Genomic DNA, 72,089 nt, shown 5'->3' with positions numbered 1-72,089 from the left:
TTTTGGGGTAAGATAAAAGATAAGGTTCCATCCCTCTCTGCAGGTGTTTAGTGTAAAATGAAAACATGTCATGGTATTATGCTGATGTACAATTCACAGATATGAGAAGAAATTTGCAATTTATTTGTATTTTTCTTTACTTCAATTAGTTGAAATAATGATTTGGAAGTTCTGTGGTCATTTTTAGTTCATCAATGGCTATCTATCTTTTCCCTGCTCTCTTTAATTGTTACATGTGACTCTACTACTGTTTATAAACAAGACACTTAATATTTCCCCCATAAAGATGCTCTGTTTTTCCTACCATGACATTAATTTTCCCATTCTTCTTCCCATCCTAATAGGATCAGACTTTTAAAGTATTTCCACTTCCCCACTTTCCTCCTCCTCTATTACCCCAATCCCAAAGTTTTCTGAAATGGTACAGTACCTAGAGTTTCCCTTGAAGTGTGCCCCTCTGTGTTAAGAATATTTACAGGCACACAGTTCTAGACAGTCTATTCTTATTAAGAACACACAGACACTTACCTTTCTCTCCATTCTTCTCTCTGCTTTGTTCATTTATTGACATTTAGATTCTTTTCTCATGTATTTTCCTTATCTGGAGTGCTTGTTGTTTTTTTTCCCTAGAAATAGCTTTTTTGTTTTTCTTATTATAAAAGCAATACATACTTACTGCAATAAATATCCATATACTAAGGTTATATGGAGTCAAAAGCAAAAGTTTTTTTATAATGTTATTATTCCAGAGATAATCACTATTCATGCTAAGTGCATACTTTTATGGACCTTTTTTTCTACATACAGAGATACACATTTTTTTTCTTCTGACAGAAATGTCACATTATCCACACTATTTTATAAACTTCTTTTTTATGATAATATTTTGTGAATATTTTTCCTGATAATAAATACATGTTATCCCTTTGAATGGCTGCACTGAATTCCGCAACATACATACCATAACTTATTGAACCAGTCCCTACTGATGTTTGTTTAAATTGGTTCCAGTTTCTCACAATTATAAACAATGAGGCAATGAGCATCTTTATGCATTGTCCAATTTTTTCCCTTCAAATTCTTTTTTTTTCCTGCAGCAAAAGCAGTTCTTTTTAAACATTTAAAAAATCATTTTAATTTTTTCATCATGATAAATGTACTCTTTAATCCCCATCCCCCACGCCTCTCTTCTAGTAACTACCAGTTTGTTCTCTATAGTTAAGTGTTTGTTTCTTGATTTGTCTCTGTCTTCTCTGCTCATTGGTTTTGTTTCTTAAGTGTCATATGTCAGTGGTATTTGTCTTTCTCTGACTTAATAATAAATTAACGGATTAATTAATGGGTTAATTAATTAATTGATTGATTAAATAAATAATTAAAAATTAGCTCCATCCAAATAATTGAAAAGATTTAATTCTTTTTTATGGCCGAATAATATTCCATTGTATATACATACCACATCTTTATCCATTCATCTATCAATGGACACTTGGGCTGCTTCCATAGTTTGGCTGTTGTAAATAATGCTGCAATAAACATGGTGCATGCACCCCTTTGAATTAGTGTTTTTGTATTTTTGGGTAAATACCCACTAGTGTGATCCTGAATTGTAGGGTAGTTCTATTTTTAATTTTTTGAGGAACCTCCATATAGTTTTCCACAATGGTACACCAATTTGCATTCCCACCACCAGTATAAGAGGGTTCCCCTTTCTCCACATCCTTGCCAACACTGGCTGTTTCTTGTGTTTTTGATTTTAGCCATTCTGACAGGTGTGAGATGATATCTCATTGCAGTTTTGATTTGCATTTCCTTGATGATCAGTGATGTTGAGCATCTTTTCATGTGTCTGTTAGCCATCTGTACGTCTCCTTTGGAGAAATGTCTGTTCATGTCTTCTGCCCATTTTTTAATTGGATTATTTGTCTTTTGAGTATTGAGTTGTATCAGTTGTATATATTTTGATACAAACCCTTTATCTGATATGTAATTTTCAAATATCTTCTCCCATTCAGTAGGTTGTTTTCCTTCAAATTCCAGAAGTGAAATGAACAGGTTAAAGGGTTTACACATTTGGAAAATTGATACGTATTGCCAAATTGTCATCCTAAAGGATTTTTACTTCTACTCATTTACTTCTACTCAGGGCATTCTCCCCCCATGCCCTGGCTATTATTATTCTTTAAAATCTTTGTCAGCTTGATAGGTGAAAAAATAGTTTCTCATTTTTAAACATAGGCATTTCTTTGGTTATTAATAAGATTATATTTGTATTTTTCCTTTGAAAACTTCTCAATTATATTTGTTGATTGGAATATTTTAAACTTTTATTCATTTGTAATATTTCTCCAAATATTAAAGATCTGTTTTTACTTATTGTATGTTGCAAATATTTTTCTTACTTTTTCACTTGCCTTTTAGCTTTATGGTGTTGTTCTCCTTGTAAGTTTATAATTTTTACATAGATATATTAAATCTGGCTCAATTTTGGATGCCATGCTTAGTATAGCCTCCCTTTCAAGTTATAGAAATAATCTGTATATTCTTCTATTCTGCCTACATTAAGACATTTTTAAGGTTTTTAATCTATCTGGTTTTACTTTGGGGTCTTAGATAAATTTGGAATCTAACAAGTGTTCCCCCTTCAAATCATTTTCTAATTTTCCTGTCATTATTTATTGATTGATGTATTATTTTCCTATGGATTGGAAGTGCTACCATTATCACTTACTATATATATATATATATATATATATATATATATATATATATATTCTTCTGATTCTTTTATTCTCTTTCATTTATATGTCTCTTTATTCCTATGATTTAACTACTATTAAAATATATTTTAATATTTGAAAGGACAAATTATTCTTCAGCATTTTTTAAAGAAAATTCTTTGGCTGTTCAATGAATATTTTCTTCCAGATGGAAGGTCATTTTCGTCTTTTTCATACCCCTAGAGAGTCCAATGAGAGTTTTTGTGGAATTGTGTTTATTTGCAAACTGGCCCCATGCATAGAAGGCAGGAGGAGACCAATGAAAGAGGCAAACTACTCCAGATTGGTAGGTGGCAGATTTAATAAGCAAAGGAACTTACTTACAAGGGTTGCCTTGGGCAGCCACAAGACCAGTAGATCTCTGTCCCTGTTCACTACAACTTAGAGATCTTGGGGCGCCTGGGTGGCTCAGTTGGTTGAGTGTCCGACTTCAGCTCAGGTCATGATCTTGTGGTTCACAAGTTCGAGCCCTACATTGAGCTCTGTGCTTACAGCTGGGAGTCTGGAGCTTGCTTCGGATTCAGTGTCTCCCTCTCTCTCTGACCCTACCCAACTCTGTCTCTGTCTCTCTCTCTCAAAAATAAATAAAACTTCTTTAAAAATTAAAAAAAAAGTTTATATAGATATCTTAATCAGGTTTAATCATGTATTCAGTCCAGAGGGTCTCAACCATATCTTAACCTCTCAAGACTATGTCCTTGAAAATGGCTCCCACTGTGGAAATGGTAGACAGAACTTACATTCCAAGGACAGGGAATGGGGTGAGGAGGCTCCAGTTGACTGGGTCCAGCTCTCAGGTCAATGAGCAGGCATGTCCTATTAATGGCCTTCTCTAATATTTCATCCCTCTTCCACATTATGCCCTGAGCAGTCAGTAAGGGATTTCACTAGCATAGAGATGGCTCATTTGGTGGCTATCTGGCCATTCTGGTGGGACATCCCATTGTAAGTTCCAGTAGATGATGCCTTTCCAGGTGTGATAGGGCTTTGGTGTTCTTAGTAGCATAGCATGTTGATCCACAGTGAGAGTGGGGCAATGGCTATTTCCCACAACTTCCATTTATGGTATTGAGTGTCTCAGCAGGGGCCCCCAGGCTGGCATATGGGGCAATAGGCCCTACTGGTTGATTATTCAAAAGTATTAAAGCCTGGGACAGTACTTTAGTCCATCTGGCCCAAGTGATTTTACCTGTTAGTAATTTAATCTGCTGCTTTAATATTGTATTTCTCCTTTCTATAAATTCTGCTGCTTGTGGATTGTAGGGGAGATGGAACCTCCATTCAGTGTGATGTTCTTTGCTCAGTTTTGCATTTTATGACTTACCAAATGTGACCCCCCCAATCACTGTCTATTCAATAAGGATATCTGTACATGGTACTTGGCTTCTCTAATGCCGTAATGGAGCCTGGTTTGTGCAGCAATAGGGGGTAGCTTGGGTTAGGCCAGATGCAGTAACAATATAAACCAAGGCATATTTAGGGGCGCCTGGGTGGCTCAGTCGGTTAAATATCCGACTTCGGCTCAGGTCATGATCTCGTGGTCCATGAGTTTGAGCCCCACGTCGGGCTCTGTGCTGACCGCTCAGAGCCTGGAGCCTGTTTCAGATTCTGTGTCTCCCTCTCTCTCTGACCCTCCCCCATTCATGCTCTGTCTCTCTCTGTCTCAAAAATAAATAAACGTTAAAAAAAATTTAAACCAAGGCATATTTAGAACTCTCATTCTGAGGGATGGGGTCAATATAATCAATCTGCCAATTCCTCATAGGTTGAGAGCTCTGGTGGATGGCCTCATACAACTTTGGCAATTGCTTCAGGCATTTAGAACATACAGGACATGTTGTTACAGCATTAATCAAGTCACTGTATTTCAAGGGCAATCCAGCATCCTTGTCAATATGCCCTCCCAGCTGGGTGCTATGGTGGCCACTCTATGCACCAAGTCTGCATAACTACTGAAGGGTCAGTTGCTAGAGCGCATACCCAAGCCTGATTCCTGATTGCCAGCAGGTGTCAGTGCCTTATGAGCTGGGACATGGAAGACAGTGAGGACTGCCTCAGGCTCTTGCAGGTGAACCCAAATGTGTTTCTACATATCTTCATCACACAAAGACTTATTAAGGATCATCTACCCCTCAGCTTGCCATTGTCCAAGCCATAGGGTTAATTTCTAGCTATCATTGCAGAGGGTTAATGGCCAGGGTTCACAAGTCAAGCTTATGACTCTGACTGTAGCCCAGCGAACATCACACATTGAACATCAAACTTCTCTGAGCTCAGCACATTGGCTGGTTTGGTTGGTTCCTTTTTCTAGGCATCTATATACCAGTGGGAATTTCCCTTACTCTCTCTACAGGTTGCAGGTGTCATCACAAAAATAGGAGCAGGAGCATTTGGCAGATCTACATACTTTACAGGAGTTGGTAACACCTGCATTTATAGACAGTGTGCTGGAAAACAGGGTACTCTTCTGCAGCAAATAGGCATGCCACTTAGTCACAGTAGGAGTTTGAGGTATGGCAGAGGTGGGTCACTTGACCATATTCTCCATCCACTGCTTGATAGGAAGGGAAGTTCTTACTATGTTATGCTATTCCTTTGTGAGAGACTCTACCAGGAAGAGTACTGTGTATACTGCCAGGAGCTATTGTTCTTTGGGGGGTATATTGGGTTTCTGCCCACTTCCAGAGCTGGGACCAAAATCCTAAAGTTATTCTCTTCTATTTTCTCTGCCACAGTGTCCAACCTATACCTTCTGGAGTCATAGACACATCTCACTCAAATGGTACGTCTGCGTGGGAGGTGCCCAGAACTTTAATCTGCTTCACTAGTATTTTTGCCTTTTTAAAACTGGTTTGTTGTTCTGATACCCAGTCCTACATGTTCCCTTTTTTCACCAGATGGTATAAGACACAGAGATTCTGTACCAAGTGGGGAATAAAAGTCCTTCAAACCCCAAAATCCCTATAAAAGCTTGCACCTCTTTCATATTCTTAGGGGTTGGATAGGTTTGCACCTCATCAATCACAGCTTCTGGGATAACATGCATCTTACCTGATCAAACAACTCACAGAAACTTTACAGCAGTGTCTGGTCCTGGAATTTTCTGTGGGTTCACTGCCCATCCTCTCCCTCACAGATGTTCCAGCAAAGTCTGAAGAGTATCCTACAGCAGAAGCAAGGCTTTAATACATGTTAACATTGTATTCTCAATATAATGAGCCCACTTTAGTGATATGAGGAAGAAGAAAAAGGCTGGGTCTCAGGCTATCATCTCATAACATAATGTGGGGCTGTGCAGGTAGCTCTGGGAAGGTACTTGAAAGGTCTATTATTACCCTTCCCACATGAAAGTAAATTGATCTTAGTTATCAGAAACCTGTACTTGTCAGAGTCTCCTGTAAATCTCTTTGATGATGAAACACTTTTGCACGGACACTTCTATTAATAATATGTATTTATATGGAATAACTTAAAGTTTAGCATCACTTCTTTTTATTTATTTTTTTAATTTATTTTTTTAATTTACATCCAAATTAGTTAGCATATAGTGCAACAATGATTTCAGGAGTAGATTCCTTAATGCCTCTTACCCATTTAGCCCATCCCCCCTCCCACAACCCCTCCAGTAACCCTCTGTTTATTCTCCATATTTAAGAGTCCTTATGTTTTGTCCCCCTCCCTGTTTTTATATTATTTTTGCTTCCCTTCCCTTGTGTTCATCTGTTCTGTGTCTTAAAGTCCTCATAGGAGTGAAGTCATATGATAGTTGTCTTTCTCTGACTAATTTCGCTTAGCATAATACCTTCTAGTTCTATCCACGTAGTTGCAATAGCATCACTTCTTTTTTTTTTTTACAATGCTTTCCATGTAATTTAACATAACAAATAAGCCTGATTAGTCTAATATCTCTTTTTTATAAGGAGAGAGAACACATCTTTTGAGATATTCTAGGGCCCCTTTGCAAAATCCCAAAGTTAGCTCAAGGTCAATAAAACTTTATTTAAAATTTGATTTGGGGGAAGTTTGTCAAAACTATGAAAAAGTTTAAAATTCTTTTTCTTTAAGCTTATTTATTTTGAGAGAAACAGAGATAGCACAAGTGGGGGAGGGGCAGAGAGAGAGGGAAAAAGAGAATCCCAAGCAGGCTCCATACTGCTAGTGCAGAGCCCCATGGGGGCTTGAACTCACAAATCTGTGAGATCATGACCTGAGCCAAAACCAAGAGTCGGACACTCAACCAACTGAGCCACCAGGTGCCCCATCAAAAAGTTAAAAATTCTTGATTAAATAGGATCATAGGTCACTGTGATATAATACTTAGTTATCCATTTAACCAAAGTGACAAAGACTTCAAAGGCAAATACTTAGGAATAAACTTAACCAAGGAGGTGAAAGACCTACACTCTGAAAACTATAAAGAAACAAATAAAAGACAACACAAACAAATTGAAATTTATTCCATGCTCGTGAATTAGAAGAATTAATATTGGTAAAATTTCCATGCTACCCAAAACAATCTACAGGTTCAATACATTCCCTATCAAAATACCAACAGAATTTTTCACAAAACTAGAAAAAATAGTTCTAAAATTTGTATGGAAGTACAAAAGACCATAGATAGTCAAAGCAATCTTGAGAAAGAAGAACAAAGCTGGAGGTATCACAACCCCAGATTTCAAGATATACTACAAAGCCATAGTAATCAAAACAGTGTGGTACTGGCACAAAAATAGACACATAGATCAATGGAACAGGATAAAGAAATAATCTGTGACAAAGGAGACAAGAGTATACAATGGATAAAAAGTCTCTTCAATAAATGGTGTTGGGAAAACTGGACAACTACATGCAAAAGAATGGAATTGGGACACTTTCATACACACACACAAAAATAAACTCAAAATGAATTAAAGATGTAAATGCGAGCCATGAAACCATAAAAGTCATAAAAGAAAACATAGGTAGTAATTTCTTTAACATGTCCATGGCACCATTTTTTTCTAGATATGTCTCATCTGGCAAGGGAAGCAAAAGCAAAAATAAACTGTTGGCACTACATAAAAATAAAAAGCTTATGTACAATGAAGGAAGGCATCAACAAAATGAAAAGGCAACCTACTGAATGGGAAAAGATATTTGTAAATGGCATATCTGGTAAGGGGTTATTATCTAAAATATATGGAGAGCTTATACAACTGAAGATTAAAAAAAGCCCAAAACCCACCTGATTAAAAAATGGGTAGAGCAACTGAATAGACATTTTTCTAAAGAAGACATACAGATGGAGGGGGGCACCTGGGTGGCTCAGACAGTTAAGCATCTGACTCTTGATTTTGGCTCAAGTCACGAGATAAAGCCCCGCATTGGATTCTCTCTCTCCCTCTCCCTCTGCCCCTCCTCCAATTGCTCATGCTCTTTATCTCTGTCTCTCTCTCTCTCTCTTAATACATACATACATACATACATACATACATACATACATACATACGAAAGCCATACAGATGGTCAACAGATGTGAAAGGATGCTCAGCATCCCTAATCACCAGGGAAATGCAAACCAGAACCATAATGAGGTATCACCTTATACCTGTCAGAATGTTTAGTATCAAAAAGACAAAACATAACAAATGTTGGTAAGGATGTGGAGAAAAATGAACCCTTGTGCACTCACTGTTGGTGGGAATGTAAATTGGTGTAACAACTGTGGAAAACAATGTAGAGATACCTCAAAAAATTAAAAATAGAAATGCCATATGATTCAGTAATTCCACTACTGGGTATTTACCCAAATTAAATGAAAACACTAATTTAAAAGATATATGCATCCTATTTATAACAGCATTATTTACAATAGCCAAGATATGGAAGAAACTCAAGTGTCCATCAATAGATGAATGGATAAAGAAGATATATATATATATATATATATATATATATATATATATATATATATGTTTCTAATGTATGGAAGAAGTGGAGATTGCTTTGTCTCTCTCTCTCTCTCTCTCCACACACACACACACACACACACACACACACACACACACACACACATACACACGCACACTGGAATATTACTCGGCCATAAAAAAGAACATCTTGCTATTTGTAACAACAGGGATAGACCTGTAGGGTGCTTATGTAAGTGGAATAACTCAGGCAAAGAAAGGCAAATATCATATGATTTCATTTACATGTAGAATATAAAAAAACAAACAAAAGAAGAAACAGACTGATAAATATAGAAAACAAACTAGTTGCCAGAGGGGAGTAGGGTGGGAGATGGGCAAAATGGGCAAAAGGGAGTGGGAGATACAGGCTTCTAGTTATGGAATGAATAAATCCCAGGGACAGAGCATAGAGAATATCGTGAATGGTATGTTAATAGCATTGTATGATGACAGGTGGTAGAATAATATATAGACTTAAATCACTGTGTTGTAGAGCTGAAGCTAATATTGTGTGTCAGCTATACTTCAACAAATAAAAGAGACTTCAATGACAAATGCAGAAAGTTATATAGGTGGAAAAATAACTTAGCTCTTTTAGTAGAGAAGACTAAGTTTTCTTAGGTAATCAAAGACCTAATAAAGACGACATGAAGTATAGGAAATTATTTTGATAAAACACAGAATCTTTGTTTTCTAAGCAGATTATTTAAAGGATAAAAACATTTCACAATTCCATCAAGAATAGATCAATAGTCCAAGAAAACATTGTCCTTTTAGCATATGAAAGAAGATTAAGTTTCAGTTTTATGTAAGTACACAATTAACGTTAAAGCTTATTTTTCTTTAAGCCAATTAAATACAGCTCTTTTACAGGTTAATTTTGGCAATACCCTCTGGAGGCAGAAAATCATCACATATACATAACATATATCCACAGACATACATCAACATACAGACAAATTCAGAGACCCTATAGCTTTCATTCCAAAACTTTATCCATGAGTTGGTACAACAATATAAAACTCACTAGTTTATAGAACAGTTGAACCCAAATGTGTCTCTGACTGACAGAGTAAGTTAAGGTTACCCACTCACATGGCTAAAGCTTTTTATTAATATTTGTGGAGAAAGTTTGTATCTGCCCTTTACCAGTAATCTTTTGGTGGACTAGATTCAGGGCAAGGGTGCTTCTACAGCACTCTGTATTTTCAAGAACTTCTTTCCCCCCTTTTTCTTCCTCACTCTCAGTCAATTGTGGGCAGCATTTTAGTTATCTGTTGGGCTGTTTATATTTCAAATATGATAAATTTACAATCTCAAGGGACAAAGAAGGAAAGCAAGTTTTCTCCTAGGAGTTTTGGGGCATATTTTTCTATTTTCAAAATTCTAGGGTAATTACTATTAAATTTTTTTATTAGGGGTCAGACAGCATAGGGCGCTCTGTCTGTATCATTGTCAATAACCACAACATCCTCCCTTTTGCTTTCCTCACTTTCCCAGTAATTCTACCTTTTGGCGCCCTAATCAGGCTCTGTCAAGAGCACCTGGATCTTAATCTGTGGCAGTTTGTGCTCTCCTTGCTTTGCAAAATGGCGTGCTAAAGTCTCCAATTTATTATCCTGCTCTCCCACCTGGTCCAACTCCAAAGCTAGCAGAGTAAAGACAACTGCACGTCCTTCTCTAACTTCAGTTTTTCTTCCAACTTTCTAACTTGAGTTTACAGTCTTTCTGTAGGCATCAGTGGCCAGCTGAACTACCCATAACAGAAACCAGTTCACTGTGGCAGCTGTTTATTTCCCTAGTTTCCTGCAGTTTGCTGTGCAGAATTTCTCAAATGCATGAAATCAGCTTGTGTTTTTGAGGTGTCCATGTACTTATGTGGGGATCTACAAGCATCTGACATATGGGCCACCCCTCCCCACTTAGAAGTCAATGGCCTACTTGGAATTTCCCCTGCAGATGCCTCTTTCCCAAGGCCCATTTCTTTGGTTTTTTGGCTGGCTCACCAACTGTTAGTTCAAGAGGGCAAGGAGAGACCAAACAAAGAGGCAGACCACTTCAGACTGGTAGGTGGCAGGCTTAATAAACAAGGGAACTTACAAGACTCATCTAGGTGGCACAAGATGAGTAGATCTCTGCACCCACATGTCAAACCTTAAAAGTTTATAGAAGTCTTAACTGGTTTCAGTCAGGTTAAGTCCAGGTTGTCTCAAAAACACCTTACTCTCTCAAGGCTATGTCCTTGAAAATGACTCCCATTGTGGGAATGGTAGGCATCCCAAGGATGGGGTGGGGTTGAGGAGCCTTTGAGTGCCTGGGTCTAGCTCACAGGTCAACCAATGGTCATGTCCTCTTAATGACCTCCTCCAGCAAATTGCATTATGTAAATAGATTAATTTGGGATAAAGCACATCCTTACGACATTGAATATTCCCATTCAGGTACATGGAATGGCTGCCATTTTTTCAAATATTCTTTTATGTCATTCAATAAGATTTTATAGATTCCTCATATAGGAAAAGCAGATCATGAGAACTGAAAAGGTATCATGGTTTGAGGTTATTATTGCAAAGGTTTTAAGTCCTATACAATCCCATAGGTTTTGAAGGCATCATTGTATTCCAGCACTGTACAATAATTAACGTTTACTATTGTTTAAAATGAATGAGGAAGTTTTTCCACTGAGTCTCACTGAGTTGGTAGATATAGATAACTAGAAGGGGGAAGAGGAGCAGAAAATGAGGTTATGGCTTGAAAAATTATCGAGAGCAAGGCCATGGTAATTGACCCGTCCTGTCGCTTCCTACTCCTGTGAATGAACCCAGACCAAAGCCTAAGAAATAGTCTGTAATGAAATTGATTGATTAGCCTGGGAAGGTATAGGTCTCTCAAAGTAGAGTGTTTGTGCTTACTCTGAGCTTAGAAATTATGCTAGTGCATTTGACAATTAGTAAGGGGCCTGAGAGATTTAATGATATAATGAGGAAGACATATGATGCTTTTCTATATGGGGACAGGGGTATGGAGGTGTGGGGGGAAAGTGCAATTAGAAACTCCAGGGAAAACAAAATATGTATAAGAAATCATCGATCAAATATGAAACAAACTAAAACATGGCGTGATTATAATTAATTGATGGAGACTAAACAAAGAAAATTTGATTAACTTTGATGCTTGGAAATTTGATGCAATCAATTTTCTTTTTTTTTTTTTTTAATTTTTTTTAACGTTTTATTTATTTTTGAGACAGGGAGAGACAGAGCATGAACAAGGGAGGGTCAGAGAGAGGGAGACACAGAATCTGAAACAGGCTCCAGGCTCTGAGCTGTCAGCACAGAGCCCGACGCAGGGCTCAAACCCACGGACCGCGAGATCATGACCTGAGCTGAAGTCAGCCGCTTAACCGACTGAGCCACCCAGGTGCCCCAATGCAATCAATTTTCAAATGACATGTTTGGTGACATGAAATTTTATCATCTCCACTTTTCTCCATTTAAAAGAACAAAAAGGGAATATCTTGACTTATACAACTGAAAGTCCAGAAGTAGTTGACGTCTCTCTATCTTGCTTCTGCTTTTGTCTGTGTTGCCTTCATTATAGGGCAGGTTTCTTCCATATGATGAGAAAGATGATTATCAGCAGCTCGAGCCTTAGACGATTTTTCGAGTCCATCAGCTTTGACATACATTTTCCTTCTACCAATCTGCATATATTTAAAGAAAGACTGTCCCCAGAGATGGAGTGCTGTGATTGGCCAGGCCATTCTTGGCCTGGTCACATGTCCATCCCTGAGATGACTGGGAGCTAGTGGGAGCTAGATACATAGTGTTATTGATTTCTATTAAGAAAGAGGAGCTCTGTTGTCTAAGAAGGACTCCTGAATATCCTGAGACTGTTTCTCTAAAACTGATGTAATGTTTTGTGATCTTGTACCCTACTGGAAACCAGAAGTGGGGCGGGGGCGGGGTTGATATGCAGGGGACAACTTTAAACTTCTAAGAAATATCTTAGTTGTGGCTAGTTTAAAAGTTTCTTTTAGATGACTCAGTCTTTTTCTTTAAAAAAATGTTTACTTATTTTTGAGAGAAAGAGCATGCAGGCAAGCAGGGGAGGGGCAGAGAGAGGGAGATTGTGACTTCTGAAACGGGGTCTCTGCTGACAGCAGACAGCATGATGCAGGCTCCAACTCACGAACAGTGAGATGGTGACTTGAGCCAAAGTCAGATGTTTAACTGATTCAGCCACCCAAGTGTCTGATAACTCAGTCTTTTTCAGATAAATACTAAATCTTTTAGATTTCCTCTGTCTCTCTAAAATGGCATTTTTTATCTGTGGAGGATGGGGCAAATGTGATTTTATGGTGAGATAAATGGGAGCTTTGGGATACATTTGGTATTCTTTGGATCTTTTGTGGTCTTTGCTGTGGATTGGTCCCCCTATAACCTTTTGGAGTGTTGCACAGGCACGCATTGCTGGAATTTAGGCTTCCAGACATCATTTACCTTCAGGATCAGGAATGAAACACCATACACTTTGTCCTCTGCCCATACCTGTATAAGTAGTGTCTTCATTAAAGTCTTTTCACTTAAGTCATCTGAGATGATCTTTTAAAGTTTATTTATTTATTTTGGGGAGGGGAGGAAGGGCAAAGAGAGAGGGTGGGGGAGGAAGGGCAGAGAGAGAGGGAGAGGGAAAATCCCAAGCAAGCTCCACGCTGTCAGCACAGAATCTGATGGGGACTTGATCCCATGAACCATGAGATCATGACCGAACTGAAATCAAGATTCAGACACTTAACTGACTGAGTCATGCAGGCGCCCCAATCTGGGGTTATTTTTTAAATGTTTGTTTGTTTAATAATTTATTTTTGAGAGAGAGAGGGTGAGTGCATGTTTATGCCTGTGTGTGGATGTGTGCCAGTGCCAGGGAGGGACAGAGAAAGAGGAAGAGAGAATCCCAAGCAGGTTCCATCTTGTCAGCACAGAGCCCCATGTGGGGCTCAATCTCATGAACCACGAGATTATGACCTGAGCTAAAATCAAGAGTCGGTCACTGACTGAGCCACCCAGGTGCCCCTGGGGTGATTTTATTTCCTATGGGGATTGTGACTGATATAGAGTTGCTGACTGACTGAACTAAAAGTTACTGAGGTCACTACTTTAACAAAGGTTACTGAGGTCACTGTCATACCAATCACATGTGTATATCTCTATTATAGTATTCATACCCATTAGTGTCGGTCTCCACTGTCAGTTGTGAGGCTTTTAAGAGCAATAACTTTTTCAGCTTTATAATCCCAGTATTTAGCATACTGCATAATTAAGTACTACATAAAATGCCATAGACTTTAGAGAAATAGTCATAGACTTCAGAGAAAAGGATATTTATAATAGTCAGGTCAGGCTTTATGAGGAGGTTGGGACCTGAACTCTGAAGAATGGATAGATCTAGATTGAGTCAAGAAGAAGATATTTTCCAGTTGACAGAACAATGAACACAAATCCATGGAGGCTTAAACAATTATAGTATCTTCATGCATCAGTGAGGGAATTGGGCTGCTAAAAATAGAGAGATTTTGTTGGGAAATAAAGTTGAGGTCAAATTATAGACAGTCCTAAAATAGTGCAGACATTCCAATTTAAAGCAGAGTAAAATTTAATCATTAATTTCTTTCAAATTAGGCAGGTACCATAATGACACAGATGTAAGAAAAGTCAGTATTGTTGTAGGATAGAATAGAAAGAATATAGGATAGATCAAAGGAACAGGTTGTCCCCAGTCTGTTACAGTAATCCAGATGTAATGGTTATAACCATTTTTGACCACTTCCCATTCTTTCATTTATTAATTAAGTATCTGTTCAGTGTCTATCTTTTGTCCGGCACTGGCTAGCTATTGGGCATACAATGGTGAGTAAAAAAAGGAATAAAATTAAAGCGTTATGTGACAAACGATAAAATAGGGAAAGTAAATTAAAATTTAAGATCCTGCTTAATAGGACTTTAGAAGTAGGTATACTTGAAGGAAACAGGATTGCACCAAAAACAGAATCAAAGATACATGAACAATTAAACAATGAATGGGTCAAATTAACATTAAATGATGTCTATAAGATCTACAAGAACAAAAAAGGCTATTTGTGTGTTTGTTTGCATTTGCCTAATATGGTTTGCACACACTTAGAAGAAAACCTACTAGCATTAGGATTATTGTCAAGAAAATAGAGCAGAGTTGTCAAATAACTACTCATATTTTTTTGACTTGGTAATTCAAGGAAGTGATGAGAGTACAAACCTAATGTGGCCAGGGGATCAAATGAGGAAACAAAGGAAAGGGGTTTGTTTTAATTGATATTAATATGTAAATTTAATATTAAAATGTAAATTTCATCATGCATATTTGAAAACCATTTTTTAAACTTGTTGGTTTTTTTCATTAATCTAATTGCCATTCATGTAAATAAATTTGTGTTAGCAGATTCACATTGCTTCACTTCCTCTTCTATGAGTGTTTTCCTTGTAAAGATTGTTCTTAGAATGAGGTGGCATTTATTACTTTATAATTGTGTGTCAATTGAATTGGAATTATTCATTGTGACTGTCAAGGTGTTTGTGTGTGTTGGGGATTGTGGGGCAGATAAAGTTGGGCCTGTTCTCATGAAGCCTACAGTATAAAGGATGAGATAGATATTTACACAATAATTGCACAAATAATGTAGAATTATAACCATGTTAAAGACTATGAAGGATAAATACATGAACTCTGAGGGTTTATAAGGAACATTATTGAGGCTATGATACTTGAGTTGAGATTTGAAGGATTAAGAGTTTATTAAATGGAGGATAGAGCATTCCAGGCTGAGCAGCCAGCAAGTGCAATGTCTGGAAAGAAACATGTTAAGAACTGAAAGAAGGCCTGTAAGCCTGGTTTGCAGGGAAGAGAATAGGGGTGGTATAATATGAAGCAGAGATAAATAGGGACAAGACCATAAAGGATTTTATAAACCACGATAAGAATTTTGTCCTTAGAACTGTAGGTAGTCATTGCCATGGAAGTGTTTTAAGGGGTGTGTGTGTGTGTGTGAGAGAGAGAGAGAGAGAGAGACAGAGAGACAGAGAGACAGAGAGACAGAGAGAGACCGACAGACACAGAGAAAGAGAGAGTAATATATTTGCATTTAAGAATCACTCCATCAAAGGGTAGATGAAGAATGGGCTAGAGGGCCAGGGTAAATATGCAGCAAAACTAGTCCAGAAGCTATTATAATAATCCAGATGAGAGATTGATGGTAACCTGGACTAAAATGGTGGCAACTGAGATGGAGAGAAATGTATGGATTTGAAAGGTATTTAAGAGGTAAAATTGGTAGGGCTTGTGATAGATTAGATATGGGGGATGATATGAGAGGAAGACTGTCAAGGATGATGCCTAGATTCATGGCATGTACAAATTGATGGTGGTCACATTTATGAAGAGATAATGAAAAAGGCCCAGCATTTGTGGAGGGAAAAACATGAGTTATGTTTGGATTTATAATGTAAGCAATTAAGATACTTGCATCTGGAACTCAGAGGATAGGTATCACAGAAAGTTTCTGTTTTTTGTTTTTTTTTTTTTTTTACTTCCCAGAATTTAAATTCACTTTTGTTTGGAGGATTTTTACCTTCAGTCTGAGGGAAACAAGAGATGGAACATGTGGCCTAGGCTTCTCCAAGTCAAATGTACCCACCCCAAATTTTGAATTGGGAGTTAAGTGACACAAAGAAGTGTGCCCTAGGAAGAATTCCCTCTGGCAGTGGTGGCAGTTGAAATAAGATCAAGTTTGTAGGGTAGTTGTGGTAGTAGAGGTAATAGAAGCATCTTGTGCTGGTGGTAGTGGTGTGAACTGCTGTCCTTAGTGCTTGTTTGTGGTTGTATTTTCTTTGCCTGCAGTTACTTGGGATGGGTTTGGGCATTGATCCTTACTAGGTTGCCTCTGAGTCTAAATCCCCTATTCTGGGGATTTTGTGATAGGCACTATAATTTGACCAAATTCTGTTTTTACTTAAATCAGCCAGGATCACCTTCAGTTGTTTGCCACTAAGGATGTGGATTGATACTAGAGGTTTGGGCTAGAGATATACATTTGTGATTCATCTCTATAGTGGTTGTGGTGGAAGGTGTGTACAGGGATGAATTACTAAAATATAGAGTACAGAATGAGAAGGACTAGGATTGAACCCAAGGAATTTATAACATTTAATGATTAAATAGAAGAGGATGAGTCTGGAAGAAGAGATAAATTATTAGAAATAGTAGAAAAATCAGGTAAATACTGTATCTTAGAAGCCAAGGTGTTGGAGTTCTTAAAAAAAATAATCTCTACACTCAACATGGGGCTCAAATTTATGACTCTGAGATTAAGAGATGCATGCTGTACTGACTGAGCCAATGATGCACCCCAAGATGTTGAAGTTATTGATTTTCACTCTACATGTGAAGAAACTAATGTTGGGTTAGAAACCTGACAGTAGTATGACTGAACCAGAAGTTGAGTCCATATCTGCCTGCCTACAAAAATCATTTATACAGGATGCTGATGTGTAGGGGGCACTTGTACCCCAATGTTTATAGCAGCACTTTCAACAATAGCCAAATTATGGAAAGAGCCTAAATGTCCATCAACTGATGAATAGATATAGAAATTGTGGTTTATATACACAATGGAATACTACTTGGCAATGAGAAAGAATGAAATATGGCCATTTGTAGCAATGTGGATGGAACTGGAGAGTGTTATGCTAAGTGAAGTAAGTCATACAGAGAAAGACAGATACCATGTTTTCATTCTTATGTGGATCATGAGAAACTTAACAGAAGACCATGGGGGAGGGGAAGGAAAAAAAGAAGTTAGAGAGGGAGAGAGCCAAACCATAAGAGACTCTTAAAAACTGAGAATAAACTGAGGGTTGATGGGGGGTAGGAGGGAAGGGAGGGTGGGTGATGGGCATTGAGGAGGGCACCTGTTGGGATGAGCCCTGGGTGTTGTATAGAAACCAATTTGACAATAAATTTCATATTAAAAATAATTTATAGAGTTGATTAGATATATATGAGGGATACATCAAAGACTGTGAATAAAAGAGATGAAGGGAGTAATGAGTTGGTATAACATACCAACTTTCCATGTCTTGATTTTGGGGAGAATTACTGTGCTACTGAGACAGGGATACTAGAGGGAAAGGAAGAGATGACTCTGGATTTGGATCAGATTGAACCAAGACTGATGGAAAGCATGTAAATATAAATATTTATATAACCCTCAGATAATAGGATAGGACTGGAAATATAGGTTTGGGAGATTTAAGCATAGAAATGATAACTAAAGACATTAGCATGAATGATCCAAAGAAAAGAATATAGAGAAGGGTAGAGTTAAAGAAAAGGAGAGGTAGAGAACTATAAGAGAGTAGTTCTTATAAGAGAGGTAGAACTATAAGAGAGTAGGAATTTGGGGTTGCAGAGAATTTTAATAGGACTAAATATAAAACAGTTCAAAAAATAGGTGGAGGGGAAAGACTGAGAAAAGACCATTAGATTTGGAATAAAAACATTTTATTGATTATCTGAGAAGCAGTTAAATGTGATGGGGATAGCTGTTGAGTTTAAAAACTCAATAGGGAAAGGAGTGGAAAGCAATAGTAAATAGGAGACATGCTTTCTATTGGATAGATTTAGCAGTAAAAGGAAGGAAAGGAATACAATACAATTAGAATGGGGACCAAGTTTAAATACAGAATTTCCTCAGATTCTGATTTGCATGTTTGGAGCAAAGGGGAAGACACTAATAATAGGTGGGGAGAGATTTTTACAGGAGTACTTTCCCAGAAAATGATTTGTTAGGATAAATGTTTACCTGAGTCAACTGTCTGTAATTTTTCAAATGGTGCTCAGTATTTCATTGGGGGGATATAGAAGGAAGAATAAAATTTGTTATTTAAAAGTCTCCAGTAACTGAAACTTCTTCATCTTTATTGGTGTCCAGAAGGGATTTTTTGGAATGGGATCTGTGGTAGTGATTTTAGTAGAACTCAGTTGTATTTTTGTGAGAGTAATTAGGATATATATAGATGTGAATTTAAATGCAAATAAATTGATTTTCAGGTGTCAGTAAGGTGGTGTTTCTAGGTTTCCACAAATTTTTATAAGAAAATCTACTGTTAAGTTGAATTCAATCAACTTTTCTGACCTATCAAATTTTCTTGACCATCATAGCAAGCAAGACTAAATAACTGTAGCCTTCCTATTTATGCTCTTATGCCTTCCTAAAAAGGTAGCAAATAAATATATCATAAGCAAGTATAAGAATAAAGCTGCTAAATCTCTTACATCATCAGACTTACATAGTTTTGATGGGTTACTATCATTAATACTAATGAGTAACATTACATCACAGTATAATAAAATCAGTTATGCGCATATAATCTGAGGCACTTAAGCGAAAAAAAGCTCTGAAAATTTCTCTTTCATTTTAATAATCTGTGAATTTAGGCTTTGGTAAATTGAGACAATTATTTAGAACATTGGGTATTAAATATATCTTTACCAGAAATATACCAATAATTAAAGCAGTTTGGGGGCTTATTCGCTTAAATTAGTTTTACTCCACTCTTTTTTTCACTTTGGATATGTTGACAAAGTCTAAGAGCATAAATTACCTAAAGACAGCATTTGGACAAAAAACGTTAATGCTCATTTTATTTGAAACTAAACAAATGAGTCACTCAAAATGTTTGTTGAATGAAAATGCATTTGAACTCGTATACTTGCTTTTAAAGAAGTTTTGAAAACGCTGAATGCAAAAATATATTTTGATGGTAGATTCTAGCGTTTTTTACTTTCACGTTACGATAATATCGATGTTCCTGCTGTTCTGCAAAATACTTTTTTAAACTGCTAGGTTACAAGAGGAATGAATGGTCTTCATGACGTGTTCCTGTTGTTTCAGGGCTTCTCTGTAACTCCAGCACCACTCCTGGGGGTTTAGGGTGTTGGGTTCTCTCCTCGCCCCAGGGGAAGGGGTGATGGCCGCAGCACTGGTCTCGCGGGGAGTTTAATCTCGCTCTTCAGCGCGATCTGCGGCTTCCGTTCTCGGCTTCGCGGGGTCTCGCGGGGCTGGGTGGGGCTGAGGCGGGACTGCCGTCGGCTTTTCAGTGTCCGGGTACGCGTCGAGTACCCCGCGCTCCGGACCCAGAGTAAAGTGTGGGACCCGGAGAAGGAAGGGCGTGGATGTTCGGGTCCTGGAGGGAACCTTGAGGTGGGCGGGAAAGGGAACTGTCTGTATGTGGCGGTTATTCCCTGGGCGAGCGGCTCTGAGGGATTTGGGGGGCTGGCGGGCCCTGTCCCCAGAGTGCGACCAGAGGTCGCGTGGGGGTTTGATGGCGCGTGGGTTGGGGGGTTGGGGGCGTCCCCGGGTGAGGGGAGGCTCGATGGCTGTGAGGGTGTTGGTCCCGAGCCAACCTGCCGCTTCAAAACGCGCGGGAAGAGTGGCTCCTTGAATCTGCGAGTTAGGAGTGAAGCGACGCCCCGCCTCAGGCGTATTTTGTAATGCGAATTGGCAGTCCTGTGAAAACCTCCGCTTTTTGGAGTCCTGGTGGTAAATTCCTAAGTGTAAAATTGCACTCTTCCTGGGTTTTACCTTGCTGTTGGTAAAGGACTTTGTTTAGGACTCTTGCTACGCGTAGTAGTACACACGCCAAGAAAGGACATATTCAGATACTAGTTATTTTCAAGGGCGTATCGTTTTGGGAAGTCTTGGTGTCTGTGGACTCCAGAAGATTCAATGACTTATTGCAATACCACATACAAACAATTATGAAGGCTCTCCCCGCCCCCCAGGTATTTCAGTCGTGCAGCGACATTCAGCAAGTATTAAGTGCCCAGTACTGGACTGACGGTGTTCCTCCCCTTCCCAGTGCTTGCCCCCCACCCCATATTTTTCTGTAATAATGTCTGATTAGAAAGTTTGCTACCGAATGAATATATGCTGTTTTGCATATGACTTCAGAAAATCCTTCTTATAAATATTTTTGTGTTTTTTAGTGTAGCATCCAAGATGAATGACAGCCTATTTGTCAGTTTGGACAGGCTTTTGCTAGAATTTGGTAGGTATAAAATGAAAATAAAGAAATGGGTAACTATTTGTATTATTATTTAACATTTTAACAACGAAGTGAAGTCACAAAATTATTTATTTTAGTTTTCCAGTATGAGCAAGATATAAGTACTAAAGAAGATATGATTCAACGGATTAACAGTAAGTCATTTGGCATGATAAAGGTATTTTAGTTTTTAAATTTTTTATGGCATATAAGATAATAATGCAGTTGCCAACTTACAGTTGGCATTATAACTTTTGTGCCAGTTCTATCTAGTGACTAATGCTATTTGCCTGAACTACAGATTCTCAATAATAAATTTCTGTATTCAGCATTTAATTATTCTGTGTTGAAGAATTTTGTTTTAAGCAGAAATAACCCCTTTGGCCCAGGTCATGATCTTGCACTTCATGAGTTTGAGCCCTGCTTGGGCCTCTGTGCTGACAGCTCAGAGCCTGGAGAATTCTGTCTCCCTCTCTCTCTGCCCCTCCCCCACTCAACACTCTTTCTCTCTCAAAAATAAAAATTAAGAAATAACCCCTTAATTCAGTGCAGTTAAAAATATGTTATTTTTCTCAGACAACACCAGTTACTTCAAACATTTTGTTGAAAAATTTTTGGTTTTATTTTTAAATTTATGTTCTTTTTTGTAGTTTCAAGTTTGTATTTATTTTTAATCTATTTTATTTGAGAGAGAGAGTGTGAGTGCAAGTGGGGGAGAGCAGCAGAGGGAGAGAGAGAATTTTAAGCATGGGGAGCCTGATGCCAGGCTTCCTTCCCACCTTGGGCTCATGAGCTGAGCAGAAGTCCAGAGTTGGACGCATAACCTACTGAGCTACTCAGGTACCCCTCAGGTTTTTATTTAAATTCCAGTTAGTTAACATACAGTGTAGTATTAGTTTTAGGTGTAGGATTTAGTGATTCATCACTTAGGTACAACACCCAGTGCTCATCACAAGTGCAGTCCTTAATACCCATCACTCATTTAACCCACCCCCCTGCCTCCTCCCCTCCAGCCACCCTCAGTTTATTCTCTATAGTTAAGAATCCGTCTTACGGTTTTTCCCCCCCGCTCTATTTTCCCTGTGTTCGTTTTGTGTCTTAAATTCCACATATGAGTGAAATCCCATGGTATTTGTCTTTCTCTAACTCACTTATTTTGTTCAGCATAATACTGTCTAGCTCCATCCATGTCATTGCAAATGGCAAGATTTCATTCTTTTTTGTGGCTGAATATTCCGTTATATATATATATATGCCACATATTCTTTATCCATTCATCAGTTGTTGGACATTTGGGGTCTTTCCAGAATTTGACTATTGTTGATAGTGCTACTATAAACATCGATGTGCATGAGCCCCTTTGAATCAATATTTTTGAATCCTTTGGGTAAATACCTAGTAGTGCAATTGCTGGACTGTAGGGTAGTTCCATTTTTAACTTTTTAAGGAACCTCCATACTGTTTTCCAGAGTGGCTGTACCAGTTTGCATTCCCACCAACAGTGCAGAAGGGTTCCCCTTTTTCCACCTCTTTGCCAACATCTGTTGTTTCCTGTGTTGTTAATTTCAGCCATTCTGACAGGTGTGAGGTGATAGCTCATTGTAGTTTTGATTTGTATTTCCCTGATGATGAGTGATGTTGAGCATCTTTTCATGTGTCTGTTAGCCATCTGTATGTCTTCTTTGGAAAAATGTCTCTTCATGTCTTCTGTCCATTTTTTAACTGGATTATTTGTTTTTTGGGTATTGAGTGTTCTAAGTTCTTTATGTATTTTGGATCCTTTGAGTGAATTTTTAAAAATCTTTTTATACATGACCAGAAGTCAGGGGTCAGGATTGATGCATGCCACATTTTCAGGAATAATTCTGAAAAATGATATTATGAGTGAAATGGCAAAGCAAATTACATACATACAGTATTTTAAGATCCAACATAAAAGCTATTATAAAATAGAACCATTAATTTCTTGATTTCTGAAAAGGTAGAATTTGGTTACCTTTCTGTGACAAAAAAGAATACGGAGTATGAGTGCTAATAATTTATTTTAATGTTTAAGAAATTCTATTTTTATCTTGTATTTTTTCACTAGTAACAAAGAAGTGAGTTGAAGGTGTATTTAATAATTAATTGACACGGAATCAGTGAAGGGAAATTTTACACTTGTCAAAACCGAAACAAGTTAGTATCACATATGACTAAATGTTTACATGAACTCATACAATCATAAGATGCCACTGATTCTAGATATCACTTGATCTAGCCTTCTTATGTTAAAGATGAGGAACAGGGTCTTTTTTTTTTTAATTTAAAGTTTTTATTTAAATTCCAGTTAGTTAACATACAGTGTCATATTAGTTTCAAGTGTACTTCTCTTCAGTCCAAACACAAATCCTTTGCTTCTGGATCTATGAGCAAGCCTGGTTCTGGTTCTGTGCTTTTTAGTATAGGGCCCTTCCCATCTCAAACCTCTCTTCTCCATTCTCTAACTCCTCTCCTTTTAGCTAAGTTGCCATACCCCTTTTTCCTCTGTGTCTGTTAATTTTGAATTTATGACTTCTACCTTAAGAAAATAAACATTTCTCCTTTTCAGAATGCTTTGAAGATATTAAAGAAAACAAGGCAGCTATTTGTAAGATACATGAAACTATAAATACGACAGATGAGGAAATTGGTCATTACTGTAAACATAGTGAGGAGATCAAAGACAACTGTAGTAAGTGAGTATTTGAAAGAAATGAACTTTCAGTAATTGTCACTGGATTCTTTATTTAAGGTTTCTGTTATTTATAATTTATAGTTTTTATACTTGGAGACACTGTTGCTTTAAAGTAGTATTTTGTATTAGCAAAATAATGAATCAGGTCTTAAATTGCTTTGCTACATGCTTCTGTAAAAAGGGCTCATAGGAGGATCAAAAGAAAAATAGAAGCACTGTAAGATCTAATTCAGATCCATATAGTTTGCAGAATTTTGAATAATATAGGCTCAGTATATAAAATTCCTATTGGATAAAGTTGAAACAATTTCCATATTTGAATTTTTAAGATTTATTTTTATGTAGGAGAATCTAGCCTAAAATAAGTTGATTTTCAAAGTGAAAGTACTTACTATGTTAAGAATTCTTTCAACATGGCTTCAGGTTCTGGATCCTAATGGTTAAATTTACTATAAGACATAAACATTTTGAAGCAAAGGCTTACTAATAGAACTTTATTATATATTACAAAAATAAAATGTGTCAGGGTGTCTGGGTGGCTCAGTCGGTTAAGCATCCGACTTCAGTTCAAGTTATGATCTCGCAGTTCATGAATTCAGGCCCCGTGTTGGGCTCTCTGCTGACGGCTCAGAGCCTGGAGCCTGCTTCAGATTCAGTGTTTCCTCCTCTCTCTGTCCCTCCCATGCTTATGCTGTGTCTCTCTCTGTCTCTCAATAATAAATAAACGTTAAAAAAATTTTTATAAATAAATAAAATGTGTCAATTTTCTGTACTTAATATAGACCATTGTCTTTGTATTAACTACTATATTTCAGAATCCTATTTGTTTAAAAATATATTGTTGGGGCGCCTGGGTGGCTCAGTCGGTTAAGCGCCGACTTCAGCTCAGGTCACGATCTTGCGGTGTGTGAGTTCGAGCCCCGCATCAGGCTCTGGGCTGATGGCTCAGAGCCTGGAGCCTGCTTCCGGTTCTGTGTCTCCCTCTCTCTCTGCCCCTCCCCGTTCATGCTCTGTCTCTCTCTGTCTCAAAAATAAATAAACATTAAAAATATATTGTTATTCAAAAAATTTTTAAATATTTTATTTTATTATTTCTTTTGAGGGCAGGGGAGGGGCAGAGGGAGAAGGACAGAGAGAATTGTAAGCAGGCTCCACACCCAATGCAGAGCCCAATGTGGGGCTTGATTCCATGATCATGAGATCATGACCTGGCTGAAATAAGGAGTCAGGTGCTTAATCAACTGAGCCACCCGTTATTGAGAATTTTAATAAATCTTTTTTATTTTTGCCCTTTATAAAAGTAGCACATACCTAGTATAGAAATTCAAAAAGTATACAAATGTGTGGAATAAAAAGTTATTCTGTCTGCAGTTCCCACCTCAACCCTGTCCTCTTCCTTAAAGGAAATCATTTTTAATCGTTCTGAGAATCTTTTCAGGCATTTTTCAATAAAAATTCAGTATCATTATTACATATATATATGTATGTCTACTTTTTCTTTTTATAATATGGGATCATACTGTACTTATGTTTTTAAATTTAACAGTATGTTATGTAAATTGTGCTATACATGTAATGATTATGTATAGATTTAATTCTTTAACAGCTCCATAGGATTTTATAGTATTAATGTATTTTATATCATTTAACCATTCCCCTATTAATAGACATTTAGGTTTCCAGTTTTTCCCTAATATGAGCAACATGTACTGGTATCCTTCCATATTAATGGACCTGTTGCTATAGAATGAGCATCTAGACATGCAGTTGTTAGATCAAAGAGTATGCACATTTAACTATTTAATAGATAATGCTGAACTGCTCTCCAAAAAGATTATATGAATTCATACTTCCACCAACAGTGTATGAGAGTTCTTGCTTCCTCATACCCTTGCCAACACCGAAATTATGCTTAAATTTTTGTTTAAATTTTTTGGCAATCTGATCAACAACAAAAAACCATATATTATTGAACTTTTTCTTCTATTTTGATTTAAGTTTTATTGTAGGAAGTTTTACCAGTGGTTTCCTTCAACTAGATGCAGTGGGTGCTGGAAAAGTAGTTTTCTGTTAGAATCTGCTGTTCTAAGAACCAGTTGTAGAACCAGTACAAGATGTACTGTACTTCAGACAAGCTTAATCTCTCGCTGGGTTCCAAGGACAGTTAGTAGAGATCTTAATATCAAGATATACCTCTAATTCATGATTTCACCATACTGGTTAAGAGATCGAAATGTGGACTATGAGTTCATGAAAGTACTAGAAGAAATGTAAGTGACTGTAGAATCTTTGAGAGTAGAAGACCTTTCTAAGTGTGTCACCAAAAGTAGAAACTACAGAGGAGACAATGGATAAATGTGCCTACACACAAATTAAAATGAAAAATGCCCCCAAATGGTATAAAAGGCAAAAGAATAAGGTTGGGAAAGTGTCAAGTAATGGTTATTTTTAAAAATGTAAAGTACTTGTGGAAACTAATAAGCAAAAGCCCTGTTAGAAAAATGGGCAAAGAAAATAAATAGGAATAGGTAAATACCAAAATGAAGAAATGTATGTTTAAGAAACATGTGAATAAATGCCCAATCTTACTAGTAATCTAAGACATCCAAATTCAAGCAATAATAAAATGCTTCTTTTTGCCTTTAAGTTTTACAGAAATTTAAAGAAAGATAATATCCTGTGTTGGCCAGGGAATAAGAAAATCACTTACCTTGTACACTATAGTAATGTATGCTGGTATAAACCTTTTGGATGATATGTCAGTATTTTTTTAAAAAGCTTTAAAAATAAACATGACTTTTGTTGTACCTGGGTGGCTCAGTGGGTTAAGTGTCCAACTTCGGCTCAGGTCATGATCTCTTGATTTGTGAGTTTAAGCCCTGCATCAGGCTCTGCATTGACCGTGCAGAGCCTGATTGGGATTCAGTCTCACCCCCTCTGTCTGTGTCCCTCCTCAACTCTCTCAAAATAAATAAATAAGCTTAAAAAATTAAAAAATAAATAAACACGACTTTTGATTAAAAGTGTCCATTTCTGAGAATTTTTCGTAAGTAAATAATTAGGCATTCTCTCAAAGATGTAATGTATAGCAAGGTGTTTTATTTCAACCTTTTTTAATGATAGGAAAACATTGGAAGCAACTCTAGCGTACAACATTAGGTGATGGGTTAAATGGATTTTGGTATGTGCATATGAACAGTAGGCAGCCAATAAAATTATGAATGTATATTTATTGACATGGAAAGAGGTTAACTTTCTATTGACACGAAAAGATGTATATTGCAAACTGAATGAAGCAATAAAACAACATTCATAGTATGAACCCAGATTAGTAATTGTATATATATATATAATTAGAAATAAACTGGGAATATGTACATCAATATGTACATGCTTACAGAGAATATCTTTTCAGTGAACATGTATTTCTTACAGAATTTTTAAAACACTCAGAATATGTGTATGTATAACCTTTGACCTTATAATTCCATTTTTGGGAATGTTTTCTAAGGAAATTGTTAGAAATTCAGACAAATATTTAAGTAAAAATTCTATTTACCATGGAAAAACTTAGATTAAGCAAAAATGGCCAACAATATGGGAATGGTTAGATAAAGTTATGGAATATGATGTATTTATTAAAACCTTTACAATGAATTCTAAGTGACAAGGAAAATGTGTATAATTTAAAAGGTGATAAAGGAGGATACACATATATATGAATATAATCTCAAAGATGTTAAATTATGTACTTATAAAATCTGGAAATAGTTTATTAAAACAGTAGTAGTAGATATTATTCTGTATTTGAGAATATGGATGATAGCTATTTCCTTATATACATCTCTGTGCTTCCAGTGTGAACTTTTTGACTCTGAAAAAATATTAAAAGATTAGAAAAAAGAGCTGGAGGAAATAGTTGAACAACACTTAGAATGGAAGCTGTCATGGTATATGCAAATTTTAGATTTGTCACATTGATAACATTTTTCAAGTCTTAAAACAAAAAGTGTGTAAGATAGCTATTCATATTATTCTTACTATCTGATTTTATAATTCATTTTGGCCTAGTTTCTTTCTTTCTAGTTCAGGAGGGTATAACAATCTGAGTTTCTAAGTTTCAAGGGAGAAAAAGCCTCTCTTTAGCCCTTATAATTCTTTGAATCCTTATTCCAAAAGAATTTCTTAGCCAAGATATGAGAAATAGGAGAAGGAAAGCCTGATGTTGGAGTGTTGCAGAGTATATTCTAGAAATGCCATAGTAATACACAGTCCAACCACGTAACATTTGCTTCTACCTTAGTCATGGTTCCACAATGGGTTTTACATAAAAATTGATCAATGTTGATATTTGAGTGTATGTATGATTGTCTGAGTGGTGGTAGTAGTGGTGATGAGAGGTGGGAATATTTTCTTGTTATAAACTTGTTTTCTCCAGGAAGATATTCATTATCTTTAAATGGTTAAATTCATTTTTATTATCTCTTACAATTTGTCATTCTGAGATGCTAATTACAATTTTTTTTTCTATAGCTGGAAGCCAACATGTGATGTTTTTCATAAACATGAAGACTATATGCAGGACCAATTTACTGTTTATCAAGAAACTAGTGAAAAAGACAAGTACATATATTAATTTAAGCTTATCAATTCTATAATTTATTAATAGGATATGTGTAGCAAAGACGTTACTTGAAAAATGCAGAAACTTTGTACGTTGAGAGGTTTTTTGTTTTTTTTTTAAAGTAAATCCAGTGCTTTGTACTCTTTCGGTACCATTGGAGGTCTACCTATTCGTTATAAAGCTCTACTGAATCCTTAGGTAGAAACAATTTGTCAGTAGCAATTGTTATAGCAGAGTGCTTCAATTAATGGTCTTTATAACTGAATTGTTATAGGTAAACATCTGGGGGAATAGTTAGCTATAGAATTAGCTTATGAAAAATTTGGAGTATTGACTTTTGAAGGGGATTTTATTTATTTTTATTTTTTTAGAAACTGTTTTCCATCAACCTTATTTCCATTTTGTTTGCCTCTGTAAAAGAGCAGCTTAAGACCACTCAGTGGTTGTCCCTATCCATTCAGTGGCCTGAGCAGTGGGAGCTGCAGATCAGTCTTCAGTGGCAGGCTAAGCACTCCAGTCTTCAGTGGGGAACTGCTGAATAGGCACAGAGGGCACCTGCACACCTTGAAGGGGATTTGATGAGACTTCTCTTTTTCAGAGAGCTAATGTAGTGGGGTATTATATTCTGATGGAGAAACCCCAATATTTGTATGGATTTATTTTATTATGTATAAAATAACCTGGTCTTGAGTACTAAATGTAATTAGTGAATATAATAAAACAAGTTGAAAGACTTTGAATATATTATATAGCATTATAATTTCACTTAATTTTTTTTCAAAGGTCAATTTTTTTTTAAATATAATTTTTTGTCAAGTTAGCTAACATACAGAATATACAGATTGCTCTTGGCTTTGGGAGTAGATTCCCATGATTCATCATTTATATACAACACCCAGTACTCATCCCAAGTGCCTTCCTCAACGCCGGTCACCTATTTTCCCCTTCCCCCTGCCCTCCATCAATCTAATTCTTCATCAAAGACCAAGTTTAAAATATTCAAATTGATGGAATATTTTGGCCTTCACAATTCCACTTCTTCATGTAACCTTCCTTGATTTTTAATCCAGTGCTAGTTATTTATTTATTTATTTACTTATTTTTATTTTTAAAATATAATTTATTGTCAAATTGGCTAACCTACAGTGTGTCACTTAATTTTTATAATGTTTATTTTTGAGACAGAGCATGAGTGGGGGAGGGGCAAAGAGAGGGAATAGAGTATCCAAAGCAGGCTCTGCCCGGACAGCAGTGACCCTGATGCGGGGCTTGAACTCAGGAATCATGAGATCATGACCTAAGCTGAAGTCAGATACTCTGAGCCATCCAGGCACCCTAATTTCACTTAATTAAAAAAATTGAAATATTTTCATAAATATTTTTTTCATAAATATTGAAATATTTCATAAATATTTTCATCATTTTTTATATTTTATGTCCTCTTTTATACTTTATTTTGTTGTTTTTTTTTTTGCTTTTCTTCCGGATTTATTGATATATAATTGACATATAACATTGTTTAAGTTTGAGGTATACAAACATGATGGCTTGATACATGTATGTATTTTAAAGTGTCTGCCACAGTAAGGCTAGGTAGGTAGCACATCTGTCACCTCATATAACTACTGGGGTTTTTTGTACTAAGAACATTTAAGATTTACTCTCTTAGCAATTTTTAAGGATATAATACAGTATTGTTATATTTACCATGCTGTGTATTAAATCCCCAGAACTTATTTACCTTACAACTGGAAGTTTGTATCCTTTGGGCAACATCTCCTGGCCCCTGGCAGCCATCATTCTATTCTGTTTCGATGATCTGGCTTTTTTTAGATTTTTCATATAATTAAGATCATATCATATTTGTTTTTCTCTTAATCACTCGGCATAATACTCTCAAGGTACTTCCATGGTGTCATAAATGGCAGCAGTTATTTATTATGACTGAATAAAAAATTCCATTGCATATATATACCACATTTAAAAAAATTTTTTAAAGGGTTGGGATTTTTAATTTTTATTTTTAAACTCTCTGCTCAACATGGGGCTCCAGGCCTGAATTTTTTCCATTGAATGTATATATAAATATATACATATATATATATATATATATATATATATATATACACACACACACATACAAGTGCACGCACACACACACACATACATACATACATATATATTACTTCTGTATCCATTCATCTGTAGATGGACACTTGGGTTGCTTGCATATCTGGTTATTGTAAATAATTCAGCTATAAACATAGGGGTTCATATATAATTTTGAATTAGTATTTTTGTTTTTTGTAGTGGAATTACTGGATCATATGGTATTTCTGTTTTCTGTTACCAAGTGTGTGGACTGGTATGACTCCCACTAGGTCCCTGGGAGGCCTCCTGGCTAGTCACTGGATAGATCTGTGGGTAGTCATGACTGGCCCTAAACTTTAGTGGCCAGAAGGGACTGGAACTGAGCCTTAGTGAGGTTTCAGGTTCCACAATCAAGATTGAGGTCTGTAGTCCTGGCTATGAAGGGACAGAAGGGCTTGTCTTCCACCAGGTCCCTGGGTGAGCTGGACCACTCCCTGACTGTAGCAGGAGGGGCTGGAGCCAAGTATAGGGCCCTTTTAGCATTTCTAGGGATACATATAGGAGTACCTATTTGGGGGGCTCCAGGGCTAGCAGGTCTGCTGGTGGCCTTTGGCTGTGAGAGACCTAGAACTAAGTATATGGCTCTTGAGGATCTCCTTGGGTGCAGACAGGAGTGTCTCCCACTGGGAACTAGACCCTTAGTACTGCTGATAAACTGTACCTGTGAGGGGGTTGGAACCAAGCATAAGGCCCATCAAGTATCAGGATCTTTAGGGGCACAGACAGGAGTGTTTCCTGCTGGATCCCTGTGCCAGCAGAACTCTTTGATGACTGTGGCTGGGATGGGCTCGAGCCCAGTTAATGGGGCCCTTCCAGAATCTATAGTCTGAATGAGTGTGGCAAGCTTGCCTCCGGGGAGCTCCCAGACTGCGACCATAGGGACTAGAGCTGGTTCATGGGCCACTGCAGGGTCCACAGCTGGGACCAGGGGATGTATGCTTATTTCCTGACACAGAGGTGGGCATGACTCCTTCTGAGTCCTTTGGTGTATAGTGCTGGTAACAGACCCAAGGCCAAATGGGCTGTACCTGAGGTCTCAGGAGTACAGAACTATTTCTGGGTCTGTAGTCAGGACCAGAGTGAGTTAACCACCAGGATGTGAGCCTGCCTTCTCAAAATAGCTCTTCTTAGTCTTGGACTACACCAGGGTTTCACAGTCTCCTACCTGGATCACAAAGCTCTCACAAATGCACTTTTGTCCATGGATATATGGTAATTACTATTTTTGAGGGGGCAATACACATGAGGGATGTTTTATTCTGTCCTCTTGCTGGCATCACTCCAATTTTTATATTTTAATTAAAAACATACTAAATATAGACTGAAATACCCTTTATATTCAAAGATGGGTCTTAGGATAACAACTAAAGTAATAGATTTGGACTTTGTTGGCATTTGAAATCATGGAAATAGGTAAGATTGCCCATGGAAATGAATAGAACAAAAAGGAAAGAAAGCTAGAGTATACAGTCATCCAAGGAATAGGTAAAGGGTGAAATTAGTGAAAGAGACTGTTACTTTGTCATTTTTAGACCCTGCTTCAATCTAAAATGGATTTGAGATAATTTGTATAATGCCATAGTGTTAAAAGAAAACTAAATATAAAAATTAAGGCTATAGGAATATAAGGATAATGTAAGAAGATGAAGCATTTGATTAGAATAGAAATTCATATTACATGGCCTTGTACATTTGTTAAATATAGATACAGATTAGGTTCTGGAATTCCTAGTAGTCAGGCATTGTGGAAATGTGATCATTTTGGGATTCAGAGTATTCATTTAAAAACCAGTTCAATTGTTAAGGATAAGCAGAAGTTTTTCCTGGTAATGAGATTTGAGAGAAATTTCTCGCCTGAGTTCTCATTAAAGGATAATTATACAGTGTGGTAGTATCTTCAGTGACCTCCCCAAAATAAACAAAATATATATTACTTCTTAGAACATCTCTCAATGCAAGTCATGGCTATAAAACATTATTAAAAATGCTTCTTTGAGAGGCTAGAACAAAGCAGTTCAAAAGTGTACCTAGCTGATAGTGTTTGTTGTGGATGACTTCTCTTAGGTAGCCAGAGTAGTCACTGTAATAGTGGAAACGAGTATTTCTTTCTTAAACCAACCACATAGGTTGATTGAATTGATGACTCAATACCAGATGCTTATAAAAGGAAATGACTCCATTTGTTGGTATCATGGATGCTGAAGGAAATAGAGGAACCAGCTTCTTGTTTCTCCTAATCTTCCATTCTAGACATTCATTAAGACTAGTATTGTCAGCAGATGAGATAGTCAGGGCTCTTCTTGAATCATGATTTTGCTATGCTGGTCTCTGCTAAAGTCCCTGTATGGAGTATATAAGAACAGTGGGCATGAATATACAACATGAATAGGGTACATGTGGAATGCTAATTTCATCTGAAACTGGCCACTCCAAGTCAGTTTTCTATAGGTATTTCCTTCTTCCCTGGGCCATTTTCCCAAGAAGTGTGGGATTAGGGGTGCCTAGGTGGCTCAGCCTAGGTGACCTTCAGCTCAGGTCATGATCTTGCAGTTTGTGAGTTCGAGCCCCGCATTGGGCTCTGTGCTGACAGCTCAGAGCCTGGAGCCTGCTTCGGATTCTGTGTCTCCCTCTCTCTCTGCCCCTCCTCCACTCGCACTTTATCTCTGTCTCTCAAAAACAAATTTTTTTAAAAAGAAGTGAGGGATTAATTAGCAAATAGGCATTTAGAGGAATAGGAGTTTTGGGACTCAACTGCTTTATCTTGCTAAAGGGGACAGAGTTTAGTATAGATATAGATAGATATAGATATAGATATAGATATAGATATAGATATAGATTTTTTTAAATTTAATTTATTTTGATAGAGAACAAGTGGGGGAGGGGTAGAAAGAGAGGGGGACAGAGGATCTGAAGTGGGCTCCTTGCTGACAGCAGAGAGCCTGACATGGTGCTCAAACTCACAAACTGTGAGATCATGACCTGAGCCAAAGTCAGATGCTTAACTGAGCTACCCAGGTGCCCCCAGAGTTTATTTAGTATATTAAAAAATTAAAACATGAGGAGATTCAGATCTGCTGATCAGTACAATGCTGTTATCCTTACTTTTTTTTCTCAGTACACAGCATTTATGAATACTGTTCTTTTCTCATCTGTTAAGATGAGATAATCATAGTATCTTTAAATAAATTTCCCCCATATAGAATGTTTTGATTTAGAAAATTTACAAAATTTTGAGGAACATAAGGACTATATATTTTTAGAAATTTTTCAATGCATGTTCTTTCTTGAAACTTAAGAATTGGGTAGAAAGAATCTAAAGAATATATTTCCTATGATAAACCTGGATTGAACATTTTCATTGTTGTAGATTAGGATTAGCAAACTTTTTTTTTATAAAGAGCCAGATAGTAAATATTTTAGGCTTTGTGGGTTATACTAAGTCTCTGTTGATACTCAACCTTACTGTTGTGATGCAAGAACAACTTTAGACAATACAAAATGAATGACTGTGTTCTAATAAAACTTTATTTATGGACATTACAGCTTGAATTTCATATAATTTTAATGTGTCATGAAATACTATTATTTTGTTTTTCAGTAATTTTAAAATTCAGAAATTATTCTTAGCTCACAGGCCATACAAAAACAAGTGACAGGTTAGATTTGGCCCGTAGGTCATAGTAACTGACCCCTATTGTAGATCAAGCAAAAGTCAAATGAGAAGGAAGAGTTAATATCCTTTTGCAAGAATTAACTGTCCCACTTAAGACTTGTGTCTACATAGATGATCGATCCACCTCTACCTGATTTAGACTGGAGGAGCTCCTCCAAACAGTGCTGAAATTTCCTTCATAAAACAGATACGGAGTATATAAGAATGATTGTGAACCTAGAGTTCTAACACATAAAACATGACTTCCTTTATAATGTTAGCTTAGAGAGTTGAGGATTTAGAACACATAGTTTTAGAGGTAGATGGACTGGGGACAATAAAAACTGAAAACTCAGAGAGGATAGAGATCAGGAAGTCATCAGAAGAACCAGGTTCTCATTGTAGTTTCGATTTGCATTTTTCTGATGATAAGTGTTGTTGAGCACTTTTTCCTGTGTCTGTTGGCCATCTGTTTATCTTCTTTGGAAAAGTGTTTATTCATGTCTTCTGCCAATTTTTAATTGGATCATTCATTTTGGGGTGTTGAGTTTTATAAGTTCTTTATATATTTTAGATACTAACCCTTTATCAGATATGTCATTTGTAAATATCTTCTGCCATTCCATAAATTGCCTTTTAGTTTTATTGATTGTTTCCTTCACTGAAGAAGGTTTTAATTTTGATGAAGTCTTGGGGCATCTGGGTGGCTCAGTCATGATCTCACAGTTCGTGGGTTTGAGCCCCATGTCAGGCTCTGTGCTGACAGCTCAGAGCCTGGAGCCTGTTTCAGATTCTGTGTTTCCCTCTCTCTCTGCCCCTCCCCTGTTCATGCTCTGTCTCTGTCTCAAGAATAAATAAACGTTAAAAAAATTTTTTAACTTTGATGAAGTCTCAAATATCTTTTGATGAAATCCCAAATACCAACAACACAAGAAACAACAGGCATTGGCAAGGATGTGGAGAAAGGGAAACGCTCCTGCACTGGTTGGTGGAAATGCAAACTGGTGCAGCTACTCTGGAAAACGGTATGGAGGTTCCTCATAAAGTTAAAAATAGAACTGTCTTATGAGCCAGCAGTTGTACTACTAGGTATTTACCAAGAGAATACAAAACACTAATTTGAAGGGGTACATGCACCCCAATGTTTATAGCAAACATTACCTATAATAGCCAAATTATGGAAACAGCCCAAGTGTTCACTGACTGATGAATGGATAAAGATGTGGTATACACACACACACAGTGGAACATTAGGCATAAAAATGAATGAAATCTTGCCATTTGCAATGACATGGATGAAACTAGAGAGTATCATGCTAAGCAAAGTAAGTCAGAGAAAAGCAAATGCCATATGATTTCACTCCTATGTGGAATTTAAGAAACAAAACAAATGACCATAGGGAGAAAAAAGAGGCAAATAAGAAACAGACTGTAGAGAACAAACTAATGTTTACCAGAGGAGAGGTGGGTGGGGGATGGGTTAAATAGGTGATGGAGATTAAGGAGTGTACTTGTGATGAGCACCAGGTGTTGTATGTAAGTGTTGAATCACTAAATTGTACACCTGAAACTAATATTAGACTGTATGTTAACTAACTAGAATTTAAATAAAAACTAAAAAAAACCAAAAAAACCAGGTTCTGCACTGTCTTAGGATGAGAAAAAAAGGAGATCACTGAGTTGGACAGTTAGATCATTGGTGACCTTGTGAAGGGTAGTTTCTTTGGAATGGTGAGAGTAAAAGTTAAATGGAAGAGGATTAAGGAATGAATAACTCAGGTAGTGAAAAAGTAAAGAGTTGAAAAGTGTGATGGAGTTAAGGAAAGTTTGAAGGGCAGACAGTATTGAGGGAAACGGATAAGTAGGTATTTGACTTGCCATTTATACTTAGTTTAGTAGACTTTAACAAGTGATACTTAGAAAGTTTTTAGATATACTGTTTTTATATTGACATCATTTTTTTAAAATTTTAACAGAAAAATGTATCATGATTATGTATGTCAGTATAAAGATGTTTTGAAGCAATATCAACTAAAATACTCAGAAACACCTCTTTCACATGTATATTATGAGAAGAAAAAAGAACATGAAGAAATTCAAAATAGAGTGTTGGCATGTACTGAACAACTAAAAACGAATGAAGCTATCTTTATGGAACTTCTAGGTATTAACATTTTTTATATATTGTTTAATAATTGTATCTTTGTAATGAATAATGAATTAGACTAAAATATGATTTTGTTTTTCAGTACCTGCTCCTTTTCCATCACTTACTAAATGGACATTACATATGTATCCACAAAAAGTACTTCTACCTAGAATTTTTGTTAGATAAGTGTTTTTTTCTGTATTTTGTCATTGTGATTCCTTGGTAAGTATCACATGGATTTGGAGTTTTTTGCTTGTTTAATTAAAAAAATAGAGAAGTTACTTTACAGGTCAGCTGGGGTTAGTTTTCATATTTATATACATGTGATCAGAAGCAAGCAGTTTTAATGAGAATAAAGTGATGACTGCTTTAAGTGGTGTATCTTAGCAACCAAACCAATGAAGAAGTCTTCTTGCTCTGTCTTACCAAAGAAAGAATTCCAATTAAATCAATTGGTTATTACTTGTTAGAATGGAAGGTGGTAATCACAATTATTTACTCATCTATAGAAATTCATTGGGGACTACCTTGTGCCAGGCAATCCTCAAGAAGATACAGAGCTTTCTTGCAGGGAGCTCACAGTTTAGTAAGGGAGACAGACATGTAAACAAATAATTCTAATACAGTGGCATTGTATTAGATGATTAAGTAATTCTTAATTGGTCTAAGTCTCATCTGTTTGTCAAGGTGATCTTCCCTGATGATGAACTTAGAACTTTAATCCTCTTCCAACCTCTGCAATCCTTCATATGCTTTCCTATTAGATTATAACTCCACTGTTTGTACTAAGTCTTCTTTATCCCTGCATTCTACCTTGCTTCATTCTGCTTCATCCTAAATCATCTTTTAACTCCTTTGCTGCTTGCTGTCTTCATGTTTAGGTTTTAGCTTATAAACAACTGTAAACAGCATAGTTGTTCATTTGCTGCCTGTGTTGTAACTTCTCAATGGGAAGAGGCAGAGGTTCATTGATGCATGAGGTATAGCGGGGATTAGGGGGTTGGATGTAGGAAGGGATGAGTTACAAGATTATATGAGAAACAAGAACAGGTGATGAAGGTAGGGAGAATTGAAGATTAGGATTTAAATGTCTATATTTAAAATTTAATTGATACTTTTTATAACAATATAGCATAAATAATATTCATGTGAAATTTTATGCTCCAGCATATAAATTATATATTTTAGGGCAGAGTAGGAGATATTCCATCTTAAATAGATTTTCTCTGGAGTTATTGTTCACTATCACTATTTTATTTTTATTTTTATTTTTATTTTTTTTTTTTTTAATAAACTTTTTATTTTTTTTTCAACATTTTTTATTTATTTATTTATTTTTTTGGGACAGAGAGAGACAGAGCATGAACGGGGGAGGGGCAGAGAGAGAGGGAGACACAGAATCGGAAACAGGCTCCAGGCTCCGAGCCATCAGCCCAGAGCCTGACGCGGGGCTCGAACTCACGGACCGCGAGATCGTGACCTGGCTGAAGTCGGACGCTTAACCGACTGCGCCACCCAGGCGCCCCATATTTTATTTTTAAATTACCCTAAATGGATTATAGAGTAATTTAGGAAGTTGTAGTGATTAATAACTGTGCAGGATGTCTGTTAACAGCTGAGAAATTCTCTACTTGAAATTGGTGTAACTTCAGTTCAAGCAGAAAGTCCAGATGGAAGATCTTGCTGTTTTCTGAGTCCTGCAGGCTGCACTGATGAACCTTACAGAACAAGAAAAGGGAAATTGGGTAGATTTTTAAATATTGATTTTGGAACAAATAAATAATGGAAACACAAGAAGTTAAATTTGGACCTGAATTGATTACGTATTTTTAGTTATACCAAATAACTTGATGAACTTAGGTAAAAAAACAAAAGCAAAAAAACCCCATGTGAAATATTTAAGTGAAAAAAATTCTAACATATTTTAGGTGAAATGTTTTTAAGTTCATTATATAATATAGGTAAGCAACAAGTTATCTTTGTCAGTTTGCCAAATGTTCATGTTAGCATTACCTGTTTTCAGGCACTGTTATTAATATTGCTTATTGTTTATATGGAACATTTTATAAATAATGTGACATAACGTTAACTATTTCTGATATGGTACATATGTTATAAATGTCAATTTTACTTGCATAACATCGTTCCTTAATATAAAAGGGTTAATGTGAGATGTAAAACACAAAATATTCTTAAACATGCCAGAAGTTTTTCCAAAAGTTCATCTGAATTGAAGAAAGAAGTAGATGAAGTGGAAATAGAAATTAATTATTTAAACCAGGTATATATTTTGTAATATATTTCTAATATATTTAAGGTATATGTATAATGGTATATTTAGTCTTAGAAGAGCTATTTCCAAAAAGCCTAAATATGGAGAATGGCTTATGATAATTTATTTGCCTCAGATTATCTTTGGATCTAAAAATATGTTTTAGGTAGTAAATATATTTAATTTTAAGTTTTAGGGAATGGTTTAATTTTCTTTGGCAGCTGAAGAAAGATGAGTAAAGAGCAAGATGTAGCTTAACAGGAATTTAAAGGCACTCACTACAACAGTGTTGTCAGCAAAGAAAACAAGACAATAAATGGTTTTAAAAACTTAGTCTTGAAAATGTATGACTATAATCTTTATAGAGCTAGGCTAGAACTAGTTTAGACTTAAAGATTGATGGTGCATAATTTCTTGAATACATTTTTAATGTCATCTATTGAAATGGCTTTCATCGACTGAGAACCCCTCAAAGTTACTTCCAGATTCTGAGAAAAAAGTAGAATAGCTAATTTTCTGAATTTTTTGAAAATTGTGTTAAAGAAGATACATTTACCATTCATAGGTATTAGGTTCCAAATAACAGTAAAGTCATTTTGGTAGTAAGAACAAAGTAGATGCTACTTCCTTTAAAATGTATGATAACTAGGTCTATTTACGGGGAATTGATGTCTGCTTTGCTTCTGACCATAGTCTTTAAAAAAGAAGACGGAAGTTCATTGAATCTAGGTTGGCTAATGAAATTGTAAGGAAAAATTAAAGGAGTATGATTTATTGTTAATTTTGACCTGGTTTTAGCAACTTTTACTAAAAGATAGCTAATACTACAAAAACATAAATCCTGTAATTATATAGAAAAAATCATATTTATTAGTTAAGATAAAGCATGTGTTCCTTGGTACTTACTTTGTTCTGCTTTGTCATTTTTCTTTTTAGCAGATTGCAAGACTTCATGAAACTAAGAATTTTGCAGAAACTCTGGAAGAAAAAAATAAAAATAAGGAAAAGAGAAAGGAATTGAAAGAAAGGTATAGGTAAACCTTAAAATGGGATTTTATGTGAATGGTTATTCTGCATCTAAACATTTGATTCCATATTCTATCCCAAGCCACTAATATTCACATAGTATCTATATACATTTTTGTGCAGGCTATTTTCTGCTTATTTATTATGAAAAATATTAATTTATACCCTTAAATATTGTAGACTAACATTAAAATATGCTTGTTATTTAGTAAGGCCAAGGATAATGTATAGAGAGAAATAAGGTAGCAGCAGCACATTTGCTGTTTTATAAGCTACCTTTCATCCAGTTTTCCATGATGGGTCACCAGTAGGAGTAAAACAAAGGAATAATAGTGGGAGCAGTATTATATTTAACTTTTTAAAAAACGTTTATTTATTTACAGGGGCGCCTGGGTGGCTCATTCAGTTAAGTGTCTGACTTTAGCTCAGGTTATGATCTCCCAGTTGGTGTGAGTTCGAGCGCCATGTGGGGCTCTGTGCTGACAACGCAGAGCCTAGAGCCTGCTTTGGATTCTGGGTCTCTGCCTCTCTCTGCTTTGTGTGCTCTCTCTCTCTCTCATTCCCTCCCTCTCCCCCCCCCCCCCCCCAAATAACAACCATTTAAAACTTTTTATTTATTAACCATAAAAAATGGTTATTTATTTATTATTTTGAGAGAGAACGAGTGAGCATGCGCGAGCCAGTGGGGGGGGGGGGGGGGAGGTGGCGAGAGGACAGAGAGAATCCCAAGCAGGCTGTGTGTTATCAGTGCAGAGCCCAACATGGAACTCTGTCCCTAGAACCATGAGATCATGACCAAGAGCTGGATGCCCAACCAACTGAGCCACCCAGGCACCCCAGTATTTACCTTTTTTTCACTCTGTCACCAGCTTGACCGTTCTTTTGCCACAGAGAGTGAAGATGAATCAAAATGCTACTGAATTTGTGGCATATGTTTCCTTGCTTTTCATCCTTATGGTGATAAAGCAGACATCAGTGATGGAGGCATTAAAAAAAAAAAAAGTTAGATTTTACCTGTTACTGTGTGACAGAAAAATAGATGTATTACTGTTGCTGTGTCTGATAAAATTTCTACCTTTTCTTTTTGCCCGAATGCTTTTTTATTCTTTTTAAATTCATCTCCTTAGTAGGCTCCATTACTCTTGTCCTGATGTTTCAACACATTTCCTCTCCAAAGTTAATTTCTCTGATCCCACTTCCTTGGATCTATTAATTTTCTTGATTCCCCCCCTCCCACTTCTTACAAACATAATAATGTTGTCTTTAATTCTCCAAAGAAATTGAGTAGGAAATAAGTACATGTACAGAATTTCACTTCATTGACTTTTTAGTACTGTAAAAATCCTCTATATTGAGAGGAATTTATGTAACTGTTTAGTCATTTTTACTCAATATCTATTTCATAGTTATTATAAATAACATCATTTAAATTATTTAACTAAAACTAATTAAAATTATTTCTTTAGGAAAAATTCAATGAGTAAAAAACTTAAGTAAAATTTTAAGTAAAAAACTAAAAAGACCCATTTATGATTTGTGTTATTGCTTTAGTGGTTTCTGGATTCATGTAGCTGAATTGTTTCTGAATAATTATTTTTAAAGTTTGAAGTACTCAAATCTGTAGCATGTTATTTGTGGATAAAGTTTTGTTTAGAAATTTTTTAACATGTTTAGAAATTCTCCTAAAATTATTATATTTTATTTTTTTAATATGAAATTTATTGTCAAATTGGTTTCCATACAACACGCAGTGCTAATCCCAAAAGGTGTCCTCCTCAATGCCCTTCACCCACTTTCCCTTCCCTCCCACCCCCCATCAACCCTCAGTTTATTCTTAGTTTTCAAGAGTCTCTTATGGTTTGGCTCTCTCCCTCTAACTTTTTTTTTTCCTTCTCCTCCCCCATGGTCTTCTGTTAAGTTTCTCATGATCCACATAAGAGTGAAAACATATGGTATCTGTCTTTGTCTGTATGACTTATTTCACTTAGCATAACACTCTCCAGTTCCATTCACGTTGCTACAAAAGGCCATATTTCATTCTTTCTCATTGCCAAGTAGTATTCCATTGTGTATATAAACTACAATTTCTTTATCCATTCATCAGTTGATGGACATTTAGGCTCTTTCCATAATTTGGCTATTGTTGAAAGTGCTGCTATAAACATTGGGGTACAAGTGCCCCTATGCATCAGCACTCCTGTATCCCTTGAGTAAATTGATTATGTTTTAAAATGAGAGTGTGGTATACTGAGAAGAGCACTGGACTTAATCTGGAAAAGTGTGTTTTAGCTGTGACACCAGTAAATAATTTTATTGGGCAGATATTTTAAATTTCCTGAAACTCAGTTTTACTATCTGCAAAATGAATTTATATAGTATATAAGTCTCTTCTAGATTTAAAATATGTTAATTTTTTACTTACGAAATATTTAATGTAATTTACCCTTCAGAGTTTTTGAAAAAGATGAACAACATGTACTTATATTGAATAAAGCCCCTCAAAACAGTCGATTATTTCTTCCATATGAATCTGAGAAAGTCAGACCAATGAAAATGCATTCTTCAGAGGCAAGAGTTGTAGGTACAGTATCTGTTAATTATTTAAAAACTGAGTTTTCTTTGTAAACACATAGAAGAAAAGGCAGAAGCAAATTTTGTTATCATTTGGTGTAAGCAAGAACAAACAATACTAGAGACCAATAGACTCAGAAAGTATCACTTTGATTCTTTCTGAGAGTGAACAATATGCCTTCTATCCCTAACTTTTTTCTCTTTGAGAGAGAAATCATCCGCATAATATTAAAACAAGTGTTCTGGTTGGGTCACACAGCTGCCAGAGGAGGATGAATAATAATTTTTCATTTGAGGAGTTGTGTTATTAGTGTATGTAATTAAAGTGGGTAGCCGACTTGTATTAATGATATTTGTGACCTAGTCACTGAGATATTTGAATCGTATTTCATTCAGTGGATCTGCAGATTAGATTAACTACATTGTATTAGATTAACTGTACTAGCTGTTCTTTTTCCCTCAGTCTTATTTGGTTCCTCATTATAAAGACGTAGTTTTGTAAGCTGGTTTTCATTTTACACTCATGCTTGTTATGATAGTTTATGTAGTGAGGAATTAAAAGGTTTGCAGGAATTCCACACACTTCTATAATTTAAATTAAATCTTCATGTAACTTGATTTTTTTAATTATAAGTTTATGTTGAATTTTGGGCATAATATTTGATTCTATCTCTGAAATTCATTTGAAGTTGTACAATTTAATAACCTAGATAAAAAAGAAGAAAGTTCTGTGAAACAGTCAAAGCTTGCCAATATTGACTTTAGGCAGAAAGGAAACAACATGCAGGTAGGTATTTCCTTTTTAATAGTATAAATTAAATATTTGCTTGCATTAAATGAGATAATGTATTGCATTTAGAACATGGGTGTGTGTGTGTGTGTGTGTGTGTGTGTGTTATAAATATATTAAATCAGCCATTACTACAACCTCAGTGTCTAAAAATCTTAAAAGAATTTCAATATGGCAGCCTGAACATATACTGTAGCCTTCTCACTTACTCTTAAGAAATAGAAAAGATATTTAAAAATGCCAAGCCCTGTACCTAGTCAAACCCAGATATTTCTGAAGGAGGAAAACAGGATTAGATTGAAGGGGGAAATTGTGACCCAGGACTTGCATAGAACACTATTATAGAAGGTATAGGTCTGGGGACAATGAATAGGGTAATTGGTTGGGTTACTTCAGTGGGAGTTAATTAGTTAACACCTGTTCAACTCATATCTACTCTGCCTTTGGCTAGGCATCAGCAATGGATCACTGTCTGTAGGTGGAAGCAGTAAGTATAGGAGCTTCGATTAGAGAGATAAATGGTAACTCTAGGGAGTTCTTCTTTTCTTAAGTTTATTTGTTTATTTTGAGAGAGAGCACATGTAGAGGAGGGGTGGAGAGAGAGAGGGAGAGAGAGAATCCCAAGCAGGCTCTGAACCATCAACATGGAGCCCAACACAGATTTGAATTCAGAAACCATGAGATCATGACCTGAGACAAAGTCAAGAGTCAGATACTTAACCAACTTAGTCACCCAGTTGCCCTTCTAGGGGGTTCTTGATGCTTAAGAAAAATAAGGAGCATACCACCCAGAAAGCTAGCTTCTGGTGTGGCACATCTCTGTCTTCCCCCATTCTTCCTGAAAATAGTCTGGGGGGAATTCTCAATGGAAAATATAATTGCCTTTCATTAATTTGTAATTAATACATACAGATAGAGGGGTAGTGGTAACCAAATTAATTAGTGAAACTTATCGTAAATATGTATTAATTACAAAAATGTTTAAATCTGGTACTAAAATTTCAGATGAGATCAATATGGGATGAAGGTAGGAAGATAAATAAGGGAAACAAAAGTTTACCCAAGTTCTTTTCTTGGGGGGGGGGATGGAAGTAGAGAGAAGATACAAATACTGATTCACTTATATATTGTTGGGAAAATGCGAATTTATGCGTGTATGTTAAACATGTAAGAGTAACCAAAATAAGAGAAATGACGTGCACTAGTTTTAAAACAGTAGAAGAAAAATGATGGAACAACTTAATCAGTCCAACAAAAGGCAGGGATGGAAGAGTAGATAAAATAACTAGAATACATTATAAATAGAAAATAAGATGCCATAAATAGTTCTGAACAAATCAGTATTGAGAAATGTGACAGAGATGCTTCTATGGGATATATAAACAAAATACAGACATATACTTTTATTTTTTTCCAAGTTTTATTTAAATTCCAGATAGTTAACATCGTAATATTAGTTTCAGGTGTAGGATTTAGTGATTCATCACTCCCATACAACACCCAGTGCTTATCAGACAAATGCACTCCTTAATCCCCATCATCCATCTAGCCCATACCCTGCCCACCTCCCTTCCAGCAACCCTCAGTTAGTTCTCTGTAGTTAAGAGTCTGTTTTATGGTTTGTTTGCCTCTCTCCTGCCCCTATGTTCATCTGTTTTCTTTTTTTTTTTTTTTTTTTTTTTTTTTTTTTTTTTTATTTATTTTTGGGACAGAGAGAGACAAAGCATGAACGGGGCAGGGGCAGAGAGAGAGGGAGACACAGAATCGGAAACAGGCTCCAGGCTCCGAGCCATCAGCCCAGAGCCTGACGCGGGGCTCGAACTCACGGACCGCGAGATCGTGACCTGGCTGAAGTCGGACGCTTAACCGACTGCGCCACCCAGGCGCCCCTCATCTGTTTTCTTAAATTCCACCTAGGAGTGAAATCGTATGGGATTTGTCTTTCTCTGGCTGATTTATTTTGTTTAGAATAATACTCACTAGCTACATCCACATCATTGCAAATGGCAAGATTTCAATCTTTTTGATGGCTGAGTAATATTCCATTATATATGTGTATATAATACACACACATATATACACATATATACATATATATAATACACACACATGTATATAATATACATATACATATATATCACATTTTCTTTATACATTCATCAGTCGATGGACTTTTGGGCTCTTTCCATAATTTGGCTATTGTTGATAATGCTGCTCTAACATTAGGGTGCATGTATCCCTTTGAATTGGTATTTTTATATCCTTTGGGTAAATACCCAGTAGTGCAGTTGTTGGATTGTAGGCTGGTTCTATTTTTAACTTGTTAAGGAAACTCCATACTGTTTTCTAGAGTGGTACAGCCATATACATACTTTTAAAATAGAAGAGCTGAAAAAACTTGACAAATGAAGGGTAAAGGTAGAACAATGGGACAAAAACATTGTTATTACAATGCCATATAAAATAGGGAAACAAACCACAAAAGACTCTTAATGATAGAAAACAAACTAAAGGTTGATGGAGGGAGGTGGGTGAGGGATGGGCTAGATGGGTGATGGATGTTAAAGAGGGCACTTGTGATGAGCACTGGGTGTTGTATGTAAGTGATGAATCACTGAATTCTACTCCTGAAGCCAGTATTGGAGTGTATGTTAACTAAAATTTAAAAATTAAAAAACAGAGTTCAAGACAAAAAGCATTAATAGGGAAAAATATATTTCATGTTTTTAAAAAGAATAACTCACCAAGTCATAAGAACCACGATAAACCAAATTATACATTTTTAAAATAAATAAAATAAAAATTAATGGAATTCCAAGAAAGTATTTAATTCATAATTTTAAAAAGGATAGCTTTCTCAAAAAAAGTAGTACCTTGAGTTTAGGGTTAAGTTTGGTTACACATTTAACAATACAAAACCAATGAAATGAAATAACAGCATCTTAAACAAGATAAACATTTTTCTCTTACCTGCAGTGAAATTCTAAAGTAGGTGACTCAGGTTCACTAATCAGGGATGATAGGACCATTTCTACAGTGTCATTTCTCAGGCTCCCTTTATACTTTCTTTTCCTGATATTTGCAGTATTCACCAAAATTAACTGTTTACTAGAACCAAAAGAATACCTCAATCAATTCTAAAAAGTTGTTCTCTTCACTTACCACTACCTATAAAAAATATAAGTTAAACAAAAATATAGCCCTCCTCTCAAAAAAAAGTACTTAGCAGAGGGAAAGGAGATTTACACTTTCAAATTATTTGGGGGTTATAGAAGAAATAAAAAGAAAACTTAAAAACTATTTAAAAGAATACTATAAACCAAAACCTGTGGAATATAGCCAAATTGCTTCTCAGAGAGAAATTTATATTTGAAAACAAATATAGAAAATAAAGATTAAAAGTAGCTGAACTTTAAGTAGGAAAAGTTTAATTCCAAGCATGAAAAGTTCAACTCAAAATAGGAAAATAATTAATGCAAAGAAAGTAGGAATTAATAAAGAGAAAAACAGAAATTAATGAAATTAAAAGGTTGGGTTAATCAGTATAGCCAAAAATTAATAACTTTTAAATATCAATAAAATAAATTTTATTATACTTAATAAAATAGAGAGGGAACAGTACATATCATTGAATATATGGAAGAAATCTTTTCAAAGTCTTAATAGAATACTATGTAAGACTTTATATCAGTAAATTTGAAAATGTAGGTGAGGGGGACAATTTTATAGGACAATATAAGTTATTAAATAGCCTGAAAAAGAAAAACATGAATAGATCAATTAACTAGAAATGGAAATGTAGGTGAAACTGAAATGTAAGCAGTTCTCTGTTTTCCTCTTTTCTTCTTTATGTGCCTCCCTTCTCCCTCTGCCACACACACACACACACCTTTCAAAACACGTGGGAATGAGTTTTTCAGGTAAATTTTACCAAACCTTTAGGAATAAATTGAGTTTCTAAACCATGACACTATAGACATTTTGGGCCAGATAATTCTTTGTTGTCGGGTCACCTTGTGATCTAGAGGCCAATAGCACCTCATCCCTAAGAAAAGACAGTGAAGAATATCTTCAGGGGCGCCTCCGTGGCTTGGTTGGTTAAGCTTCTGACTCTTGATCTCTGCTCAGGTCGTGACCTCATGGTTCATGAGATTGAGCCCCACGTGGGACTCTGCATGGATGGTGCAGAGCCTGCTTGGGATTCTCTCTCTCTCCCTCTCTCTTTCTGCCCCTCCCCTGCTCTCGCTCTCTCAAAATAAATAAATAAACTTAAAATACCTCCAGATATTGTTAGATATTCCCTGAGAGGCAAAATTGCCGGTTGAGGGCAATCTTTTTATTTAAGCAATTCCAGAGCATAGAAGTTGGAAGCTATGCAACAAATTATACATAGTTAATTTATTAGGGAGCAAGGACAGAGATAGTGAATGAAAAAAATTTGTACATTAGTCTCAAGAATGAACATACATGTAGAAACCCAAATAAATGATCAGCAAACCTAATTTCGCAGTGTAACATTAAAAGAATAATATATTATGACTAAAACATAGTTTTTCCCAAGGAATGCAATAATAGCATTGGAAAAGTCTATCAATATGATTCACTACATTAACATATTAATAAATGAGTTCAAATAAAGATTTAAAATATAAGATCTTTTTAAACAACATAAGGGAGACTCATACTATTAGATGCTTAAAAGTTTATCATAAAATTCACCATTTTAAAGTGTCCATTTTAGTGGTTTTTAGTGTATTCAAAAGGTAGTGTAACTGTCACCACTGTCTTAATTCCAGAACATTTTCATCATCCCAGAACAGTTTTAAATATTATCAAAATGTGGTAATTACAACAGTGTGGTATAAGAAAAACTAGTCAATGGACTACATTAAAATAAAAAACTTAATGTGTGACAAGACACCAACAAAGTTGAAGAGAATGACAGAATGGACAGGAGATTGGTATGCATAACATACAAAGAAATACTAATACAAATTAATTTTTTAAATGCGCAAAAGATAAGCAATTTACAGAAAAAGAAAGACGAAGTGTCACTAGACATAATAAGGTGCTTGAGCTCGGGGGCAAAGGGAAAGGCATATTAAACCAATGATATATATGGTTTCACCTATCAGATTTGCATACACTACAACATTTGATAATATCTACTGAAGTCAATAGTGGAATGTAATTTGGTATAATTACTTCAGAGGACTGGTTCATAGTATTTATTACACATAAAAATGCACATACTCAACAATTTTAATTCTTAGCATCTCCTCTAAACAACTACTTAACTTGTATAAATACTTTTACCAAGAGACCAATAGAAACATGTATATTATTTAAAACATAAAGCAGTAACAACCCTTGTTCTTTAAGGGACAAATGCCCTTTAAAGGACAAGGTCTTATCTAAAGCACAGTAAGATGACAGAATTAAGACCAGTGGCTGTTATAACAAAAACAAATGGGATAAACTTTCCTATTAAAGATATTTTTATTTTGGGTCAAATAAAAATCAGAAACTCTTCAGAATGAGTCACTCACAGAGAATGAATGACTTAAAATAGACAATAGAAAAATAAATAAAGCAGTGGCTTAGATACTGATATTAAATTTAAAGTTAAAAATGAAATATTACCTTTTCCACACATATATAAAAAATAAAATTTCAGCCTTTAATCCTTTAATCTGCTGTTTTGCTTTTTTGTGTTGAATTTAAGAGGTTACAGAGAATAGACAGAAATCAGTTGAGAAAATGGTAAGATTGACTTGATTAATCATAAATATGGGATAAAAATTTTAAGTTTACCTTAAATGTCAAAATGCTACCAAGCATAGTTGTCATACTTGTCCAAAATATCAAATTCCTTGAGAGTTTTAACCTTTGTTTCCTAGTATTTGACTTAATATTTTGTATATAGTGGTTTCATTTAATGTTTGTAGTGGTTGTTCATATTGATAATGATGATGAGGAAGAGGATGACAATGTTCTTGGAGAGCCTTCAGTAGCCATGACAAGAAAAAAAATTTTGTTGTTTATGTAGCCAATTCTAATGCTTCATTTCTTTTGTTCAGGTACTTAATGACTCTACTGTGAGTAAACATTCAAAATGCTCAAATGCCGTGGCTATTAAAAATTCACAAAATACGATGCATTTCAGGTAACTTTTAAAAATAGGAAAATGCTGGGCGCCTGGGTGACTCAGTTGGTTAAGCATCTGTCTCTTGATCTTGGCTCAGGTCATTATCCTGGGGTAATGGGATTGAGCCCCGCAGTGGGCTCTGCACTGTTAGTGCAGAGCCTGCTTGGAATTCTCTCTCTTTCTCTCTTTCTGTCCCTTCCTCTCTGTCTCTCAAAATAGATAAACTTTAAAAAACAAAATATTTAAAAATAGGAAAATGTTTTAATTTCTAAAATAATTTATCAACTGAGCAAATAATACCTAAATTTTATTTATTTTATTTTAGATTGTTAACCCCACAGAAACAATCAAATTGCAATCAATGGTTTGAAAAAGGAGATACAGGTATTTGCTGCTTATATTTTTCCTAAGAAGTGGGAATAACATTATATCTGGTTTTTATACTATTTAAATACGTTATTTGGATTGTTTGCATCTCTGGTTAACTGACCATGCATGCCTAGTTTTAAAAACACTTTTTCACTAAATATAAAACATATCATTTCATTGTAAAAGAGTTGGAAAACAGAAAAATACAAAAGAAACAAAGATACCATCACCCAGATATAACTGACACCATTCATACTGGTATATATCTCTGTCTTATTTTTTTTCCTATGTATGTGTGTGTCTTTTTCTTTTATTTTTTTCCCCAAATTTGAAACATGCTTGTGTATATCATTTTGTATCCTTTTCTTTCCACTTGATATACTGTTGAGGGTATTTTTTAATGCCATTAAATAGATTTTATTTTTAATGACTGTATCATATACCATTGTAAGGATATGCTATTATTTAGCTTTTCTCTCAAAATATTGAATTATTTTTATATTTAATTGTTTTAATTATTTAGCCATTCTCTCTCAAAATATTAAGTATTTTAGGGGGCATTTGGGTGACTCAGACTTAGTTGGTTAAGTGTCCTACTGTTGGTTTCTGCTCAGATCATGACCTCATGGTTGTGAGATTGAGCCATATATCAGGCTTTGTGCTGGACGTGAAGTCTGCTGAAGATTTTTTCTCCTCCTCTCCCTCTGCCCTTCCCTTGTGCGCACTTGTGTGCATGCACTCTCCCTTCTCTCTCTCTCAAAAATTTTTTTTTGTTTCCAGTTTGGGTTTTCTTGCTATTGTGAATAATGCTACTATATTCTTTTACATAAAACTTTTACTATCTTGGATTATTTTCTTTAAATAAAATCATAGAAAGGTCACAAGAGATATATATATATATATATATATATGTATATATATGTGTGTGTGTGTATGTATAAATATATGTATGTATATGAGTTTATTATCCTAGAATCAACTAGCTGTTGGAAATTTTCAAGGGTATCACAGAAAGAAAGAAAGAAAGAAAGAAAGAAAGAAAGAAAGAAAGAGAATAATATAATGTGTAACATAATTCATCTCGTGTACATATATACATATTTTGGTAATCCCATATGGATAACAATTATTCCACTCATTAGGCTGTATGAAAGTTTTCATTTCTTCTTGTCTGTAGCATGTGGGCTACTGACTTTTATTTTGAAGTTTTAAAAATGGCTCATTCTACTGAATCAGTAAAAAAAAAAAATCAACGGACTAAAGTATAGGGCCACATGGCTTCACGGCAGAATTTTACCAAACATTTAGTTATTTATTTTTAATGTCTATTTTATTTTTGAGAGAGAGAGAGAGTGCAAGTGCACACACAAGAGCGGGGAAGGGGTAAGGGGGGGGGAAAGAGAGAGAGAGAGTGCACGCGCGTGAGCACATCATCAGCACAGAGCCTGACACGGGGCTTGATCCCACTGTGAGATCATGACCTGAGCTGAAATCAAGAGCTGGATGCTTAACTGACTGAGCCATCCAGTTGCCCTGAATTTTACCAAACATTTAAAGAGTTAATACCTATTCTTCTTTTAACTATTCCCAAATATAGAAATGGAAGGAAAACTTTCAAACTCATTTTATGAGGCCAGCATTACCCTGATTCCAAAACCAAAGACTCCACTAAAAAAGAGATCTGCAGGCCAATATCCCTGATGAAATGGATGCAAAAACTCTCAACAAGATATTAGCAAATCGAATCCAACAGTACATTAAAAGAATCATTCACCACGATCAAGTGGGATTTAATCCTGGGATGTAAGGGTGGTTCAATATTTGCAAATCAATCAATGTGATATGCCACTTTAATAAAAAAGGATAAGAATCATATGATTGTTTCAGTAGATGCAGAAAAGCGTTTGACAAAGTACAACATCCATTCTTGATTTAAAAACTCTCAACAAAGTAGGTTTAGAGGGAATATACCTCAACATAGTGAAGTCCATATACAAAAAACCCACAGCTATTATTATTCTTAATGGGAGAAAACTAAGAGCTTTTCCTCTATGATCAGGAACAAGACAGGGATGTCCAGTCTCACCACCGTTATTTAGCATATTATTGGAAATCCTAGACACAGCAGTCAGCCAATAAAAAGAGATAAAAGACATCCAAATCAGCAAGGAAGAAGTTAGTCTCATTATATGCAGATGACATGATACTTTATATAGAAAACCCAAAAGACTCCACCAAAAAAAATTCTAGAATTGATACATAAATTCAGTAAAGTTGTAGGATACAAAATCAGTGTGCAGAAATCTGTTGCATGTCTGTACACCAAAAATGAAGCAACAGAAAGAGAAATCAAGGAATCAGTTCCATTTACAATTGCACCAAAAACCGTACGATACCTAGGAATAAACCTAACCAAAGAGGTAAAAAGATCTATACTCTGAAAACTATAAAACACTGATGAAATAAAATAAAGGTGACACAAAGAAATGGAAAAACATTCTATGCTCATGAATTGAAAGAACAAATATTGTTAAAATGTCTGTATTACCCAAAGCAATCTACACATAAAAGTGCAACCCCCATCAAAATACCACCAGCATTTTTTCACAGAGCTAGAACCAACAATCCTAAAATTTGTATGGAACCACAAAAGACCCCGAATAGCCAAAGCAACCTTGAAAAAGAAAAGCAAAGCCAGAGTATCACAATTCCAGATTTTAAGTTATATTACAAAGCTGTAGTGGTCAAGACAGTATGGTATTGGCACAAAAACAGATGCATAGATCAATGAGACAGAATAGAAAGCCCAGAAATGGACCCACAATTATATGGTCACCTAATCTTTGGCAAAGCTGGAAAGAATATCCAATTTGGAAAAAAGTCTCTTCAACAAATGGTGTCGAGAAAACTGCACACAACATGCAAAAAAATGAAACTAGACCACTTTCTTACACATCATCAGCACAAAAGTAAATTCAAAATGGATGAAAGACCTAAATGTGAGACAGGAAGCCATTAAGATCCGAGAGAAGAACACAGGCAGTAACCTCTTTGACATTAGTCATAGCAACTTCTTTCAAGATAATGTCACTTGAGGCAAGGGAGACAAAAGTAAAAATAAACTGTTAAGACTTCATCAAAATAAAATGCTTCTGCACAGTGAAGGAAACAACAAAACTAAAAGGCAACCTATGGAATGGGAGAAGATATTTACAAATGACATATCTGATAAAGTGTTAGTATCTAAAATCTATAAAGAACTAAGAAACTCAACACCCAAAAAGCAAATAATCCATGGGCAGAAGGCATGAATAGACACTTTTCCAAAGAAGACATCCAGATGTCTAACATGAAAAGATACTCAACATCACTCATCATCAGGGAAATACAAATCAAAACTACAATGAGCTATCACCTCACACCTGTCAGAATGGCTGAAATTAACAACACAGGAAACAACAGATGTTGGCAAAGAGGTGGAAAAAGGGGAACCCTCCTGCACTGTTAGTGGGAATGCAAACTGGTGCAGCCACTGGAAAACAGTATGGAATTTCCTCATAAAATTAAAAATAGAACTACCCTACAATCCAGCAATTGCACTACTAGATATTTACCCAAAGAATATAAAAATACTAACTGAAAGGGATACATGCCCCTTAATGTTTGTAGCAACATTAGCAACAATAAGTAAATTATGGAAAGAGCCCAGCCTGTGTCCATCAACTGATGAATGGATAAAGAAGATGTGGTGTATAGATATACTCAGCCATAAAAAGAATGAAATCTTGCCATTTTCAATAATGTGGATGGAGCTAGAGTGTATCCTACTAAGCAAAATAAGTCAGAGAAAGACAAATACCATATGATTTCACCCCAATATGGAATTTAAGAAACTGACACACAATCATAGAGGGAAAAAGAGGCAAACTGGCAAACTAAGAAACAGACTCTTAACTGTAGAGAACAAACTGATAGTTACCAGAAGAGAGGGGGGTGGAAGGATGGGTTAAATAGGTGGGGATTAAAGAATGCACTTGTGATGAGCACCGGGTGTTGTATGTAAGTGATGAATCACTAAATACACTTTAATATTACACTGCATGTTAACTAACTGGAATTCAAATAAAAGCTTAAAAATACTGGCTCGTTTTTGCAGTAGAAAAATTCTGTAAATATATGCACATTCACAATGGTCTCATAATGTGAATCTGTTTCTCCCACTCTCAAAATAGGGTTCAGCCAACATAATATGCTGATTCCATGCAGATGGATTTTCTTCCTGCTTTCTTCTGGAAGAAAGAATCCTATCTTATCTTCACATATGATTTGTTCCACCTGTTTATAATCCTGTATATATACCAAGCTGACAGAACATTAGACAGGGAGGAATAGTTGATCTCTAGGAACAATGCACCCCTAATACAGATATGTGGGGAAATGCACATATCTGTCATATTCCTAGCTACCATTGAGCATATATGGTAAGGCTTCATACCCGAAAAGGCACGTAGTTATCTTAGGGAAAAAAAAGATTCTTTTCAGCAGTCTCCCAGCCTGTCTTTTGAGGAAATTAATCTGTGGTGAAAATCATGGTTGTGACTGTTAAATGCAAAAGGCAAAACTATAAAGCTTTCAGATGGTCAAATAGAAAAACATATTAGAGGTAGGAAAGAATTTCTTAAATAATTAAAAAGTCCAATAATAAAACAAAGATTGATAAATTTGGCTGTATTAAACTTAAGAGTTTCCATTCATCAAAAGATGTTATAAAAAGAAGACAAGAGAATATATTTGCAATACATAAAACTGTCAAAGGACTGGTTTCCAAAAATGTGTAAAGAAGTTCTACAAACCAAGAAGAAAAAGACAGACAACCCAATTAGAAATACGTGCGAAATACGCAAATAGGCACTTCAAATAGAGAAACTTTTGTCTCAAATAAACATATGAAAAGATGCTTAGCAAATTAGGAAACTGAAAAATAAAACCACAGTGAGATACTACACATCCAACAGATTAGCAAATTCAGAAAGTCTGGTAATACTAAGTGTTGATGAGAACATAGGACGATAAGAACTCATAACTATTTGGGAGAAACTCATTTATAAATGAGTATTGAGACCATATCTAAATTATAACTAGAAACTGAATGGGCTCCTAAGGTAACTTGGGATGTCTAGGTGCCACAAAAATATTGATAAATAGTTTGGAAACTAAACTTTGGAAAAATTTAAAATTTGGTAAAATGGAAGATATAAATACCCTATACCTTATAATTCCACTCCTGCATATATACTTAGAGAAATACAAGTACATACATACAAGTATATATATACAAAAGAATGTATGTGTCATCGGTGTTTGTAATAGTCTTGAAGTAGAAACACCCTGAATGCCCATTTGTTAGTAGAATAGGTAGATATATTGTGTCGTGCTTATACAATGAAATCCTTTACATCAATACAAGTAAGCCAGTTATGTCTATAAGAAGCAATACAGATGAATTTCACAAGCATATGCTGGAACAAAAACAAGACAACACATACCATTTCATCATATAACTTTTTAAAACAGGAAAAATAGACTATATTACTCAGGTGATAAAACTATATAAAACAAATGCAGGAAATAATTATCACACAAGGCAGGAGAGTGATTATCTGTGAGGAGGAGGATATGAGGAATACGGGGCCTTTTGGAGTATGCATGATCTATTTCTTTACCTGGGTGGTGGTGGCGTGAGTATTCTCTATAATTTTCTTTGTTAAACTGTTCATGTGGGTTTTATTCTCCTATTTCTATGTGTTAGGTAGAACTATATGAAATTGCTATTTTTGTGGGTCAAAAACAGTTAAATTTCTTATTGTTTGTATGTTTTATTTGCAATTGTAAAAAAACCCAGTTTTTTCTCCCATAACAAATAGATGCTGAGTGTGAAGATAAAGGGACGGTAAGACCATTGAGAGAATTAAAATGTACTTCACAAGTAAGTCTAATGTTTGGTTTCTAAATTCTAAGCAAAATATTCCAATTTAAAGTATTGTTTCCACTTTAATTTCTGATTATGTTTAATGAAGATTATTTATGTGAGGTCTAGATGTTATTTGGTTAGTAATTGAGTTGCTGTGGTGTTAAAGCTTCTATCCCTTAGAAGAGCTTTAGATTAAAAAAATGAAGCCACAAAAAGTTTACATGACATGAAAATATACAAAAAAGAGTTGTCATTAATACATTAATACATGACTATATATATATGTGTATATATATATATATATGCTTAGAATTATATATATATATATATATATATATATATATATATATATATATATATATACACTGACACTGCAACTAAATTACAACTGAGGAAGACAATTTTGTTTGGTAGAATTGAATGATTTGCTAATCAAAACCAGTGCTTATCACAAAAATCTCTTCAAAATATATTTTAATAGTGGACAACTTTAATGATAGATGTAGGCAATGTATATTGACTTTACTAAGTACTAAGGGTTAAAACAAGGCAAATGACATAGTAGAATACTCAAGAAACACAGATAAAAAGCACATTTTAATTTTTTTGGTAGAGGGACCCAAATTGTTTCTGAAATGATATTTGGTATAGCAAACATTTGAGAAATCATATTCCTACCTTACAAAAGTCAATTTCTGTTGAATTTCTCAACCTTTGCAGAGAAAATAGTATAATGAATTTATAAGGGCAAAAAAGTATAAAGAACATAACTGATGAGAGTAAGATTGCTTAGAATTAAATTACTTTTTCCTTTTAAAGAGCTATCATATACAATTCTTGAGTCAGAACATGATGTGGAAATTTTAAAAAGTCATTCCTAACCATTTTTCTTCATCAGTTTCAGTATGTTCTGGTTATCTTTTCCTTTTTCAGGTAGAGGTAGGGGAGGTGGATCAGGGAAGAAAAGAAAAATTAGAAAATTAAAAATAGTTATTTTTCCGTATTTTGCAGTTATATTTTGATACCACTTTCATCAATTAATATTTTAGTTCTTTTGTCTATGAAATGGTAACATAATAGATTAATATGGTGTTTTCTACCTCATACACTTTTATATATATGTGAGTTTGTTAATAGCATTCATTTTTATAGTTTTCTGTTATTGTGAATTTGTAGGTTATATGCGCAGAACGTTTTGGGAAGCCAATAGAAGATAATAGTGATGAAGTAGAAGAAAGGACTGAGAATTTTCCACGAACTCCTGAAATTCCTTTATTTTTAAGAACTCCTGAAGCTGTGAAAACACCTGAGCCTTTGGAGAAATCATTGTTTCCTAAAACCCCCTCTTTTGAAATGTAGGATTTTAATCAATAATTATAATTAAAGAATCTATATGCTGGGCCAATATTATGTAAATAATTGATGGGAATAGTAAAATGTCTAGTACCTATAACTTTAAAAAGGTTTTTATATGGAATATTTCAAATACATAAAGGAGAGACTAGCATAACGAACCTCCATGTACCTATTATCCTGTTCAAATAATTATTAGCATTCTGCCATTCTTGTTCCATAGAACCTCTTCCCCATTTTTCCTACAACACTTAGATGAAGATGGCATAGATTCTGAGTACTTACCCAGTGCAATAGTATATAGATTTTAGATTTTTCCAAAGGATAAAAACTGTATGGAAAAATGTTAAATGTCAAGCTAAAAAGCAACTGTCATGTACGGTATAGCTTGTGGACATCACTGAATAATGTTCCAGCTGTAATTTTCCTTTATGTTGTCTAAAGCAAGAATTGCCATCTGTCAAGTAACCTAGGTAGGCAGAAATATCTCTAACATGATTATTTAACTTTGGAAATAGATTTGTAGCTTGCAGCCAAGAGAATAGTGCGGCATTTAACCTTTTTGTGTAGTTTAATCCCTTTTAAAACTACAAACCTTAAAATTCTTTTTTTTTTACCTTAAGATTTTTTAAAAATAAATGTCAAACAAATTTCACTTCAGGAATCTCTCACCCATTTTCTACTTCTGTAGTTTGAATTGTTAATAAACGTTTTATATGTGAAAGTCATGCTGTTGACTCACAGTATGTTCAAACTAGAACTCCTCACCAAATCTGAGAACTGTAAAAAGAATGGCAGCCATATACTAAAACCTCTGTTTATGGATGAGAAAACTAATCTGTAAAGTTAAGTGATTCATTGATGGTCATGGAGACAGTTATGGAAGTATCTTCAGATATCTATTATATTTAACAATAGCATTAACTGTGTCTAAACATTTTATAAACTTTATGAGATGTAAATACACTATTATACTTAGAGGAAGAGGAAACAAAATCACAGGTGGTACAACTCATTAGTGATAGAGTTGTGATTCAAACCCAGGCATTTCTGCCTCCAGAATTCATGCATTTGACCACTGTGTTGTATACTGTCTTCTCTAATTATTTTTCCCAAATCATTTTCTAGTTTAACTTCCTTATGCAACAGTATGTAATGACTGACTTCTCATTAAGACTAAAATCTTGTAATTGGCTTTCAATGTGTTGGGGACAGTATAGCCTCAAAGTTAAAAGCTTGGACTTTGAATCTGGATTGCTGAATTTAAGTTGGCATTTACATTTCTTGGAGAAAGTCATTTAACCTTTCTATGCTTCAAAATTTTCTTCTGTAAAATGGAGGTGGTAATATCTATTTCATAGGGATACTGTGAGGAATACGTAAGTTAATGCCAATGGAAATACCTAGAATAGACCCTGAACGCAGTTTAGGGTTTATTCTCAGTTGAACTTCATTGTTATCATCATCCCATACTTGATTGTTCTACTTTATTTAACATTTTTCACTTCAAACTATCTTTTTCTCAAGAGGTTTGTCACCTCAATAACTATTCCTTCCCTTTCCCTACTGTGCTAATTCTTACTTCTATGGTATTTCTTATGGTGTTTACCAGTCTGCATACTTAGTAATATATTTTTTTAACAATTTTATTATTTCTTATTTCTCTGTAACAGAAATAGAAATATAATGCCTGAAGGTCAAACACAAAAGGAATCCCCTGGATTTTCTTTTCTTATGAATTATACTTCTAGATCTCCTGGATTGAATCTATTTGATTCTACATTTGATTCAGAAATCTCATCAGATCAGGTAATAGGTGGAAACTAAAGTTTTATTTCTAAAAAATTGCACTGGAGGTGGCTCAGTCGGTTAAGCATCCAACTTTTGCTCAGGTTATGATCTCATGGCTCGTCAGTTTAAGCCCTGCATCAGGCTCTGCTGTCAGCACAGATCTCACTTCGGATCCTCTGTCCCCCCCTCTCTCTGCCCTTCCCTGCTTGCACTCTCTCTCATAAAAAAAAAAAAAAAAAAAACATTAAAAGATGAAAATAAGAAAAATAAAAAACTGTACACTATAACCTCAAGTAATTTTAATTCTTTACTGTCAAACTGTCTTGGGGCAGAGTAAGAAGCACAGGCAATTTTTTAGAAGATTCTGAGTATTGATAGAATAGCACAGTTTTCCCATTATGTTTTTGTTTTCAATTTCAGGTACCTTCAGTTGATATCTATTTATAAAAAAAAGAATCTCAGTATAGGGTTGATTTACATTGCAGTTAAAGGCACTTTAAAATAAATTTGGCTTTATAGTTCATGTGTCTACTAACCAAACTTCACATATTCTCAGTATGAAAAATTCTCCAGGTTATTAGTTGGTGTTTTTATCTACATATGTGTACATAGTAACATCATCAGTTAATTTTTTAGAAGACGTAATTTTCTTCTAATAGTGATAGTGATTCTACTATTCAGTGATAGGATAGTAAAGTGCTTATTTCTGTATTTGGCAATTGAAACTGAAAATTAAGATGTACTTTATTTGATCAGTAGAGACAGCACAGTGTAGTGGTTAAGACTACACTCTAATACGACACTAGTTGACTATTTTCCACTGTGGAAAACTGTATGAAGTTTCCTCAGAAAGTTAAAAGTAGAACTGCCCTGGGTGCCTGGGTAGTTAAGTCAGTTAAGTGTCTGACTTCGGCTTAGGTCATGATCTCACGGTTCGTGAGTTCGAGCCCCGCATCAGGCTCTCTGCTGTCAGCATGGAGCTGGCTTTGGATCCTCTGTCTCCCTCTGTCTTTCCCTCCCCTGCTTGCTCTCTCTTTTTTAAAAAATAGAACTGCCCTACATCCAGGAATTTTCCTATTTTATTTTGGCTCATCTTCTACTGTTTTAATGCTCAGAGAATCCTTCTTCTTGTTAAGATCTAATGAAAATTTAAAATTCCATGACTTTTAATTCTGATTTGAAGGGATACATGCACCCTGATGTTATAGCAGCATTATCAACAATAGCCAAATTGGGGTGCCTGGGTGGCTCAGTTGGTTAAGCATCTGACTCTTGATTTCAGCTTAGGTTGTGATCTATCAGTTTGTGGGACAAAGCCCCACAATGGGCTCTGCGCTGGCAGTGTAGAACCTGCTTGGGATTCTTTCTCCCTCTTTCTGTGCACCTCCCTTGCTTATGTGTGAGTGCGCGCTCTCTCTCTTAAAATAAGTAAACATTTTTTGAAAACTAAAAAAATAAAACAAAATAACCAAATTATGGAAGGAACCCCAAATGTCCATCGATTGATGAATGGGTAAAGAGGATGTGGTGTGTACACACACACACACACACAGACACACACACACACACACACACACACACACACAGGAGTATTACTCAGTCATCAAAAAGAATAAAATCTTGCTATTTGTAATGACTGAATGGAGCTAGAGCATATCATGCTAAGTGAAATAAGTCAGTCAGAGAAACACAAATACCATATGATTTCACTCCTATGTGGAATTTAAGAAACAAAACAAATGAACAGGGGAGCCTGGGTGGCTTAGTCTGTTGGGTGTCCAACTTCGGCTCAGGTCATGATCTCGCAGTCTGGTCCGTGGGTTCGAGCCCTGCGTCGGGCTCTGTGCTGACAGCTCAGAGCCTGGAGGCTGCTTCGGATTCTGTCTTCCTCTCTCTCTCTGGTCCTCCCATGCTCACGCTCTCTCAAAAGTGAATAAACGTTAAAAAAAAAAACCACAGATGAACATAGAGGAAAAAAAGAGAGGGAAACCAGAAAATAGACTCTTAATTAGAGATAAATGGGTAATGGAAATATACTTTAAATATAAAGATAAAAACTGGTTGAAAGTAAATGAATGGAAAAAGATATATCATAAAAACTAAGTGAGAGAAGGTCACAATGGCTATACTTACATCATTTTAGATAATCTTCAAGACAGAGAATATTGCTAGAGATCATGAAGGGCATTTCTTTTTTTATTTTTTTTTAAATTTTTTTAATGTTTATTTATTTTTGAGACAAAGAGAGACAGAGCATGAACGGGGGAGGGTCAGAGAGAGAGGGAGACACAGAATCTGAAGCAGGCTCTAGGCTCTGAGCTGTCAGCACAGAGGCTGATGCAGGGCTCGAACCCACGAACTGTGAGATCATGACCTGAGCCGAAGTCGGACACCCAACCGACTGAGCCACCCAGGCGCCCCATGAAGGGCATTTCTTAAGGACAAAAGGGCCAGTTCTCTAGGAAGATACAACAATGACAAATGTGTATGTGCCTAATGACAACTTCAAAATACAGAAACAAAAGCAGAGCATAAGGAAGTCAGTGTTATTGTAATAGCAATGTAATGGGACAGATGATAGCTGTACATGTGATGAACATAGCATAATGTATAAACTTGTCAATTCACTAAGTTGTACACCCAAAACTAATATAACATTGTATATTAACTATAAAAAATATTAAGAAACAAAATTGACTTAATTAAATGGAGAAATAGAAAAAAACACAAACTTAGTTGGAGATTTTTAATAAAAAACCCCCTCTAAGCAATTGATTGAATTAGACAACATAATCAATAAAGATCTATAAAATCTGAACAACACCATCAACCCTCTTGACCTGACATTTATAGGACAACACATCCAGCAACTGCAGCTTATGCAGGCATACCTTGTTTTATTGTACTTTGCAGATACTGCTTTCTTGTAAAGGTTTGTGGTAACCCTGTGTCAGGCAAGTCTGCTAGCATCATTTTTCCAACAGCATTTGCTCACTTTTTTCTCTGTGTCACATTTTGGTAATTCTGACAATATTTCAAACTTTTTCATTACTATTTGTTATGGTGGTCTATGATCAGTAATTACAACTCACTGAAAGCTCAGATGAAGGTTAGCATTTTTTTAGCAATAAAGTATGGTATTTTAAAATTTATGTGCATTTTTTAGACATAATGTTACTGCACACTTACTAGATTACAGCAGTATAGTGTAAACACAACTTTTATATGCATTGGGAAACCAAAAAATTCTTTCGGCTTGCTTTATTATGATACATTTTTGTGATGGTCTGGAACTAAACTCATAATATTTCTGAGGTGTGCTTCTATATTCTTTTCAAGTGCTAATGGTACATTCACCAAGACCATGTTCTGAACCATAAAATGAGTCTTAATAATTTAAAAGGATTGAAATCATACAGAGTACATTGTCTGCTCACAATATAATTAAATTAGAAATCAATAATGTAGAAGGAAAAACCCGAATAATTAGGTCGTAGGCCAAAGAAGAAATCATGAGAGAAATTAGAAAAGATTTTGAAATGATTACGAAAAATTCAGTGTATCAAAATTGTAGGCTGTTGCCCAAACCAGAACGAAACCATAGCTTTAAATAATTTAGTTTATATTTAAATAATTCAATTAATGGAAAAGAAGAAAGGTCTAAAATCAGTGATGTAAGTTTTCACCTTGAAAATCTAGAAAAGTAAGAACAAAATAAGCCCAAAGTAAATAGAATGGCAAAATAAGGGGGATAAGAGACATTAATGAAATAGAAAACAAGCAATAGAGAAAATTCACAAAGCCAATTGGTCGGTCCTTGAAAAAAAATTGAGAGTTTATAAAGTCATCATTAGACTGATAAAAAGATAAGACAATTTATACATTTTATGAATGAAATAGTATTAAAGATTTACAGACATTAATAATAAGATAATATTGTGGAAAATAAGACTGGTGAAGGGAAACCTAGAGCAAGCAAAGTGTGGTAATGGTACAAGGATTGATAAATTGATCAGTGGTATGGGCTAAAAGTCTTGGAACTTTAAATATTCATCAGATCTTAAGAAGAGGAAGGATTCTCTGAGCATTAAAACAGTGGAAGATGAGCCAAAAGAAAATAGAAGGGTTTGGTTCCATATAAAATTGTTATATTTTAATTTCTTTTTATTTTTAAGAGAGAGGAAGCATGGGGGAGAGGGATGGAGAGAGAGAGAGATAGAGAGAGAGAGAGAGAAGCTTAAGGAGGCTCCACACTCAGCGCTGAGCCCAATGTGGGGCTTGATCCCCCAATCCTGGGATCATGAGCTGAGTTGAAATCAGGAGTTGGACACTCAACCAACTGAGCCACCCATGTGCCCCTGTTAAAAAAAATTTTTAAAGGCAAAATGATAATGTGATATGCAATATTTGCAATAATAGTAGAAGAGATTAATATCTTTAATATATGAAGAGCTTATAGAGATTAATAAGATATATTCAAGTTCTTTAGGTGAATAAATCACGGAAAAATAATTCAAGTGACATAAAATCTCCAGGAAAAACAGTTTTCCTTATTGTCAAAAAATATAAATCTGTGCATAACAGTATTTATTCAAGTGTAATTTGTATTAGAAAAAAAAAACAGAGGTAACCTAAATGTCTAAATTGAAAGAATGATTGCAAACCAAGAAACAGACGCTTAACTATAGAGAACAAACTGTTAGTTACCACAGGAGAGATGGATGGGGGGATGAGTCAAATAGGTGATGGGGATTATGCAGGGTGATGAGCACCAGGTGTTGTATGAAAGTGTTGAATCACTAAATTGTACACCTGAAATTTATATTATACTGTATGTTAACTAACTAGAATTTAAGTAAAAACTTAAAAAAAAACTGTATGGTATGTTGATATAGAAGAATATTAAAATGCCATGAAAAGAATCTGGTTTTGGAAGAATAATGACATGGGAAAATGCTCATAATGCAACATTAAGAGAAAAAAATGGGTCAGAAAACTATGTTGTCATATCTATGTCATGATCCCATTTAAAAAAAAAACTTTCACAGAGAAAACAGACTCTTTTGGCAGCAAAACTTGATATTTCCTATTATCCTCATATTTCCTATTATTTCCTATTTCCTCATATTTCCTATTACTTTTATAGGCAAGAAAACAATACCAAGAACCTGATTTGTAAAAGGCCTTCAGAATAAAGCAAAAATTAATTAGAATTTTAGGTTATATAAGGGCGCCTGGGTGGCTCAGTTGGTTAAACATCTGACTTCAGCTGAGGTCATGATCTCACAGTTCGTGGGTTTGACCCCCCACATCGGGCTCTGTGCTGACAGCTCAGAGCCTGGAGCCTGCTTCAGATTCTGTGTCTCCCTCTCTCTGTCCCTCCCCACTCACACTCTGTCTCTCTCTCTCAAAAAAAAATAAACATTAAAAAAAATTTAGGTTATATTAATATTCCAAAGTAGGAACTATTTTTAGCACAATATATACACCTTTTAAGATTTTACCCATTGCCAGAATGAAATCAATAAGCCTTATTTTAGGCTTAATGATAGGTTTTAAAGATAGATTTCTTTTTTAAAGTACAGTAGTATCGGGGCACCTAGGTGGCTCAGTCGGTTAAGCGTCCGACTTCAGCTCAGGTCATGATCTCGCAGTCCGTGAGTTTGAGCCCCGCGTCAGGCTCTGGGCTGATGGCTCAGAGCCTGGAGCCTGCTTCCGATTCTGTGTCTCCCTCTCTATCTGCCCCTCCCCCGTTCATGCTCTGTCTCTGTCTCAAAAATAAATAAATGTAAAAGAAAGTAAAAAAAAATAAAGTACAGTAGTACGCTATATAGAATGTTGCCATTAAAAAAAAAGAATGTTGCCATTTTTGTCTACTCTAATTATGCTTATTAAAAAAATTAGGGTTTATATTGAAATACAAATGTCATATTTGCTGTTCTACTGACTTCATGAGTAATATTGAATGGAAATTATTTTTCAGTTTAATGAACATTATTCTGCGGGAAATTTAAATCCTCTTTCATCACAACAAGAAATTGGTAAGTGATTTGAAGTTTGCTACATATAAAAACATGTTACTTTCTCCACTTTGTATTTAGTTTGTCTGATTTTTCTCAGCTAATTCTTTTAAAATTTTATTACTTCTGCATCACTCACTAATCATTTTTTGTAGTAATTTAGCTTCTTCTGTCACTACTCTACCAAATTCTCTAATATTACTGGTGACTTAACAATTATCAAACATTATGGGTATTTTGTATTTATTATCATACTCAGTATCTTTGCAGCATGTGATATAGTTGACTCTTCTCATCCTTCTGAAGTTTTTGGGTTTCATCCTCTCTCTCTGGTGCTTACTTTTTATTGGATCTTCTTTCTTTTATCCTATGATTAATGGATTCATTCAACATATAAATATAAACATATATGTGTATACATATAGTATATTTCATATGCAGTACTGCTTTGGCTCTGATGATAGGATAGTGGACAAGAATGCAAAGTTCTCATAGGGTTTTTGTTCTAGTGGGAGAAACTGAAAGTAGACAAACGATTATATGTCAGGTAGTGCACTAAACAACAGTAGATATTGGTAGACTCACACGTTACAACTTTTAATCTTAGATTTACTTAGCTTTATAGAAAGATACAGGATAGGAAATAACAGCATGTACAGTGTCTTTATCTCATTGAGAGGCCCACCAGCTACCCAAATAATAAGGTTTCATTTGCCACATCACTCACACAAGACATGTAAAGCTACTATGGACAAAAGGCATGGTGTATAACAGAAAATCTGCAACCTCAGTTTCCCACCAGTCTTTTAATATCATTCTAATCATAAGGTCCAAAGACTGCATCCTAACTCACAGCTCACCTAATTCAGGTGCAGTCTCACACTAAACAAGGAAGACACAGCATTTACTTTAATTCCATATTTTTTAAGAAAATAGACCTATGAGAATTCCAACTTCAAGGTCATTCTTCCAGGTGGGCTTGGATCAATGCAGGCTTGATGTTTGCTTTTTACTTACTGTGGATGATCAGTATTATGAAGAAAAGTAAACGGAATAAGGGAAATAGGGAGTATTTGGATTGGGCGGTTGGTTACTCTGTTACAAGGGAGTCAGGGAAGGCATCACTAAAAGGCAGCCATTGAGCAGAAACCTGAAGGAGGTGCCAGGTACAAGCTATGTGGTTAAGTGTTCTAGGCAGAGGGTGCAAAGGTCTTGAGATGAGAGCATACTCAGCATGTGTGTTGAATAGTGGGTAAATTGGTATGATTGGAATCAAATAAGGAGTGAGAAACTGGTAGGAAATTAAATCAGAGAGGTTGGAGGGAGAGCAAACCATATGGGGCCCTAAGACAATTAAGGACTTTGGGTTTTTTTCCTAAGTGAGATGAGCAGTTTATTGGAAAGTTTTGAGCAAAGGACTGAAATGATTTAATAGGTTTTAAGAGCATTATTTGGCTACTGTATGGAGAATGTACTATATGGAAACAAGGGTAAAACCAGGGAGATTTATTAGGAAGTAATTAAAATACTACAGGTGAAAATTAATGGTGGCAAGGATAGTGGTAGTGGAAGTGGTGAGAAGAGGTTGGATTTGGTCATTAAGCTTTCTGAAGGTAGAGTTGTAAGGATTTGCTAATGGACAGGACGTAAGGATTAAGAGATAGAAATAAGGATGATACGAAGAAGATTTTGATGAATAAGAATGGAACTGCCACTTATTGAAATATGGAAGGCCATATGTTAGAGACCAACAGGAGCTGGGACTTTAGTTTTGGAAGTGTTATCAACTGAAAAGCCTCTGTTAGATAGCTAAGTAAAAGTAAAGTAAGAAATTGTATATATGAATTTGGAATTCAGCAAGGTGAAGACATAAATTTTGAAATTGTCATAAATGACATTTAATGCTATGAGACCAGAATTAATATACCAATTGTAGACATTCTTTTAATTAAACCTTATTTAATAAAATTAGAATGTTAATATTCTCTCCTTTGACATTCTTATTCATTTGACACTCATTCACTTCAGCACTTTCAAATATTATAATACAGGTGATGACCAAGTTCCTATGTTCCTCCCTGACTTCTCCTAAACTTTAGGACCTTATGTTTTTAGTCTTTTTTTCCCCCAGTTTGTTAATATAATTGACATACATCACTGTACAAATTTAAGATGTACTGCATAATGGTTTGATTTACAGACATTTTAAAATTATCACTGTAATAAGTTTAGTGACTATCCAGCATCCCATATAGATATAATAAAAAGAAAAAGCAAAAAATTTTTTTTCTTTGTGATGAGAACTCTTAGGATTTATTCTCTTAATATCTTTCCTATATATCATACAGCAGTGTTAACTATAGTCATCATGTTTTAGTTAACTTCCACAGTACTTATTTATCTTAGAACTGGAAGTTTGTATCTTTTGACCACCTTCCTCCAAATTCCCCTCCCCCTCCTCCCACCTCTAGTAATCACAAATCTGAATTTTTTTTCTATGAGTTTCCCTTCCCTTTCCTTCCGTTCCACATGTAAGTGAAATCATACATCATTTGTCTTTCTCTGTCTGACTTACTTCAATTAGTATAATGCCCTTAAGGTCCATCAGTGTTGTTTTAAATGACAAGATGTCCTTGTTTTTTTATGGCTTAATATTCCATTGTGTGTGTGTGTGTGTGTGTGTGTGTGTGTATGTATCTGTCTATCTATCTATACATAGATATGTATACATAGATATGTATAGATATTTATACATAGATAGATAGATATACACCTCACAACTGTTTTATCCATTCATTAGCTGATGGACACTTAAGTTGTTTCTATGTCTTAGCTATTATAAATTATGCTGCTATGAACATGGAGGTACACTAATCTTTTTGAGTCAATGTTTTCATTTCCTTTGGATATATTCCCAGAGTAGAATTGCTGTGTCATATGGTTGTTCTATTTTTAACTTTTTAAGAATCCTCCATACTGTTTTCTGTAGTGGTTATACCAGTTTACAATCCTACCAATGGTGTACAAGTGTTCCCTTTTCTGTACATCCTTGCCAGCATTTGTTATCTCTTGTCTTTTTGATGATGAGCATTCTAACAGGTATGAGATGAATTCTCATTGTGGTTTTGATTTGCATTTCACTAATGACTAGTGATGTTGAGCATCCTTTCATATGCCCGTTGGCCACCATAGTACCTGTTGGCCTTTTGGAAAAATGTTTATCCAGGTCATTTGCCTATTTTTAATTGGATTGGATTTTTTATTGGATTTTAATTTAATTTTTTTAAATTTTGTTTGTTTAAAATTGTTTTAATTTTAATTGTTTTAATTTGTTTTTTTGCTACTGATTTGTATGGGGTCTTTATGTATTTTGGATATTAATCCCCCTTATCACATACATGATTTGCAAATATTTTTCCTATTCCATAGGTTGTCTTTTAACTTTCACTCTGTTGTTTCTTTTGCTGTGCAGAAGCTTTTTAATTTGATGTAGTTATACTTGTCTGTTTTTTATTTTATTGGTTATGCTGTAGGTATCATACCCAAAAAGTCAAGACAGTGGCAAGGAGCTTTGTTCCTATGTTTTCTTTTAGGACATTCATGGTTTTAGGTCTTACATTTAAGTCTTTAATCCATTTCACGTTAATTTTTGTGAGTGGTATAGGGATCTAGTTTCATCCTTTTTACATGTTAGTATCCCAATTTTCTCAGCACTATTTATTGAAGAGACTGTCTTTTCTCTGTCCTTAACTCCCTTGTCAAATATTAGTTGACTGTATATGCAAGCCCTGTTCTGTTGATCTGCTTGTTTTTGTGCCAGTGCCATATTGTTTTGATTAATATTAGCTTTGTAGTTTAATTGAAACCAGGAAATATAATGCCTCCCATTTTGTTCTTCTTTTGCAGGATTGTTTGGCTTTTGGGAGTTTTTTGTGGTTGTGTATAAATTTGGGGAGGGTTTTTTCTAATTTTATAAAAAATGCCATTGGAATCTTGGTAGGGATTGCATTGAATCTATAGATGGCTTTCAGTGGTATTGATATTTTAACAATATTAATTCTTCCAATCTATGAACACAGGGTACTTTTCCGTATATTTGTATCTTCTATAATTTCTTTCATCAGTGTCTTGTAGTTTTCAGAGTAGAGATCTTTCACCATTCTTGGTTAATTTTATTCCTAAATATTTTATTCTGTACAATATTTGCAATATTACTCTATTGTAAAGAGGATTATTTTTTAAAATTTCTTTTTCAGATTATTGTTAGCGTATAGAAATGTTACTGATTTTTGTGTATTAATTTTGTATCCTGCAACTTTGCTGAATTCATTGATTAGATCTAACAGTTTTTTTGGTAGAATCTCTAGGATTTTCTACATATAAAATCACATTATTTGCCCTAGTTAATATCTTTAGTGGCTCCCCATGGAGTACCAAATTATGCTCCTGTTTTTTTAACCTTGCTCCAACATACCTTTTAAGCCTTTTCTCTTATAAGAATAATGTATGCTTTTGGCCAAACTAAAGAATTCACTGCATCCCAAATATGCCTGTACTTTCTTACCCATTTTTTTCTTCCTGAAATCCTCAACTTCTAATTCTTTATAACTATCTGTTAAAAACCAAGTTCCATAAATCCTTTTGTCTTCAGCCTTTCATTCCAAAAAATGTCTCCTTCACTTTTCTGAATTTTTCTTTTTTATTTACTTTTTGAATATTCTACTCTCTGTTATTATTTATGAATATATATAAAATCTCTCCTAATCACAGGTCTTTGAGGACAGGGGTTCTGTTTTACTCACCTTTGAATTGTCCACAGCACCTTGCACAGTAATCTACTATTTTATTTATAATGAACATGGGAGTTTTATGAAGACTTCATATGAACTTCTTTTCTTCTGAAATTAAATGTAAACATCAAATTCATTTATTCAAAGGCAGATTTAAGCTTTTAGTTCTTTCTGAATCTATAGCTATATTAGAGCTACTTTCCTTTATTTTAGTATTATGGATGTACACTGAAGTCAGTGGAAAAATGGAGAGAGGAAGAACTCAAGTATATGGTAATCAGTCAGTCCATCTGTCTATCTAACCATCCCTCCATCTGTCTCTTCTACTTCTGGTTGGTTCACCTTTATTTAGAATGAAATAATTGAGATGTTTAAAGATACATGAAACTTCAAAGTGCCACAAAATAAATTATTTTGCTTAATGTACTAATTGAATTGTTTCTCTATGGAAGAAATACAGGTGCTTTAAAAGACTTGCTTCAAATAAGGTTTTAGATTACTGTGCATTTTATGTTGTTTAGTAATAATTAAGAATTCTAATTAAGATATTTAAAATATTTTTATATTTATAGTCTTACATAATATAATGAATGAAAAACAATATTTTTCCTTAGGGGCAATTCTTAGAGTCGTTAAAATTATTTATGTAAAGTTGATTTCAAAAATTCCTTTTGAAGTGCTTGCTTCGGCAGCACATATACAAAAATTCCTTTTGAAACTATAGAAGCTTTTTCACTGTTCTGTCCATTTCACTGTTCTGTCCATTTCCTTCGGCACTACAAACAATACATTGTAGTAACTCATCAATAATAGTTGAGTAAATTTGACTTCTGCAGTTATCTCTCAGACCCAACATTTCTTTCCCCATTCCTTTTGCTATGACTGTAAGACCAAGCTTTCGTCATCCCTTTCCTGTTATTCTGACTTCTAAATGCTCTACTATTTCAACCTTTCTACACATTCTTTCCTTAGTAATCCTTATAAAGCAGTTCAAATCCTGTCATAGCTCCACTTGAAAACTTTTAATGGCTTCCTCTTACATATCAAATAAAGTCCAGATTCTGTAGTTGGACATTCAGCAGTCTTTCCAAGCTCATCTTCATTAATACCCTTTTAATGACTATTATTTCTTAGTTCTCCTGACGAGCTGAATTGATTTCTGTTATCCTGATACTTCTTATGCATGCCTGTTTCTGTGCCTCTGTGGTATTCTCTCCATTTGAGGTGCTTTACCCTTTTTTCTACCATATATACTAGCCCTTTTTATACTTGTGTTCAAATTACTCGAAAATAGAGTTTAAGTTTGAATCTATTTGTTTTTTCATAGTACAAAGGACAATTCTTTGCCCATAGGAGGAATATAGTTAAGTATCTGCTTAATAAGCAATAAGATGTTACCCTAAGCATTGTTTGTAGCATACTGTAACTTAGTAGGTTATGCAAATTATGTAGCATGAATAGCATGATATTATAATATTTACCTTCCTCAGGAAACTTATTTGGGAAACCAGAAGGAGAAGATGCCTTTACATTTTCTTTTTCATCAGACTCTTCAACTCATACATTTGGAACTGGAAAAGATGATTTTAGTTTTCCATTTTCATTTGAACAGGATCAAAACTCAACACCTTCTTCTGTAAAAGGTTTTTCATCTTCCTCACAAAATACAACGCAATTTACCTTTTTTTGAACTAATTACTAATTTCTTGAATTATTTAACTGCTCTGTAACCATCTAGGGCATAAATTTACATTATTACTTTAAAAATGAAGACTACTTTATTTTGTTGGTTAAAGCAATAATAGGTTAGCATAGTTACATTATTTGATTATATATTTAAATATTGATGGAAATTAAGCCTATGTCATCTAATTTTATTTTATTTGCAGTATTTGCTATCATTATTTTGGTTTTGATTTTGCAAGCCATATTTAGGCAGAATTAATAGAATTTGATACTTTTCCATTAATATTTACTATAAGTATTAAACGTGCTTCTCCCCAGAACCTAAGTTTCATTCTTGTAGTAATTTAGGTGCTTTGATAAGAATGAAAACTTCAGGCCATCAGAAGATGGCAGTAACTATGCAGAATTAATGCTGAGGTATACTTTGTACCTTAGCTACTAAAAATGCTCTTAAAATTACTGTGCTTCACTATAAAGAGGGTGGTACTTCAAAAAAAAGTGTGGTACATCAGTGATAATCTCACATAATTTATTTTATTGGTAGTGAATTAAATCTGTTATTTTTTTGAATACAACAAATAATAAAATTCTAATTTTATCAGTTATTCTAATATCTTTAATGGAAAGAAATTAATGTGAAGGGCTAGAGTAATTTCTGAGAATTAGATTGTTGTATTAATGATGATACTGTTATATTTTTTGCTTAAACTTTTTTGAAAAACATTTAAAATTTTGTTTTCTGTCTCTAACAAAAAAACTCACCTTTATGTTTTATATGCAGTATTTGCTTGTCAATTATATAGATAAATGAAGATATTTAAAATTTGATGAAATTATATAAGCATAATGTTCAATGTCTTTGTATTTTGTAAATTAGTTATATAGAGTTACTGAGTAATAAAAAGTCTGACTCCATATTTTGGTGTGTGAATGCTCACAAGCTTTAAGCTTCACCGCACTTTCTTCCCCTTCTGCCCCATATCTGATCAATCTGTTAAGAAAGCCCAGGTTCCCATCTTTGGCACTAGTGGGAAGTTCAAACCATGTATAGGAACTCTTGTTTTGGCCCCATCCCACACCACCTTAAAAACCCACAGTCAGTGTCTGATCTCTCTGATGTCTCTGATCTCTCAAGCCAT

The 72,089-nt window shown here is 35.1% G+C and overlaps 1 protein-coding gene across 6 annotated transcripts; it reads left to right on the top strand.

The window, feature by feature from the left end:
* Window positions 1-19,881: 19,881 nt before the first annotated feature.
* Window positions 19,882-71,865, top strand: C7H14orf39 (chromosome 7 C14orf39 homolog). 6 transcript variants are annotated; one of them, XM_058739224.1, is made up of 19 exons: window positions 19,882-20,027; window positions 20,813-20,874; window positions 20,970-21,026; window positions 23,462-23,588; window positions 28,121-28,210; window positions 35,991-36,178; window positions 36,264-36,306; window positions 38,324-38,444; window positions 39,375-39,463; window positions 41,912-42,042; window positions 42,743-42,819; window positions 48,903-48,988; window positions 49,296-49,354; window positions 55,264-55,325; window positions 56,487-56,665; window positions 58,337-58,472; window positions 64,438-64,495; window positions 69,478-69,537; window positions 70,755-71,865. In XM_058739224.1, exons 2-19 carry the CDS (start codon window positions 20,826-20,828, stop codon window positions 70,952-70,954), a joined length of 1,812 nt encoding a protein of 603 aa, XP_058595207.1. In that variant the 5' UTR covers window positions 19,882-20,027; window positions 20,813-20,825; the 3' UTR covers window positions 70,955-71,865. The 6 variants fall into 6 exon arrangements, with proteins under 6 accessions (XP_058595207.1, XP_058595206.1, XP_058595208.1 ...); XM_058739223.1 differs by having other exon boundaries at window positions 19,883-20,027; window positions 20,818-20,874; window positions 39,372-39,463; XM_058739225.1 differs by having other exon boundaries at window positions 19,883-20,027; window positions 38,336-38,444; window positions 39,372-39,463.
* The last annotated feature ends 224 nt before the right edge of the window (window positions 71,866-72,089 follow it).

The sequence above is a fragment of the Neofelis nebulosa genome, chromosome 7, assembly GCF_028018385.1.
Source record: "Neofelis nebulosa isolate mNeoNeb1 chromosome 7, mNeoNeb1.pri, whole genome shotgun sequence".
In the NCBI taxonomy this organism is placed as follows: Eukaryota; Metazoa; Chordata; class Mammalia; order Carnivora; family Felidae; genus Neofelis; species Neofelis nebulosa.
This window is presented reverse-complemented; position numbering and strand designations above follow the sequence as displayed.

What these genes read in the sequence shown, in the direction of transcription:
- C7H14orf39 (XM_058739223.1), top strand. Translation starts at nt 20,826, where the DNA reads ATGAATGACAGCCTATTTGTCAGTTTGGACAGGCTTTTGCTAGAATTT. An exon ending in ATCAAAGACAACTGTAGTAA is followed by an intron (nt 23,589 to 28,120) that starts GTGAGTATTTGA and finishes TTTTTTCTATAG; the next exon opens with CTGGAAGCCAACATGTGATG. An exon ending in AAATTAATTATTTAAACCAG is followed by an intron (nt 38,445 to 39,371) that starts GTATATATTTTG and finishes TTTTCTTTTTAG; the next exon opens with CAGATTGCAAGACTTCATGA.